This window comes from Humulus lupulus, chromosome 1 (assembly GCF_963169125.1).
Source record: "Humulus lupulus chromosome 1, drHumLupu1.1, whole genome shotgun sequence".
Lineage (NCBI taxonomy): Eukaryota > Viridiplantae > Streptophyta > Magnoliopsida > Rosales > Cannabaceae > Humulus > Humulus lupulus.
In genome coordinates, this window is record NC_084793.1 from 154,014,397 (window position 1) to 154,086,485 (window position 72,089).

Below are 72,089 nucleotides of genomic sequence, written 5' to 3' on the forward strand. Positions count from 1 at the left end.
ATTCTAGAAACTTAATTTCTATTTCTATGTTGCATGAACAAAATTTTAGAATCTCTTTTAATAATAATTCGATTGTTATTTCAAGATATGGTTTAAAGATATGTTCTGCAAAATCTATCAATGGGCTTTATAAACTGCAAGCAAAAGAGAAATCTGTTAATAATTCTGAATTATTTAAAATAGCTAATCCTAGATCTATTAAACGAAAAAAGACTGATTCCGATAGTGATACATATCTGTGGCACTTGAGATTGGGCCATATTGGTCTAGAAAGAATAAATAGGCTTGTAAAGGATGGTCCTTTAAGAGAACTATCTATTGGATCTCTCCCTGTATGTGAATCCTGTCTAGAATGCAAAATGACCAAGAGACCTTTCTCTGCTAAAGGTTCAAGAGCCACAGAACCACTTCAGCTAGTACATACGGATGTTTGCGGTCCACTTAATGTACAAGCAAGAGGAGGTTATGAATAATTCGTCACTTTTATTGACAATTATTCAAGATATGGTTACCGATACTTAATGCAAAGAAAATCTTAAACTTTTGGAAAGTTCAAAGATTTTCAAGCAGAAGCTGAAAAGCAATTAGGTAAGTCACTAAAAGCTCTTCGATCTGATCGAGGAGGAGAGTACTTGGATTTTGAATTCAAGGACCATCTGTGTGAGCATGGCATTAAATCCCAACTCACAGCACCTGGAATGCCATAGCAAAATGGTGTTTCGGAAAGACAGAACAGAACGTTATTAGATATGGTTAGATCAATGATGAGTTTCTCATCATTACCACTGTCATTCTGGGGCTATGCGATTCAATGTGCTCTATACATATTAAATGTTGTTCCATCTAAGTCTATCCAAAAGATACCCATAGAATTATGGAATGGTTGTAAACCCAGTTTACACCATTTTCGAATTTGGGGGTGTCCTGCACATGTGCTTAAAGGAAAGACTGGGAAGTTGGAATCACGCTCTGAAGTGTGCATGTTTGTGGGATATTCCAAAGAGACCAGAGGTGGAATATTCTATAGTCCAAAAGAAAATAAAACATTTGTATCAACAAATGCAACTTTTATTGAACATGACTATGTGAATAACCACAAAGGAGATGGTCTCGAATGAAGTTGCAAAGTCACCAGCAACAACCAATGAAAAACGGTACGAGGAAACTGCTAGTTCTAGTCAGAATAGTAGTGAACCTCGTCGTAGTGGGAGGGTTAGTAAGCAACCCACATGCTATGAACAAGAAGTTCAAATGCTTGTGTCTGACACAAACAAAGACGATCCATTGACATTTAAAGATGCAATGAAAGATTCTGACAAGGAAAAATGGCAAGAAGCCATGAACCAAGAAATGGAATCGATGTATTCCAATTCTGTCTGGGTTCTTGAAGATCCACCTGAGAATATCAAACCCATTGGTTGCAAGTGGATATTCAAGAAGAAAAGAGGAGCGAATGGGAAAGTAGAGACTTTCAAAGCAAGGCTTGTAGCCAAAGGTTATACACAGAAAGAAGGGGTTGACTATGAAGAAACTTTTTCTCCTGTAGCCATGCTAAAATCCATTCGTATACTCTTGTCCATAACTGTGTGCATGGATTATGAGATTTGGCAAATGGATGTCAAAACAGCTTTTCTGAATGGCTACCTTGACGAAACCATTTACATGTCTCAACCAGAAGGGTTCGAGTTAAAAGGTCAAGAGCAAAAGGTTTACAAGCTTCTTAGGTCCATTTATGGACTCAAACAAGCTTCTGGATATTGGAATCTTAGATTTGATGACACAATTAAAACGTTTGGTTTTGAACAAAACGTTGACGAACCTTGTGTCTATAAACAAATCGAAGATGGTGTAGTAGTATTCCTCGTTCTTTATGTTGATGATATATTACTAATTGGAAATGACGTAACATCATTATCAAAAGTAAAGAACTGGTTAGCTGAACAATTCCAAATGAAAGATTTGGGAGAAGCCAAGTATGTTCTGGGCATTAAGATTCTTAGAGATAGACAGAACAAAACTTTGGCATTGTCTCAAGCAACTTATATTGATAAGGTGCTAGAACGCTTTAATATGCAAAACTCCAAAAAGGGTGATATGCCAACTCGTTCTGGAGTATTCCTTTCCAAGGATCAGTGTCCTAAAACACCTCAAGAAGAGGAAGACATGAGACAATATCCCTATGCCTCAGTAATAGGCAGTCTAATGTCTGCCATGTTGTGTACAAGACCTGACATTTGTTATGCAGTAGGGATATTTAGCCGTTATCAATCCAATCCTAGATTGAGTCATTGGACTGCAGTAAAGAATATTCTCAAGTATCTTAGAAATACTAGAGATTATATGCTTGTATATTCAGGTGGAGACCTGAACCTCACTGGTTACACTGATTCTAATTTTCAATCAGACAGAGATAGTCGGAAATCGACTTCTGGATCAGTGTTTACTCTTGGAGGAGGAACGGTAGTCTGGCGAAGTATTAAACAAACCAGCATTGGAGACTCCACCATGGAAGCCGAGTATATAGCGGCTTGTGAAGCAGCTAAGGAGGCTGTGTGGCTCAAAAGTTCTATTCCGATCTGGAATTTGTGCCAGATGTGGATAAGCCACTAGTCCTATACTGTGACAACAGTGGGGCAGTAGCTAACTCAAAGGAACCACGGAGTCACAAGAGGGGAAAGCACATTGAGAGGAAGTATCACTTGCTAAGAGAGATAGTTCATCGAGGAGATGTTACAGTTATGAAGATATCTTCAGAGCATAATCTTGCAGATCCTTTCACAAAGACTTTATCCATACAATCTTTTAAGGAGCATGTAAGAAACATGGGAATGAGAGAGATGCATCATTTTCTTTAGGGCAAGTGGGAGATTGTTGGAAATGTGCCCTGAAAGCATATGTAGTAGACATTGTTTTAATGAAATAAATAAATAAATTTGTTATGCATATATTTTATGGACTATATTATTATGTGATAATATTATGTAAATATCTGGAAAATTCCTAAGTTCATATATGTGATCTCAAACATGTATTGGTATGGGAGGATTGTGTTTGAGATAAGTGAACTTGAATAGTTCGCAGTAAAATAAAGTTATGGAATCTTTAGATTAATTACTGCAAGTACGGTCCACTAGTATTATGAATACATGTGATCTAGATCCGGATCACTGGTGTGGTAGGACACTTTAGTGGAGGTGCTTTATATATTAGAGAGTATATAGAACTGGACCAGATATGTTTATTAATACTTAGTTAAATACCGTTTCGAAGTATTAATTAAATATATCAACTGATGATCATATACAAATAGATCTTAATCCTGAAGTTACTATGAACTCATGTTTATGTTATATGAGTTCTTTGATTCACTTGTTAGGGTCTGTCAGAATTATCAGGCTAGAAACTTTTGTTTTGGGAACTCATTAATGTAGATGGCTGGGGACATAGTATACAGATATGGAATCTGTGTCTTCTTGCAAGAGATTAAATGATGGTCTCTTAAGGGTTGACTTTTGGGACTGAAATGTTATTGAGCTCAAATTCATAATTTAGTTGTGAATTAACATTCACTAGTAAAGTCAATGGTACTTAAGGAAACAAGAGATAATTAAAAGGGTAAAACGGCAATTTTATTCCCGATTAATTATGAACCATTATTAGAAGATCAAGTTGTATGCAATGATTATATCAATGGACGCTTTATGATTATAAAGTGCTTAGTAAATGAAATGTCTATAATTACAAGAGTGCAGTCTCATATTTATAGTGGAATAATCATGAGATTAATAAATTAAGATTATTTAATTAAAGAGTTTAATTAATAATCTCAAATTTATTGGAGCTTGGAATTATAGGTCCATAGGTCCCCATAGCGGCTCTATCAACACTATTCAAGGTACGAGTTGATATAAAGGGAAAAATAGTTTAAAGACATATTTAAGAAGAAATTTGTTCTTTAGGCCAAATATGCAATTATATGATAATAGTGATTAACTAATTAATTATAAATTAGTTGTATTAATAAAATTAATTAATATTTCATTATTGTATAATTTTTGAAATTATATTAAATAATTAAATTAATTTCGAAATTTAATTAAATAATTAATTAATTATAATTTTCAAAATTATAATAAATTAAATATTTATTTTCGAAAATATTGGATTTAATTAATTGGTAGAATTAATTAAATATCTTTATTTGAGTGGGAGATAAATAATCTGATAAGTTCAAATTGGATTTGAATTAAAAAGATAATTAATTTAAATTTGAATTAGTTATCACGTTGTTAGATCTTATCTGACAAAGAAGTTTGAATAAATAATTAAATAAAAAATTGAAAAACCAACATCCCTAAAAATAGGGAGGCTACATGAGCACACACAGTCCACGTGTAAGGCAATTTTCAGGGATAAGATTTTCATTTTTATTTATTTAATTAATTAATTAATAGATAATTCAAAAATTGGTTTTGGATTTTTTCATTAATAGAATAATTAATTAATTAAAAAGTAAATTGTAAAATGGTTACATATTTATTTTTAAAAATTTAAATATTTTCTTTTAAGTATGACTAATCAGAAAAATATTTAGATAAGTGAGATAACTCAGTCTATTCGCTCTGTGAAAAATAAAACGATAGTTTTTTCTCCCTGAAAAATAAAGAACCAATTCTCAGGCCTATTCTCTTGATCTCATGTGTTGAGTACATCAAGTATAATCACAAATAAACTATCTTTCATTCTCTAAGTGCCCACACATTTCTTGAGGTGTAGAGAACGCTTTGGAAGATCTTGGTATGAGTACGTGGGAGCGGCTTGGATAGGAAGACCGTTCTAAATACGAAAAGGTAGCAAGGACACTTGATAGGCTTCAAGAGGTATGAATTCTATCCTTACCTTGCTTATGATTAATGTATGTATATTAATGGGTCCGCATATTTAAAGGTAGTTTAAATATGTAACAAAAATTTGCTATACACTGGGCCAACCCCACCACCATTCCGCTGCGTATTAGGAAACTCGTTCCTAACATTTGGGGGAGTGAAAATTGGGGTATCAATTTTTTTATTATCATTGTTATTCATATACATGCTTATGCTCAAATTTAATTTAGTTAAGATTATGTCATTGTTATTTTATTTTCGTTACTTATTAAAAAAAATCAAAAAAATAAAAAAAATCAGGAAAACATGAAAATGTGTATTGTAAATAAATAAGTTGTTTTTATATAGTTTGTATTTGTAATAATTGAGCATATGTTTTGTATTCAAAGAAGTGGGAAAATTGGAATTATTGGGTGAGTTTGAGGGTTCATTTTATTGAAGAAAAAAAAGCAATATGTTTGTGAGGTCCAAGGCAAACTAGGTTGAGGTTTTAGCTTACAAATGTCCATTTCATCCATACCTTTAGCCTAGCTTACATTACAACCAAAATAAAGACCTATTGATCTAGATTGCTAAGCTAACTACATTAGTGGAGAGGGGTTACCGAGTTCAACATATGAAAGCATAAATTGAACCTTAGGATTATTGCTTAACTTGATCTAGGGATTTAGGATTGATTGGAAAGAACTATTCACACACTCACCGGAATAACATTCAAATCTTGGTTTTGTTAGCATTTTAATACTTGAGAAATTTGGTTTGTGAGCACGTTTGAGTTATCATTTTCATAATTGATTTGAGAGCATTATCCCCACTTTTGCATATCCTTTGTAGATTGATTCCAAATTGTATGTTTTGATTTTGTGTATTTGTTGTGTTGAATTGTTTTATTTAGTTTGTGTCTTTTGTGTTTTGTTTGTGTCATCACTGGGACAAGCAATGAGATAAGTTTGGGGGTGTGATAACTCTAGGAATTAGAGTTATTTTTATGATTTTAAACTTATATTTTTTTACCAAGGAAGAGTGATTTGTGATGTTTTGTAGTAGTTTTATGGTGTTTCCATTAAATATTAATTAAAGTATGATAATATTAAATAGTATAGTAATGCTGGGAAAATTTCTAAAAAAATGTTGGTTCATTATCTTGATAGGTGGTCTTTGAGTTTGGAGCAATTTGAGAAATAATTGAAGTGTGAAGTGGAATCAGAATTTGAGGAATGTTGTGGCATTGCTGCAGCATCGCATTCTGGCAGATGCTCTATTTTGAGGGTCCACGTGTGAAGTTTCAAATTTATGGTCTTTAACTCATTTGTTGTAATTATCTTAATTGGGTTGAAATTAATTGATAAAAGAATATGTGGGCTTTAGTTATATTTTTGGTCCATTTGTGGTAAAGAAGACAAGAGGAATTAAAAGATAAAAAAAAAAAAAGGCCCACGTGACCCAAAAGGAGGAGATGACCTAAATGTATTGGGAGTCTTCTTTCTTGCTGGAGTGATATACGACTGAGAGAAGAAAAAAAATATATATCAGTTGGCTGGTGCATTAAGAGACCCATATTTTTTGGCAACCATTAATGTGAAGAAAAAAGGAGAGAGGATTCTAAGGAGGAAGACTAAAAGAGAAGGGCTATTTGGGGGGACACTCCACAATATTCTTGGCTTGCTCTCTTCTCCTTCTCTTAGATCTTAGTTCTCTCTTGCATTTTATTTTGAGTTATGGATGATTATAAGTTGGATTATTTTGTGTTTGAAGCTATGAACTAACTATCTTAAATTTAGGATAATTAAGAAACTTCATTATGCAATTGTGGAACTTTGCTATTGATGCTTAATGCTAATTGAGGTTTATTCATTCAAGTAATTTTCATGCTTAATATTTACTATTGCTTGATCACCTTTAGTAAATGATTGAAATAGTTGAGATTGCTGAAAATGGATTATAATTATTGGACAAAAGACTTGAATGGTGCAAGATTAATTTCTTTGATTTTAATTTTGTAAGGGTATAGACATATATATTTGCCTTGCATAATCTAATAGAATTGGTGCTTGATATGAAATCCTTGAAACTAAATTGGCTTAGACATAAGTAATTTAATTAGATAATTAAACCCATTTGATTTCGATGGAAACTTATGGTTTGATTAAAATTCTTGATTAGTAAACTGTTAGTGTGCCACAACATTTTCATAGCATTGTTTCCAGTAATTGCATAATAGGGGGAATTAATTATCCTAGCTTACCATTTCATTATCAACTAATTTTCATATTGCATTCCATTAATTTAGATTTTAAATTAAGCTTTTAGTTATTTTTAATTGCATAAAAAAAAACTTCCAATTTAATTTGAGTTTGGCTATTTTATTTTTAATCATTTTTCTAGACTTTAATTTCACAATTCTAAGCTTAAAAACAATCATTGTGGATACGATATTGGGTTCTTATCACCTTATTACTTGTTGACAGTGTACACTTGCACTTAGTATCTATTTTTGACCAACAACACTTGTATTGTGGGGATGGATTTTAGTGAGGGTGAAACATTTTTTGGGGTATGAAATAGGGTTATGGGTGAAATTTATACGATTTCTATTTTCTCCAAAATGAAGTTCAATAGTGAATTGCAAAAAGTTGAAAAAGAAAAAAAATATATATTGAGAAAGAAAAATAAAGAATTTTTTTTTGCAAAGATACAAGTGTGGGGGAAATAGAAAGATAAAAGAAAAAAAAAAAAAAGGGAAGAAGAATTGTGTTTGGAAATTTTGGGAATATATATGTAAAGGTCCAAAGTAGTAAAAAAAAATGTATGCTATGGTGTGATTTGAGCCTAAATGTATCTTTCTCATCTACCTCTAACCTTAGCCTTACATCATAAGCTTATAAAGATCTTTTGATCCTTAATTATGTGTGCTTATATTAGTGGAGAGTGATTGATTAGTGTCTATGGAGTGGATGCTTTTCATTTAAACATTTATACAAGGGACGTTGTTGATTCAAGCATGGCATATATATAAATTGATTTGGGAGCATGTGAGTTGGTAAATTTGATTGTGCATAAATATAAAAATATCGTGTTTACTGGGTGATTGTACATGGACTTGAAATTCTAAAGAATGTGGAATTTGAATTTTTCCTAAGAATTATTTGTTTGTGCAATTTCTGAGACAATCATCGCTTTCAACAAAACAATTGCTTATGTGTTTAGTTTTTCTTATTTGTTTTTTATAAGGAACTAGCAAAGTATAAGTGTGGAGGAATTTTATAAGGCCATTTTAGACTATATATTTTTAGTTATTTCTCACTTAGATGTTGTTGATTCTTATTATTTTATGTGTTTTTAACTTTGTTTTATGAGTCTTTGATTTTTAGGCCACAATACATTTTATGAGAGTTAATTTACAAATTTTGTAGAATTTGTGGCTAGTTATTGATGGGAGATAAGAAGACTCAAGAAAATGAAGTTTAGAAGAGGTTTGAAGTATTTTAGAAGTCCCTAAACCCGAGACTCGAGGCTGGAGCAGAAGAAATTGAGGCAACGACCTCGAAATTGAAGAAGAATGGAAAAAATGAGAAAAGAAATGTTCTGAGGCCATGACCTAGGGATTTTCCAGGCACTACAGTTGTGGTGATGTATATTGTAGGCCCTGCGGCCTGCGCCTACGAATTTGGATTTTGGAGGTTATACCCGCAGCGATGAAAAGTTATGGCCGCGACCTGCAATGCTTTTTCATATTTTAATTTTAATTTTTAAATGTAATTAAAGGGGATATAAAAAGGGGTTTGAATAGAGTTTCTATAATAACTTTTATCACATTTTCAGAGACTTAAACTAAGAGAGAACTTCAGAGAGGAGGATAAGAGATAAACACCTATGTTCAAAATTGTAGTTTTTCTTCTTCTTCTTCTTAAACTCTATTATATTGAATTATGATTGTTATTATGTTTAAGACTATGGAGTAATTTCTTTCTAGGATAGGGGTTCATAACCTTAGACATGATTTCTTAATTTCAATGAAGATTATTATTTCTCTTATTTCTTGATATTGAATTGTTTATATTCTTCCTTGCTTAATTTTATGATTAATGTGAAATCTAGCTTAGACGGGCGCTAATTAGGATTTTGCATTATTCTACTACCATCTTAGGGTTTCTATTCACCTAATCGTTTAGAACTCTAGGTTTTTGGTGATAATTTGCAATTAAGGGTAATGTCAAATGTATCTTTAATTGTGATGAAGAATATATAACCTAGGTTAAGTGAATTGCACGCTTGTTGGATTTATTGCTTAGATTAACTCATCTCTATAGAAACTAATGTTTTTGCTAGATTAAATCTAAGATGCTTTTCCATTAGGTTGTTTAGTAAAAAAAAAATTATTAAGAGCGTTTCGCTTTGATAAAGTATAATAGGGAGATTTGGGGTAATGATTACTTATGTATTACCTGCGGAGTTAATAGTTCAATTAGAATAGAGAATAATAGTAATCGTCATTAATCTTGAATGATTGTTGAATGTGGAGAATTAACTCTTAATTGTTTCTTACAATTGTTCAGTTCAATTGCTTACTTCATTATTTTACGTAGTGTTTAATTTTTAAAACTTTAAAATTCTTCATTTTCATAATTGTTTATATTATTGAATAATAACTCTCGTGGTTTTGACATTTGTTTGCTACTATACTGAAATAGTTAGAAAAATAAGAAGTACAATATAATTAAATTTTCTACGGCTAACGACACGATTATGTGGCAAGCAATAAAAGCTCCATGTTAGTTCCTTTCGTCTCTACTAAAAAAAGTGAACCATAATTGTAAATGGGAAAAACCCTACCCCTATAAATAGGGTATGAACCTTTCCAAAAGAAGGGCTCGAATTTTGGCCCAAGCTATAAAACACCATTGTTTCTTTATAGCCATCTCTTGGCATTTTTCTTCTTTATATTCATACTATATCTAATTCAAGTCAACACTAAGAGTGCTAAAATACAACTTTAGTTTGGTTAGCGAAAATTTTGTATGAACATCATATATGTTTGGACAAATAATAAGTTCCCACATGTGCCTGTAGGCCATAGATAATGGTCAAGTTCCTTTGGATACAACTAAATATTGGTCAACAGTACTTTTGTTACTAAACTTAGAAGTAAGATATTTAGTTGCAACTCTTGCAAAAACATAGGTGTTTTGTTGCCAAAATCTCATTCCACAACACAGAAGTTCATGAGGAAGAGAAATATAAAATAATGTCATCTTATAATAATTTTAACTTTTTTCATACTAAAGATATTTTTTATCTCTAATTATTATTATTACATTTTGTTTTTGTTTTTTCATCTTTAAAATAAGGACTAGTGTGGTGAGGATCACTACATAATTCTAGCAAATTTACCATCTCATAATATCAAATAGACATTTTATGTTTCTATATTACTACATCATTTGTATATATAAATATGTATTTAAATAAATATGTCAGAGGGTGAATATAAATAAATAATTGATTTGTAAAATTTTGAGTAGTGGAAACAAAAGAAGGTGTAATTTTTAATTTTTTATTTTAATAAAGGAGAAGCCGTGTAATTTGGACAAAAACAAACTTTTATTTCTCATAATCACCTCCATTTAATATTTAACGCATCTCATCATAATAATTAAAATATTTACCTTTTTGTTACACATTCATTATGGGATTAAAAGTTTAAGTATGTGAAACCAGCACGAAGATCTTCTAGTGATGATATATTCTTTTATTATATAACGCATCCCATATGTCGCGAGGGAAATTTGACATCCTATTTATTATACAAGCCAATATATATTTAGGAGTATTTTATAGCAGGGCTTCAAAAAGAACCTCATTCATGTGATTTTTTTGTATTTTTGACCCATTAATAATTTTTGGCGTATTTTTTATTATCATATATATTGTAATTATTTAGAGCATTCTGCAAATTTTTAAAAAATTTTGAATAATTTACAGTACTGAAAACTAGGTACAAAAATGTTATTTTCTACGCACATAAAAAAATTAGTCACGCATACAACAACTTGTTTTTAAACTAGTTTTCGGCACTGTAAATTATTCAGAATTTTCTAAAAATTTGTAAGTTGCTCTAAATAACTATGATATACATGATCATAAAAAAAAATCGTATCGAAAACTATTTACGGGTTTAGAATACAATAAAACCCCTTCCATAAAAATTTCCTATGTATGAGAAATTTCACCAATTTCTCTATATTAATATGTATTATAAAAATATGTTTTCCTAGATGTTGAATATTTGTCATGGACACCACTTTTTAATTTTCTTAGTAAGACTGATCATTTTTTAAAAAGAGAAATATCAAAATGTTGTCTACTTTGAATTTTCAATATTATTTTTTGTTTTTGAGGGAAAAGAAACAAAACCAAATAGTTTCCAAGTGAATTTTAGCACAGATTTTCAACTTTAATACAATTTTATCAATTCAACGATGCCGGCTTAACCCAGATTGAGAGAGAGGACAACACACCATAGTTGCCTGAGATTTAAATTATAAAAATCTTTCAATAATTTTGAAAATTTTGAACAGAAAAAAAAAAAAAAGCTTTATTGTTAGAGTTTCATTACAACAATGATTATAAGAAATTAAAAAAAAAAAAAAAAAAGCCAGCAAATTTATTATTTTTAATATGGCATAAATTAGACAGCAATAGGCTACAAAAGATGGAAGAAACTCAGAAGTAAAGGTAAATAAAAACAAATAATAGTAGTAAGTATAAGTATATAATTTTTATAACATGTTTGTCCTCTTATTAGAGCTAATTGTAATTGGTCCTAATCCCTTCCAAGCGCTTATTTTCTCCAAATCTTTCTAAGCTGCACTCTTCTAATTCTTTTTAGTTTACTCTTATACTTCTTTCTAGTTCATGGTGTCACCTGCAAGTAGAAAAAAAAAATATACAATTAGTGAAGTACTAAGATTTGTTAAGACCAAATCATTTTGTTACAATTATGTTTTAACTTGAACCATTTCAACATTTTTTGATTTTACTTGACATGCCAAAAATAATATATAATAAATAAAGTTTTCACAAATAAAATGAATGTTAAAGAGGATAGAGAGTACTACATGGTTCAAAGTTGGCAGTGCACTTTTCAGGGAGCTGCAAGGCCATGTTCCGATCAACCCCAGAGATCGGGGGACCGTTGACTAGGACACACAAGCACGGCTGTCCTAGAGCCTTAAGGGAGTTGCAGCAGGCTTCACTTGGTGGGATAGGGCTGAAAGGAGCAACTGCAGCCCTGCATGGTATTAGCTGAATGAGTGCTGAGAAGAAAGTGCTTGCACAAGTTGGGATTGGCATTTGTTGCTCCTCCAAACTTCTCACTCTCGCCACCAATATGAGTACCAAAACTAGCATTGTCATGCTTCTAAAATGCTTCATTTTTTCCTCTACTTTTATTCAACTTTGATTGTATACAAGTGTACTGCAATTGGTTCCTTAGTATTTTAGATTATATAGGAGTTTTAGGCGGTTGATATTACATTGTCATGCCATTGTTCATTGCCATCCTAACCCAAATATCACACTTCTTATGCCGTTTGTTGAAATCACTATTTTTTTTTATCTGAACTTGAAACCAAAAGACGATCAGCGTGTAAGGGAGACAGTTGTAAGAGTTAAACTTCATGACCCTTGTAGCAGTTTTGAGTATCCATTTGATGAACTATAAGCAGTGGTTTACTACTTGGCCAACCAAAAACGAAAGCAAAATTTAATCTTTAATCAAAATGTAGCCAATAATAATTGTGGTAATGAAAATAGGAAAATTAAGGGTCTGATTGGTATAGTATCAAAATCCAAATTTATCTTTTTAAAAATTTAAAAATAGTGGGACCTATAAGAATAAGTGATTGGTAAGATGGTTTTGAAAATAAAATTCAAATCAGCATTCTAATTTTGTGTTCTAAAATAAAAAACAAGAAAATCACATTTCTAAATCATTGCATCCTAAAATCCTACAAATTTATCATTTTTTTATATTTCAAATTCCCTATAATCACATATTCATTTTTTTAAAACCCAAAAACAATTTTCAGATACTGTATCAATCATATTTTCAAAAATATGTTTTTAGACTATAAATTTATATTTTTATTTTAGAAACATATAATATCTAAACATATACTTTTATTTTAGCCTATAAATTTATTTTAGATATTTTTTAAAAATACAATTTTCTAATTACGAACCAATCAGCCCTGAGTAATTATAATATCTTTACGGATGTTCCCATTTCATGTCATCTCACTTTCAACCATTTTACAGATTAAAATGTATGACAGAATTCTACCTACTCTTTCTCTGCTACATACTTGTATATGTTTATGTCCATTCATATTCGTACCTTTCTTTAAAACACTTCAATCAATTGTACAAATGATTTTGTTGATAAATATTAATTCCTGCTGTTCAAAATACCTTAATCTCCATTTTTATTTTTTTTCCCCTTCTGCTATCATTTATTAAATACCTAATTAAATGATTATCCAAATTTCCAAGGTTTCTTTAAAACACCTATTCCAATAAAACGATGCAAAACCTATTAATTAATACTTGTCTGCATTTCTTAAGTAACATAAAAACGAAAAATTTGTCAGAGATCTATTATATATCTATATATATATATAGATAGATAGATAGATATATAGATATACAACACTGTCTCAAGAAATTCTCTTTTCTTTGTAGAAGAAAATTGAACACAGTATGGAAAGGAAAAATGCCAAACAAGAGTGTGGTAATATAATCACAAAAGATGTTTTGAAACATCTCAACCGGAATAGACCACCACATTTATCAGCTTTGATAAAACATCTACCATGAAAGCACAAATGTCAGATACTACATTTAGGAGTAAGAAGGAAAATGTTGTGTAATCAGATATAAAGAATCCTCCAGCAACCATGTTTCTGCAGCCGCAGAAGACAAACACGTCTCAGGCATCCTTGTTGCAAGAATTTTATTAAAACCACATAAATTCTGTTCAGTTTGATGATGGCAAAAACAAACAAATGCACTTGCCACAAGTTACTAGTGTTCTTTATTTTGTCCTTTAAGATTGATTACAGCAAGCTCTTTCTCAACAAACTCTCCAGCACACAGCGGAGGATATTTGCAAGCAAGTGGAGATTCTGCAAAGTGGCCTAAGGGTTTCAAGATAGCATCGGATGTTATATGAGCAAACAACTGCCAAAACAAAAAAAAATTATCAGCTCCAGATGCTTGAGGGAAGTCATTCATCTTTTCTATTTGTATATTTGCTAAAATTTAAGCTCTACATATTCAAAATCTTTACAAATGCCATGCAGAAATATGGAGGCAAAAAAAATCTTTAAATGCCAATTAGATGGAAAGAAACTTCATATATTGCAATGATAATAAAGCTGGTAGCTTCACTCACTGTAGATGATACTCTCCAAAGGCTGCGATTTTGCTCAGATGCTAGTTTGATTGCATCTGTTGTCCTGCTTGTGACAACAACTTCGTGCATTCCAGCTATACAATCTCCTGCAGTCAACCATTCTATCTGCGAAAACAATAAATGTCATAAGGAATTAGCACGAAGACTATAATACCATACCAGCCATCTTAACCAGTGATCAGAGCTATTGTGGAACAAAAAAAAATCTAAAACTTCAATCTAACAATAATTCAACATCCACATGGACCAATTTTGTTGTCATAAAATTGGAATAACTGGATCCGTCTTGATAGATTGTGTACACTGTATACAGTTAAGGGAAGGCTCTTATGAGCTTTTAATACATAATTAAAAAATGATTGAAAAATAAAAACTAACAGCAACTATCACACTCGATAAATATACAGATAAATTCAAAACCAAATATGATCAGTTATCTGTTCTACAAAATCTCATCACTAGAACAGTTGTGATGATTAATCTTCATTGTTGTCAAAATTTAACATAATAGAATATATGTTCCTTGTACAGAATCAAAAGCTCTCACAGCTTCTGGATGAAATAACCAAATTCAGAAGGAAAAAGTGTTCTTATGATTTCTGCACATGACTCTCAAGTACTCTAACCTGTTTTCCTGTTTGAATGAGAAGGCATCCTAAGGGAACCTTCACCTCAACTTTTCGCCCATTTCTCAGCCAGATATTTAAACCAGGAAATCTACTTCTGCCATGAATTGTTAAGAAGTTAAGGTCATAGTGATATCCTGCAAACACAGTTCCCACTTCGCCATAAGTTTGAAGGTCACTTCCTGTAGGAGCTAAAAGATGCGGTCCCTGAGGTTTGCACACAAAAGTAAAGCTATAAATTTCATAAAGCTAAGAAGGAAGGGACGGATGAAAATGTAAATTTCATGCCATACAAAATACTGGTAACATGTAGACAAGTACACTCTCATCTCTTAAGACAGGAGAGCAATGAAGCGATTATACTACTAATAGTTGGAGAATGAATCAGAAATGCTGCATATGTGTAAGGACATAATGAGACTGTATGTACTTTTGTACAGTTTTTTTTAATTATCATACTACTAATAGTGATTAACCGTCACAGTTGTGTTAAGAAATAGGCTACAGTAAAAGTTGAAGTCTAGTCACAAAGACCTATCACCTGCTTCATTAGAGAAGTGAATGCATCCTTAGGCAAACCAAATCCAATGGCTGCCATTTCAGCAACAACCTGGGGAGAAGGTCAACAAATTGAGTTAACAAAAAAAAAAAAAAAAGAAGCGTAACGAACCATAAATTGCATACAAAGAGACCACATTGCTGGCTTACCTCTATGGCTGATGTCATTTTGTAACCCCAAGAGTCCATAGTATCCTTCCACTCGGGAAAACCTTCAGGTATGACAGGCTCTGCATTGAGTTCCTGAAACAACAAAAGGAAACCATAAAGGAGAAAGCAATCAAATTACATTGGCGTGAAATGAAGAGAACAATGAGAGACCTTAAATCGGGTTTGTAAGGGCCGAGGACCCACTCTCCACATGTACCGCCACTTGCAATCTGGACCCTTTGGAAGGGATGGCCGATATTCTTCCGGCATGGCTCTTAATTTTTCTTGCATATCCTCATCAACCAAACTTCTAGGGACTTCCACCCCTTCTGGGGTCACCCCAACCTGTAATCCCAATTGCAAAACATAATCAACTGTGGTTACACCATAATTGCTAATCATTGATAACGCATCACTTCAAAAAATTCCCTCAATTTTTGTAATCCCATCGATCGTAGTACTGGATTTTTCTATTTTTCACAAATCCCATTTCAGACTTTAACCAACAAATCCAACTTCAACATTTTATATATACATAATACAATTTACACATGCTATCAACTCAATTCCATGGAAGAATGACTGAACTAATTCAAGTAAGAAACAATTTCTTTTCTTCCTTTCCTTCATAAAGTTCTAATAATAAAACCCAATTGAAAATTGCCATCTGTTTTTTTCCATGAATACCTGGTAATGAAAATGGGGTCTCTCCTGCAGAACCTTGAAGTGGCGGGGGGACTTGAAGTACCTCTCCATCATATCGATGAAGCGATCGTTGTCTTGAGCAGAACACCTTGGATCCTTGACAAGCAGAGCGCCCGTCTCCCTCAGGGAGCGGCTCACTTCACCGCATAACTCACTGAGCTGGGCGTCAGATGTGGCCGCTGCCGCCAAGTAGTCGGAAAGATCGATCACCGGAAGATCCATTTAGTAAAAGTGCAAGGGAATGGGGAAAGAGAATTTGGGTAATGGCGGGAGAGTTTGTGCGTGGGCTATGGGAATCTCTTTGATTTTGCCTATTAATTTAGTTCAGCATTTTTGGGATGCCTTACGTGTGTATTATGCACTCCGATAAAAATAACGGTTTTATTTATTGGGTGCTTCTCGGTTACATTTTTTGGCTGTACTGGTACAACTTATTATTGTTATAATTGTTAGAAGTTTGCGTTGAATTGAAAAACAAATGGGATTTTTGTCCCACATTGTTTATAAGAGTATTTTGTATATAAATATATTTAGTCTTAGTAGGGTAGAGTTCCATTATATTTGGTTCAGTGAAATAATTGAGTTATTTGTCTTTAAGGAAATTGTGTACTAGACAGGTCTCGATTTTTATTTTGTTCGTTTATTCAAGTATTAAATCTAATTACAAATTTTTTACAAATTTACAAGATAGTTTATATATTTACAATATACACTATTATAAAAGAAAATATACACGATCATAAAAGAAAATTACATCGAAAAAGATAAAAGACTGCGTGCTTCTTCGATGCACCCCCACTTTTAGGTGTACCGGCACACCCTCTCCTATTTTCAATACCAAGATGATTTTTGTCGCTATGTTTTTTTTATAACCGTGTACATTATAGTTATATAGAACATTTTGCAAATGTTGTTCATGATTTCATTATTGGACACGTGACATTCATTAGAGAAGTAGTTAGGCTCCTTGGGAGCTAATGAAGTCCTGTGGAACTCACCTAGAGCTCTTCGGAGCGTAAGCTCCTCCCAACATGTTATGATCCGTTTCCAGTCGTGGATGTCTTCAAGTTAGGCCACGTCCTGAGGACCTCCATTGCGGTCCTCCCGTCTCTTGGTCAGTTAGTCCTCCAAGTCTAAGAGTTTTTCCTCGGGACCTGGGGGGAATGCAATCTCTTAATCACAACGACTTTGGACCACAAATGGTCGTCTTATAGCTTTTGGTGCCTCGAGTAGTGGTGTTGAGCTCGTACACACGACAATTGGCATGTCCCAATGCGATGCCTAACATGGGAAAGCATGCAGCTGCGTTCTGACAGTGTCAGGGGCGTGTCTTCTGTAAAATGGTGGGTTGCACCCTACGAATTGGGCCTTGTGCGAAACGTCTTGGCCCACCACCATAATTAGTGCACCAGGAGGTATTAATTAGCATTAAACTCCCAAAAGATTAAGAGCGTTTGTAATAAATACCCATTAAGAGAATTAATTTTCCTCGACAACTATAAATAGGGCTAGGGCTTCCATTGTAAAGGGAATTGGAATTTTGGATCCCACTCTTTGTACCTCAGAGCTAGTCGACCACCTCCGTCAGGATACCCGAAGGTGGCCTAGGAGGATTACGATGAAAACGCCGAGTACGACGGCAAATAAGACGAATTTTATGAGGATGATTATCCTTAGCCCATGGATGTGGATGAACCACCAGAAGTGGTGGCTCTCATAGGCCAAGTCACCACCCAGCAGCAGAAAATCGATGCCCAAGTGGGGAATATCGCTGCCCTACATGAGATGGTTAATGCCATGATGGCTACTCTGGCAGCCTAAGGGTTGCGAGTGGACCCTCACAATGAGATACCGCTTAGGCAGCCAGCTGGCGTGCCACTTGCGCACCAAGATGGAGTGCCACCTGTTAATCCAGTGGGTGTGCTTCCCGAGTACCCCACTGACATGACACAAGATCCGCCAGCTGGTTGGCCACTTGCGTACCCAGCTGGAGGTGGAGCCCCTCCTGCACCACAAGATCATGGTAAATGCAAAGTTGATGAAGATCCCGTGTAGGGGCAGAAGAGAACTCGTCGAGCTTCCGAGCCCATTCAAGCCCCTAGATGGGCCAATGATGACTAAGGGCATGGAGCTCGAGGACACCGCCAGGCCGCTGCATCTGCAGAGCCCAGGGTGTTCCCCCCAGGCGCACTGTGACAGATCGTCTGTCACTAGCCGATGTGTTGCCTGTGAGGTGATGTATCACCTAGTGCCAGGTGACACATCGCATACCATGTCCGTACAAGTCATTGGTTAGACTTAGTGACGATGCCTACACTATAAATAAGGGTTATTAAAGTTGTAAAGTCTTTATCAGATTTTTCAACTTTCTATCTAACCCCTCTCTTTCTGGCTCTCAAAGATCATAAATTTATTCCAAGAAAAGAAACTCCCCAAGAATTGCTTGACTTGTGTGAGTTTCAAATGCTTGTTTAATCTCACTTCTCATTCCATTTTGGTGAAGCTTCAAGAAACTTTGGGAAGTTTGGAATAGAGATTTTGGACAACAATATATATATATATATTGTGGCAAGCCTAGATTTCCAAAATAAAGGTTGTATCTCTCTAAAACCCTAATTTTTCAATTGTATTATTCTATTGTGATTTACTTACTTAATTATGATATTGTTGTTATTTCATCCTTTAATTGTGTTTATTACTATTAGTATTGATGATTAAATATTTCTAAATTCATTTTATAAATCATTTAATCTTTGATCATCAAGATTTTCATTCATTTTTTGAATACGGTTCTTATTGAAAGTAAGAACTCGTCAACATATTAAGGTTGGAAAGCTCGAAGACTTAACAAGAAACTTATGAGCTTAGAAGAACTAGTAGAAACTTAGAGAAAAATCGCAGAAAGAATAATGGCAGAAAACTTATATATCTTCCTTAGAATATTGTGGTGTTACAAGAATTTTCCAACCCCTCTTAAAGATCAGAGGAGGCCCTATTTATAGGGGATCTCTAGAGGCTCTTAGTACGAGAACGGTCTCAAGGAGACCAAGAAATAGTAGTACTACGAGGCACTTTAGAGGATCATGGCGCAGGCGGTAGTGGTGTTGGACTTCAGGCCTGTCGGGCCTCATTGTGTTCGGAGGCATGGGAGGATGTAGTCTTACTCCTAGTACTTTGCATGACCACTACTCCTAATACTTTGTACGACCACTACTCCTCTGACTTAGTATGGCCACCACTCCTCAGACGAGCGTGTTTGGTTTGTACTCCATACTACTCAGACCTTTTTCATACATCTACTTTGTCTATATCTTGATGAGCCCTTAACAGCTCGAGTGTAAGGTGCTCATAGCTTGAATCTGAGAAGAGGCTATGCCTTTTGACTGTATGGACCTATTGGGCTTATCTACTCTCAAAATCAATGTTGGTCCTAAGCCCATACTCCAAGGTTGTTAAGATCCTTTGAATAATCCTCCTAGCCTCTAGGAAGCTTCACATGCGTTTTGTGGTCTTGAGTAGGGTCAAATTGATGCTTGGGCTTTAGAGGGGCCTTGATCTCGCCTCCTTAACCTAAGGTCACCCCCTGAGCTCGCCCCTAGGGGTCCTGGTGGGCGTGGACTTGGTCCTGAGACTTCTCTTGTCTTCTTGAAGCACCTCTTGGACGCCCGTCTCTTGCATGGTTTCTCTTGCCATTTTCTAAGGCTCACACTTGCCCCCTAATCTATAAGAAGGTGGTAAATTTGATGCTTGAGCTTCAGAGAGGCCTTGAGCTCGCCCACTCAACCTGAGGTTGCCCCCTGAGGTCACCCCTGGTTGTCCTGGTGGGTGTGGACTTGGTCCTGAGACTTCTCTTGTCTTCTTGAAGCATCTCTTGGACACCCGTCTCTTGTATGATTTTTCAAGGCTCACACTTGCCCCCTAATCTATAAGGAGGTGTCTCTCATCTTCTTGTAGATTTTGTTGGTGATGCTTTATCCTGGAAAAATGGTATCCGGTGGAGGTGGTGTCTTGTACTCCTCAGTGTAGGACTTGAGTTGGAGCTAAGTTGAAGATAGGTAGTGTCTTTGTCTTCCCTTTTCTTTTTCTTTAGTTTGAAATCCCACACTTGGTATAATATTAGCCAATGAGAACTCTTTGTTGGGAGGCGTGGATCCCTATTCACCTTTTCAAGAAGGATACTAATGTTCTCTCTCTTTTTGCACCCTTGGATTGTATTTTGATCCAACGTTGTGAATGATTGGCTTTCCCTATATATTCCTCTTTTTTCACATTTTACCCACACCTCCTTTCCACTTTTACTTGGCTTAGTGGTTGGTAGTCATTCCCTTTTTCCAAGAGGTTGGAGGTTCAACACTTGGTGGGAACATTTTTAAGGTAAATTTCCTGTCTTTTCTTTTGTAATTTCATCAAGTTTTTTTAAAGGGTGGCCGATTATTTCATCTAGGCTAGATTTTGGAGTTTGTTTCGAAATTGAGATTGCCCCTTGCTCGAAGTCGCCCCTGGAGTCACCCCCGAGGTCGCCCCCTACTTGAGGTCGCCTCCTGCCTCAAGAAGGTCCCAAGTAGCCTTGGTTTTTATTATCTTGGGAAATCCTTCAAGGAGAAGGACTTTGTAGTTAGGTCCATCTCCAACCCAGGGGGTTGGAAGCAAAGTTTCTTCTTCACTGAGAGCCTCTCTGCTGCCCACAGAGATTTCTGTATCTTAGGTACTTCTACATTGCTTTTTGTGTGATCATTTTGGGTTATGAATTTCTCATCTCACTTGAGTAACTTATTATATACACTTCTTCACCTCGTTGCCCCTCTTCTATTTCAAGTGTCGGAAATGTTAGGAACAGTTCCTAGTACGCAACGAAAATTGCGGTAATGGTGGCATTGTATATAACAAAAGAATTTTCATATAAACAAATTTATATGTGGATCCTTTAATATGAAATATGTTAATAAAAAAAATATGTATATGCAAAAATAATACGAAATGATTTACCTCTTGTAGCCTATCAAGAATCCTTGAATCTTTTCGTATATATATTTTGATCTTCCTATCCTCGCCAGAGTACTCACACCAAGATCTTCCAAGACGTTCTCTACACCTCAAGATGTGGGTGGGAACATAAAGAACAAGAATCAAATTTGTGAATCAAAAGTATTCTCAACACTTGAGACTATTGATTATAGGCTAGAGAGAAATGTTTATCTTTTGTGAGAAAAAGATGATCAGTTTTTTCTGATTTCTCTTGTAAAACTGTTATATATTCCCATTTTCTATCATGTTTACCCAAAAATGGCTATTGATGATGTGGCAAAGATTTCTCGCACGTGGATTGACACTTGGTGGAATTGAAGGGTAAAGGTGCTGTTCGGCTATCGACCAGAAGCACACCTCATCGTTAGTGTTAATTTTTGATACGACTAGGCTGATCGTGAAGCCCGAGTTATTTCCTTCTTAAGTTGTAATCCAATATTAACTGCATTTGAATATTTCTTCATAATTATCCTTGATACGCAGTGATTAAGGAAAGATAGGACACATTAGCATGTGTAACCCTCCTTGAAATAGCTCAAGGAATGGACTTTTGGATTCAGGAGCTTTTTGTTTAATATTGAGAAAGAAAGAGCTATAGTGATCATTCTATTGTAATCCTTCCAAGGTTTGTGAAACTCAAAGAACCCTAGTTCTTTGATAATGACTTTAAGATTCAATAATATCAATATCACTAAGTGGACGTAGGTCATTACCATCCTTTGGGGCCGAACCACTATAATTCATTGGTGCTTTTTCCTTTCCATTAGATTATCTTTTCAAGTGTCATTCATATTTTTGTCGTATATTTGACTCTACGTCGTTTGCCAATTTGAGGGTCAACATATCATATAGAATATATAGGCATTATTATCATAATAATAATAAAATAAAATTGATCATCTTAATAATAAGAAATAAATGATAATTAAAGACAAAGTCTTACATTCCATTTCAAAAACCCTTTTCAAAATGTTTAACTAATTAATAAAATAAAATAAAAAACCAATCACTGATCACTATAAGTAGTGGTACACGCATATGGCAGTAACACTTCCATAAAATAAGTAGATTTGCTTTTTTTATGCATTTTTATTTTAATTAATTAATAATTAGAAATTCAAATCAGGTATCATATTTTTAAGGAAAAGATAACAACTTAAATTTCAAAATTCAAAATTCAAAATTTGAATTTCCATCATCATCTTATTATTAATTAGATGAATATAATAATCAAAACCAATTTTGACTATCTGTATTTATCCTTTCACACTTAAATAAAACAATTGATTAAAATCAACTTCTTTTATTTCTGCACAATTTCAAAAATTGCATTAATGCAATAATAAATTGTGCAACTTCAATTATCACATAATTGCATATTTATTCCAAAGAATAAATATTCTCTCTAAATAGCCTATTCACAGTTTGACCATTGTATTAACTCTTACCTTGAATAGTGTTGATAGAGTCGCCCTTGGGACCTATGGACCAATAGTTCCATGTTCCAATAAATAAAAGATTATTAACCAAAACTCTTTGATTTAATAATCATATTCATTAATCTCATGATTACTCCACTATTAATATGAGACTACACTCTTGAGAAGTAAAGATATATATATTTACTGAGTACTTTATTGTAACGATTAAGTGTCTATTAATATAATCATTACATACAGATTAATCCTGTATTGATGATTCATAATTAAGTGGGAATAAAATTACCGTTTTACCCTTTTAATTATTTTTTGATTCCTAGTGTACCATTAACTTTACTAGTGAAGGTTAATTCATAACCTAATTATGAATTTGACCTCAATAACCTTTACAGTTCCAAAAGCACACCCAATAGGGAACTATCATTCAATCTATAAGAAGGTAGATTCTATATCTCTTAAGCTATGTCCCCAACAATATACATCATTGACTCCCAAAAAAAAATTCTTAGCGTGATCATTTTGACAAATCGTAACGCATGAATCAAAGGATCAAATGACATACATAGGAGTCATAGTAACTTCAGGATTAAGATCAGTTTGTATATGATCATCAGTTGATGTGTTTTATAATACAATGAAGCGGTATTCAAACATGTATTATTAAATCACATCAGTCCAGTTTTACATACTCCCAGTATGAAAAGTACCTCCACTAAAGTGTCCTACTACATTAGCAACCCGGATCTAGGTCACATGTATTCATAATAATAGTGTACCGTACTAGCAGTAATTAATCTAAAGATTCCATAAATTTATTTTACTTCAAACTATTTAAGTCCATATCTCAATCTCGATCCTCTTATACCAATATGAGATTGAGATCACATAGATGAACTTGGAAATTTTATGATATTTACTTAATATTATTAACAATAATATAGTACATAAGCTACATATATACAATAATTCAATTCATTCATTTATTTCATTAAAACCATTGTCAACTACAATTGCTTTAAGGGCACAATTCCCAACAATCTCCCACTTTCCCTAAAGCAAATGAGGCATTTCCCTTAACCCCATGCTTCTTACATGAACCTGAAAAGATTTAATAGATAAAGTCTTTGTGAACGGATCTGCAAGATTATCTTCAAAGGCAATCTTCAAGACAGTAACATCTCCTCGGTTGACTATCTCTCGGATCAAGTGATATTTCCTCTTGATGTGCTTTCCATTCTTGTGACTTATGGGTTCCTTTGAATTAGTTACTGCCCAACTGTTATCACAGTATAGTTAAAGTGGCTGATCCATGCCTGGAACAACTTCCAGATCAATATAGAACTTCCTGAGCCACACAGCCTCTTTAGCTGCTCTTTATTCGACTTCAATGGAGGAGTCTCCAATACTGGATTGTTTAATACATCTCCAAACTACAACACCTCCTCCAAGTGTGAAAACTGATCTAGATGTCAACTTTTGACTATCTTTTTCTGATTGAGAATCAATATATCGAGTGGGGTTTAGATCTCCACCTGTATACACAAGCATGTAATCTCTAGTATGTCTAAGATACTTGAGAATATTCTTTGCTGCTATCCAATGACTCAATCCAGGGTTGGATTGATAATGGCTAACTATCCCCACTGTATAATAGATGTCAGGTCTAGTGCAAAACATTACATATATTAGACTGCCTCATGTCCTCCTGTTCCTGAGGTGTTTGTGGACATTGTTCTTTAGATAATTTAACTCCTCACTAGGTAGGCATAGTGCCTTTCTTGGAGTTTTGCATGCCAAAGCGTTCTAGCACTTTATCAATATAAGTTGCTTGAGACAGTGCCAAAACTTTGTTCTTTTGATCTCTATAGATCTGAATTCCCAGAACATATTTAGCTTCTCACAAATCCTTCATTTGAAATTGCTCAGCTAATCATTTCTTTACTTTTGATAATGTTTCTATGTCATTCCCAATGAGTAGAATATCATCAACGTAAAGAACGAGGAATACCACAATCTTCTCTTTGATTTGTTTGTAAACACAAAGTTCATCAACATTTTGTTCAAAACCAAACGTTTGTATTGTTTCATCAAATCTAAGATTCCAAGATTTCAAAGCTTGTTTAAGTCCATAAATAGACATAAGAAGCTTGCAAACTTTTTGCTCCTAACCTTTAACTTCGAATGCTTCTGGTTGAGACATGTAAATTGTTTTGTGAAGATAGCCATTCAGAAAAGCCGTTTTAACGTCTATTTTCCAAATCTCATAATCCATGAAAACAGCTATGGATAAGAGTATGCGGATAGATTAAAGCATGGCCGCAGGTGAAATAGTTTCTTGATAATCAACTCCTTCTTTTTGTGTGTAGCCTTTTGCCACTAGCCTTGCTTTGAAAATCTCTACTTTTCCATCTTCTCCTCTCTTCTTCTTGAATATTCATTTGCAACCAATAGGTTTAACATTTTTAGGTGGATCTTCAAGAATCAAGATAGAATTGGAATACATCGATTCAATTTCAAGGTCCATGGCGTTTAGCCATTTTTCTTTGTCAAAATCATCCATTTCATCTTCGTATGTCAATGGATCATCTTTGTTTGTGTCAGACACAAGCATATGAACTTCATGTTCATAGCAAACTAGTTGTTTACCAACCCTCCCACTACGACGAAGCTCTCCATTATTTTTACTAGAATTAGCAATATCCTCTGGTCGTTTTTCATTTGCCACTGCTTGTGATTGGTCTTGTTTATTTGATACAATTTCCTCAAGTACGACTTTACTTTGAGGTTTATGGTTATTTATATAGTCATGCTCCAGAAAAGTAGTATTTATAGATACAAACGAATTTTAATCTTTAGGACTATAAAATATACCACCTTTTGTTTATTTGGAATATCCTACAAACATGCACACTTCAGTGTGTGATTCCAACTTCCCAGTCTTTCCTTTAAGCACATGTGCAGGAAAACCCCACATATGGAAATGGTGTAAACTAGGTTTAGTACCATTCCATAATTCCAATGGTGTTTTCTGAATAGACTTAGATTGAATAATATTGAGTATTTATATAGCACATTTTATTGCATAACCCCAGAATGTCAAAGTGATAAAGTCATTTTTATATTAATATTTGATAAGTTTTTCCATGATTAGATGGTGTTATGATAGCATTTTTAGTAGTTTTAACTTAATTTCATGTCTCTTCTACATTGCATTTTATGATGATAAATCTGACATTTTGATGGCAAGTGTAGTTTATGAATCATAGGTTGAAAAAGGCTCGCTGAGAAAAGGTCAAAATGAAGTTTTTGAAGCATTCTAGGCTTTCGGGATTGAAATATTGAAGTGGCGGCAGCGTACAAGATTTCTAAGGTTGGAAAATAAATAAATTGAAGAAAGACCGTGACACTTTAATTGGGATTGACGTTTCAGTTATTCTATTCCAGACAGGCCGCTGCCTGCGTGACCAATGTTTGCACATATTCTGTTTTAGGCTGCGGCGTGAATTTTCCAGGCCGCGGCTTGTGACGTCGTTTTCAGATTTTTAATTAGAATTTAATTGAGACTATAAAAGATTATTAGGGTTAATTTTGGATGAAGTTATTATTACGGTTTTAGGAGAGAAAAAGACTCAGAAAGGGCCGGAGAGAAGACTACAACACTATTGTTCATCAATCTAATTTCTTTTCTTCCCTTAATCTCTTTAATTTTAATTATAATTATGTTTGTGATTATGATTACTATTATGGAGTAGGTTCTTTTTAGGTTAAGGGTTAATTCAAAACCCAAGACATGAATTCTTGATTGTTGATAATGAATATTACTCTTTAATTTCTCTTAATATTAAATTGTTTCTATTTTTCTAATTGAATGTTATGAATTTTGTGATTTCTTGTTAGGTGGCCAACTAATTAAGGTTCTACATTATTCAATTGTCATCTTAGAATTACTACTCACCTAATAGTTTAGGATTCTAAGTGTATGTGATAAATTGCAATTGATAGTGATGTCAAAAGAATTGTTGATTGTGATGAAAAATAGAACCTAGGTTAAATGAATTATATGCTTCATTAATTTATTGCCTAGATTAACTTGTCTCCATAGGATTTAATGTTTGATCTAAGTTAAATAGATTGTATGCTTCATAGATTTATTGCTTAGCTAAAAGAGTTAATTATTGAGCGCTTCGTCTTGATTACTTATAATAGGGAGACTGGGATAATTGTCTGCTTCATCGTTATCTGTGAGGTTAATAGTTTAATTGAGAAATTGGAATAATATTTATTATTAGTGATTAGGAATGATTGTTGAGGGTGGAGATTAACCTATAACAGTTTCTTAATATCGTAATATCAATTTTTATTTGCTTTTTAATTTATGTTATTTAATTTTGAGTACAAAATCTAATTCCCCCTTTTAAGTTTTAGTGCTAATTATTGAATAATAAAGTGAACGATAGTCCTCGTGGATTCGACCTGTGCTTGCTATTATACTAAAATAATTGGAAGTATTGAAAGAAAAATCATTGTTAAATTTGTTGTGGTATACGACAGCCATCAAATTTTTGGCGCCGTTGGCGGGGACTATTGTTATTCTCTTTATTATTCAAATTTATTTATTTGTGACTAATTAATTTTTACTGTGGAAATTTCAGGTGTATATGTCTGGTGAAGACGATACCCAAGAAAGGTTTTTTAGGCTTAAATAATATCTTGAGTCATCGTCAGCTTCTCGTTCTTCAAGGACTATCACTGATAATCCACTCTTTTAACGTCTTGCTCCGCAAGTTAATCCGGTTAAAGTGCCATTACCGTCTGACAACGAATCTGATTCTGATGATTCAGTTCGATCCTATAGAACAATGGCCTAGCAAAGGACATTGAAAGAGTTGGCAGCGCCAGATCTTGACCAACAACCGCTTTGCATCGAGTATCCACCGTTGGAAATAAACTTTGAGTTGAAGTCGGGCCTCATCCACTTATTGCCTTCTTTCCATGGGCTGCCCAGTGAGGACCCGAATAAACATTTGAAGGAGTTTCATATTGTCTGTTGTAGTATGAAACTTGCTGCAGTGACTGAAGAACAAATTAAGCTGCTAGCTTTTCCTTTCTCCCTGAAGCATTTAGCTAAAGAGTGGTTGTACTATCTTCCACCTGGTACTATTGAAACATGGAGTGGTATGAAGACTATGTTCCTGGAATGATATTTTCCAGCATCTAAAGTTGGAAGCATCAGGAAAGAGATCTGTGGTATAAGGCAATATACAAGAGAGTCTTTGTATGAATATTGGGAGAGATTTAAGGGGTTGTGTGCTAGTTGCCCTCATCATTAGATAAGTGAACAACTCCTCATCCAATACTTTTATGAAGGATTACAATCATTGGATAGGAGTATGATTGATGCAGCTAGTGGGGGTGCCCTAGTTGAAAAGACTCCTGCTGTAGCCAGGAGCTTGATTTCTAATATGGCTGCTAATTCACAACAATTTGCATTCACCAAGATCCTACTTCGCCATCCAAATTAGCTAATGAAGTGAGCACCTTTAAAGCTAATCAACTTGGTCAACAATTGGCTCAATTAACTGCAGTGGTACAACAACTTGCTTTAGGCCAACAGGTGAGGCCATGTGGAATCTGTCAGGTCGTGGGGCATGCTACTGATACTTGTCCTACTTTATTTGAGGGAGAAACTGAGGGTGTTAATGCTGTAGGAAATTTCCCTGGTCAATTACGTCAGATGTACTATGAACCATTTTCACAAACTTATAATCCTGGCTGGCGTGATCATCCAAATCTTCGTTATGGGAATCAACAGCAAGTTGCTCCACAGTTTACATCTGCGAGACCACCTGGTTTCACTTTTCAACAGTGGTCTCAACATAATTTTGTACCCAGACCATCACAAGCACCGCAAGCTGCTCCACCACCGAGTGCCAAACCTTCCACTGAAGATTTAATCAATGCAACTACTACAAATATGCTTCAGTTTCAGCAAACTACCCAAGCCTCCATCAAAAGTTTGGAGAATTAAGTGGGACAACTAGCAACATCATATAACAGGTTGGAAGCTCATCTTTCTAATAAATTTCCTTCACAACCTAAGAGGAATCCCAAGGAGAATGTAAGTGCGATAACACTACAAAGTGGTATACAATATGAGCCACCCACACAACCTTCATCGCCAGCTCTAGTGCAAAAGCAAGTAGTAGACAACTCCATCCATGATGAACCATCAATGCAGAAAATGTCACATAAACCAACTATGCCAACCTATGTCCCTCGTCCGCCTTTTCCAAGCAAATTGAAAAAGTGTAAGAAAGAGGAAGCTAACAAGGAAATTATTGAGACTTTTCGCAAAGTTAAGGTAAAAATTCCATTACTTGATGCAATTAAACAAGTGACGCGTTGTGCTAAATTTTTGAAGGAGTCGTGCACGAATAAGAAGAAATTGGAGGATGATGAAAAGATAAGTGTGGGGGAGAACGTCTCTGCTGTTCTCCAAAAGAAGCTGCCACCAAAATCCAAGGATCTTGGAACCTTTACAAGTCCTTGTATGAACGGGAATAAAAGGATTGAGCGGTGTATGATAGATTTAGGAGCATTGGTTAATGTCATGTCATATTCATCATATGCTTCTTTAAATCTTGGGCCACTAAAGGAGACAGGAGTTATTGTTCAGCTGGCCGATCACACTAATGTTTATCCTTTAGGGATAGTTGAAGATGTGTTGGTAAAGGTTGATGGACTTGTCTTTCCAGCAGATTTCTATATACTTGAAATGGGGGATGCATCAATACCCAATCCAACACCAGTTTTATTTGGGAGGCCATTCTTGATGACAACAAATACAAAGTTGGATGTTAGAGCAGGAACACTGACAATGGAATTTGATGGTGAAGTTATCAAATTCAATGTGTTTGATTCTCTTGGTAAGATCAAAGGGAAGGAGATTTCATTGAAATACCCAACATAAAGATCTTGACATCGGCATTCAGTCGAGCTAACGACGTTAAACAAAGCGTACTTGAGGGAGTTTTCTTTTCCTTATCTTTCGTTTTATTTTCATTGAGGACAATGTACTGTTTAAGCATGGGGGAAGGGAACAATTTCATTTTGTCTGTTGTTGGTTTTATTATTTTTTTTATTATTTGTTTGTGTGTTTTCTTTTGTTGGTCTTGTTGAAAGCATTGGTCGATGATGAAACTTTGAATTGTGCTTAAAGTGATGTTAGACAATGCTGAATTTTGTATGATTTGTGTGTTTGACTCCTATGTGAATTGCTATTTTGATTTATGTTGTTTTTCACTCTATGCACGATTGAATTCACCACTTGAATGTATTGGAAAAAAAGATTTATGCTTGTGGAAAAAAAAAATTTGAAGTCCCAACCACTCTAGAAATCATTGCTCAATTGTTTGAGGAAAAATCATAAGTACACATGATTAGAAAGATGATTAAGGTAGTTCTTTGGATCGTTTGAGCTGTTCAAGCCAACCTATTATATGATAATCCCTAGTTTCCCATGTTTGAGCCATGACAACTGTTTCTTTTATTCTATGAACTGAAATTTTTGATCCTATACCTCCTTGAAAAATATTTCTTTTTGTAACCAATTGCACCATGGTTATATATATATATATATGTTTTTGGATCTTGTGGGATGGTTTGTTAAAAAAAAAGGGAAATCCTTATGGGTTATTTTTTTGGTTGTAATTTGTGTATGATTTCTATTTCTCTCCTTGGAATATTATGAAAAAAAAAGAAAAAAAACAAAAGAAAAAAAATGATTTGCAATAAAAAAAAATTCTTATATGCAAATTTTGCAAAAGTATAAGTGTGGGGGAAATAGTAAGATAGTGAAATCATTATGGAAAGAAGAGTAAGAAAAAAAATAGGTATTTCTTGAATTGTATGGGAAAATTTGGGGCAAGTTCTGTAACGACCCAAAATCGCTAATAAGGCTTAAGGGCCTTGATTAGTGTGTCAGGAGAGCATTAATGGAATAATTGTGATTTAAATGAGTAATTATATCTTTAGTAATGTTTATATGATAATTGATGATATTATGTGGTAATGTGATATGGAATAAATATATGATATATGTGAGAACCACATTATTATGTGGACAGGTTCGCAGGGCACGACTCAAGACGATTCTAGGGTCAGATAGCGGGAAAAGTCACAACGGGACTTAAGATATGACTTTGGATAAGTCGGGGGTATTTTTAGATAGCGGGTAGCGATTTGGACTATCGGGTCATGAAAATAAATATATGGAGATATATTTGAGGTTAGGATGTCTAGGCAGGAATATTGGGGGATTTTACCATTTTGGCCTCGGGGACGGTTTCGGCACCCCGAGCCTCGGGATTGACTTAATGAGTGAGATAGACACAAGGAAGCCTTTAGAAAATCAAACCGACTAAAACTCTTACCTCAGCTCTCTCTCACTCTCAAGGAAAACAAAGGGAAGGAAAAACACAATGAACTTAAGGGGAACAAGCTGGAATTTTTGAGATTTGTGGTGAGGATTTGGAGGTTTAGCTCAGGGGTAAATCAAGAACAAAAACAAGGATTAAGGTAAGCATCTAATCTTCTTTTCTGTGGTTGAATTCTGAGTTCTAGCTGGGTTTTGGTCAAGTTTTGAAACAAACATGGTTTTGATGTCTTAAGGCAGAATTAAGGAGGAAACTTGGAGATTTAGCTTGGCTTTGGCTTGGTGAGGTGATTCAACAGAAGAGGTAAGTTTTAACTCATGGTTTAGAGGTTTTAGATTGGGTTTGAATGGCTGGTTTGAATGTTCATAGCTCTTGAGTTTCAGGAATTGAAAAGAGAAGATTAGTGTGTGTTGGGTTGAGTTTTCTATGAAATTAAGTTGTTTAAGTCATGTTAAAGGTATTGGATTTGTTGGGTGTTGAAATAAAGAGCTTAAGGGTGGTTGTGGCTGAGGTTTTGAACCTTGAAATGGTGTAAATTCTGGGTTCGAAGGGGAGAGCCATGGCTCTGTTCTAGAGCGCTGCGGCCCTAGCATGCAAAGGAGCCAAGGAGGCTCGACCAAAGGCAAGCGCCGCGGCGTCCAAAGCAAGGGCCGCGGCGCGTGTCCTCCTTCAGGGGTGGTGTTGGTTCTGTTTTGGGGAAGGGCCGCGGCTAGGCTTCAGGGGCCGTAGCCCTTGGTTGTACACATGAGTTTTTGAGGGTTTTAGGCACGAGAAAGTGGTCTAGTGTGCTCGGGTTTGGTTTCACCACCGTGCTTGGTGGAATTTGGAATCCCAGGAGTTAGTTTTGTAACTGGAAACCTGTACTGGAGTATTAATGGAACCCTATACCTTGGTTGTGACTAGGTGATAAAGACTTAGGCTCGGGAACGGACCGTGCTTGAGAAGCGTTGCTCGTAATCCAATAACTGCACAGACTAAAGGTAAGAAAACTGCACCCGATTGAATATATGTGACGGGACTAAGGGCTCCCTATTGTAAACGCTTGAAAAGTTGGTATTGTGCCATGCAAGCCATTTAGTGAACCAACGACCTAAGGGTGCCTAGGGTTACACTAGCGCTCAGGGCGCAGCTCGGCCACTGGTAGCCGAGGACAGCTTAATATGCACTGAGCTCGGTTTAAGCGGGCCGGAGTTAGTGGGTTAAATAGAGGGTGCGGCCTAAGTCATCGGCCCTGAATATTATGTGATATGAGTGTTATATGGGATAGAATGTATCTTGAAACAGATTATATACATTAAATATCTGTTGGGGATTATCTAGTGGGAATACATGCATAATGAGTTAATTGTTTATTATTATTGTTTGAGTTGTTTATGGTGTTTTCTTGCTGGGCCTTGGCTCACGGGTGCTACGTGGTGCAGGTAAAGGCAAGGGCAAGTTAGATCAGCCCTGACTGGAGAGCTCAGCAAGCGGAAGGTACATAGCCAGGTGCTCGGCCGCCACGGTTGAGGTCTTGGCAAGGACGTGAAACCTGAAGACTGTCTTTTTTTTGCCTTAGTATGGCTAGTGAATACTCATGTACTTTTGGGAGTCTGTAAACTTATTCTAACTTTGTTTTCGTATGAGATCCCATGTTTATTACAGCTTAAATATATGAAATGAGTCTTTTGAGACCAAAACCTTTTTAACCCTAGCTCTTACATGTTTAGTGATACGCTTTTAAAATGCTGACTTGATTAGCGAGTCTTTCACCTTTATAAGTACACAATGTAACAGTCTTGGCTATCCAGGGCGTTACAAGTTCAAAGAATGGAATTGATGTATGCTATGGTGTGATTTGAGCTTAAATGTATCTTTCTCAACTACCCTTAACCTTAGCCTTACATTACAAGCCTTTAAAGACCTTTTGATTTTTGATCATTGTGTGTTTATATTAGTGGAGAATGATTGGTTAATGTCTATGGAGTGGATGCTTTGTATTGAAAAACATTTTGGTATATAGGGATTGATTTAAAAGAAAATGATTTGGCAAGTATGGATTAAATTTGATGCATTTGAGTTGGTGTTGTGATTAAGTTCTTAGTAAATTATTTTTTAAAATCAAATGGTGAATTACATATGGAGATGAAATTCTAAAGAGTATGAAAATCTGGATTGTTTTGGCATTACTTATTTGTGTGATTCTCAGAGACATTCAAGCTTTTGACAAGACCTTTGTTTAGTGAGTTTAGATTAATTTGTTTTATTTTCATTTTTAGTTTTGTTATTTTAGTGTTTTGCTAAGGGACTAGCAATATTCAAGTGTGGGGGAGTTTAATAAGATCATTTTTATATTAATATTTGATAAGTTTTTCCATGCTTAGATGGTGTTATGATAGCATTTTTAGTAGTTTTAACTTAATTTCATGTCTCTACAACATATTTTCTACAATGCATTTTATGATGATACATTTGACATTTTGATGGCAACTGTAGTTTATGAATCATAGGTTGAAAAAGACTCGCTGAGATAAGGTTAAAATGAAGTTTTTGAAGCATTATAGGCTTTCGGGATTGAAATATTAAAGTGGCGGCAACGTACAAGCTTTCTAAGGTTGGGAAATGAATAAATTGAAGATAGGTCGCGACTCATAAAATTCAGGCCGCGACACTTTAATTGGAATTGATGTTTCAGTTTTTCTGTTCCAGACAGACCGCTGCTCAGTTTTTTCAGGCCGCTGCCTAGGATGTTAGGCCGCTGCCCAGTGTTTTCAAGCCGCTTCCTGCATGACCAATTTCTGCACATATTCTGTTTTAGGTCGCGAAGCGAATTTTCCTGGTCGCGGCTTGCGACGTCGTTTTCAGATTTTTAATTACTTTTTAATTAGAATTTAATTGAAACTATAAAAGATTATTAGGATTAATTTTAGATGAAGTTATTATTACAGTTTTAGGAGAGAAAAAGACTCAGAAAGGGCTGGAGAGAAGACTACAACACTATTGTTCATCAATCTAATTTCTTTTCTTCCCTTAATCTCTTTAATTTTAATTATAATTATGTTTGTGATTATGATTACTATTATGGAGTAGGTTCTTTTTAGGTTAAGGGTTAATTCAAAACCCAAGACATGAATTCTTGATTGTTGGTAATGAATATTATTCTTTAATTTCTCTAAATATTAAATTGTTTCTATTTTTCTAATTGAATGTTATGAATTTTGTGATTTCTTGTTAGGTGGCCAACTAATTAAGGTTTTCCATTATTCAATTGTCATCATAGAATTACCACTCACCTAATAGTTTAGGATTCTAAGTGTATGTGATAAATTGCATTGATAGTGATGTCAAAAGAATTTTTGATTGTGATGAAAAATAGAACCTAGGTTAAATGAATTATATGCTTCATTAATTTATTACCTAGATTAACTTGTCTCCATAGGATTTAATGCTTTATCTAAGTTAAATAGATTGTATGCTTCATAGATTTATTGCTTAGCTAAAAGAGTTAATTATTGAGCGCTTTGCCTTGATTACTTATAATAGGGAGACTGGAATAATTGTTTGCTTCAGCGTTATCTGTGATGTTAATAGTTTAATTGAGAAATTGGAATAATATTTATTATTAGTGATTAGGAATGATTGTTGAGGGTGGAGATTAACCTTTAAGTGTTTCTTAATATCGTAATATCAATTTTTATTTTCTTTTTAGTTTATGTTATTTAATTTTGAGTTCAAAATCTAAATCCCCCTTTTAAGTTTTAGTGTTAATTATTGAATAATAAAGTGAACGATAGTCCTCATGGGTTCAACTTGTTCTTGCGATTATACTAAAATAATTGGAAGTATTGAAAGAAAAATCATTGTTAAATTTGTTGTGGTATACTATAGCCATCACAAAGGCAATGATGAGAATCTAATCATCGATCCAACCATATCCAATAAGGTTCTGTTCTGCCTTTCTGAAACACCATTTTGTTGTGGCGTTCTAGGTGCAGTGATTTGGGATTGAATTCCATACTCTCCACCTCGATCTAATCGAAGTACTTTTAGTGATTTACCTAATTGTATTTAAGCTTCTGCTTGGAATTCTTTAAATTTAACAAAAGTTTCAGATTTCCTTTGCATTAAGTATATGTAACCATATCTTGAATAATCGTCAATGAAAGTGATGAAATATTCATAACCTCCTCTACCTTGGATATTTAATATACCACAAATGTCTGTATGTACAAGTTGAAGTGGTTCTGTGACTCTTGAACCTTTAGTAGAGAAAGATCTCTTAGTCATTTTGCCTTCTAGGCAGGATTCACAGTCTGGGAGAGAATCAATAGATAGTTCTCTTAAAGGACCATCATTTGTTAGTCTGTTAATTCTGTCTAGACTAATATGTCCGAATCTCAAATGCCACAGATATGTTTCACTATCGTAATCTGTCTTTTGTCTTTTAATAGATATGGGATTTGCAGTTTAAAATAATTCAGAATTTTAAACATGCTCAACATTGGACTCTAACTTGTAAAGTCCAACTTCAAACTTTGTATAACAAATGTCAAAACCATATTTCGAAATAACAATCGAATTATTACTAAATGAAATATTAAAACCTTGTTCATGCAATGTAATGCCCTGACTAATTCTAGACCTCAAACAAATATAAACTACTAAACATAACTACTATTTTGGAATACATTCAAGAAATAATAGAACTTTATTAAAAATCCAAAATATGGGATTCCATTGTTATTTAAATAAAAACATTGAAGAAAACATAACCTTTAATTAATTGTTAAAAAAAAAATAATTGCGGAAAAATAAATACATAAATTGAAAAGACTCAAAATAACTTCATCCTCGATCTTCCAGCAGTCCATTATTTCAGTCCATCCCTAATACACATGCCAAACTGCCACGAATCCGACCCGCCTTCCATGCTCATTTTTTTGCACCATCTAAAATAAAAGGAATGTGCCAAATGCCCAGCAAAGAAAATCTACTAAAAACATATATCATAAATCATAAGACTATATCATAAAACATATACTATAAAACATATGACGTAAAAACGTATATCATATAGGACTACAATATTAATGGCCATTAACTCATTATCGTAGCATGTAATAAAACCATCTAGGTCCTCAGTCTACTAATCGAGGTAGGGTAAATCATAACTCTACTCCACGATAATGATAAAAATCTTGGGATTTTCTATCTAAGCAACTATATGTCCCAAGTGGCTACCAAGCATATTTATACATATATACATAGCACATAACATAACATATAAACATATCATAACACATATAATCTAAAATATTTTCCTTACCAAAAACCGAGATATTGGAGACAAGAATGGGATTGGAAAACTTCTAAAATCAACAATAAGAATCATGAGTTTCTAAAGAAATGGAGATGAAAAAGAGATCTAAACCATCAAGATAGAAACTTACCGAAAAACCTTAAGTTTCAAGAAACTTAAACACCTAACCAAAAGCCATAATAATGAGTTAGGATCTGAAAGAAAATAAAAGAACTATGATGGATTAAACCTGAGGATAAGAATACCTTGAATGGACTAGAACTTTGATCTACACCTCGACACCGAAATAACACTCTATCTTATTTCCCGAGTGTTTAGAAAAGCTTAGATTGAAAAAAACTTTTTAACCCAAAACCCTAGTGTTTTCTCTCTTAGAATAACTTAGCAGCTTGGAGGCTTTGAAGAATGCTTGAATGATGAATGAAATGGCTGAGTATTAGGTCCTATTTATGAAGTTCAAGGAACGAAACTAACCCCCTTTAAAATAAATAAATAAATGAATAATAATTGAATAAATTTGAATTTTCGGTTCAACAGATGCCTAGAACTTGGTAAAAAACGTTTAGCAGCAAGTCCAAGTGGTTGAGCGCTATTTCTAGCTCGCTTCTACCAAGTTTTCAAAAATCAACCCAAGGGCTGATATATTGCCATACTCTAGGCGATATATCACCTATACCTATGTCCCAAGCCTCCATGGTTTCGTTCGTACGAAGTTGACGTGTTTTCCGTATCATCCATAGGCGACATATCGGCCCTATAGCCACGATATATCGGCATATGCTGATATTTTAAACATGTTTTTGCACACTTTCAGCATATTTTGAATTTAGTAAAACAACTTTGACTGAGTAAAAAGTGATCATAACAACTGCTGGAAGGTACTAGTGCTTCTAGATCTATCCTTTATTAATTTATTCATCTAAAATGCTTAAATTCCTCAATAAACATACATGTGACAAATGTCGCATTCTTAATTATTCTATCTAAACCTTATGTTATAATAAACAATATTTCTAGGACCAGCTATATTAATCAAACCTTATGTTAAAAATAATATTTCTAAACTATAGGTTAAACTTATAAAATCCATAACTATTTCTATGAGTTTCCAACTAAATCTCAGCTTGAACCAATAATCACGACAACTAAAATACTACAAACTACTACTGAGACGCTACAATTCTCCCCTACTTAAAAAAATTTTGTCCACAAAATTTACTTACCAAAAAATTCTAGATACCGTGCTAAGATGTCTTCCTCCAACTCCCACGTTGCCCCCCGTTCTGAACTACTACTACATAGGACCTTGACTATTAGAATACTCTTAGATCATAATTTTTTTATCCCCTTTTATTGGATACTAATTGGTTGTTCCTCGTAACTTAGGTCTTTCTAGAGTGCTATCGTATCGTACTTGAGTACGTGAGATGGGTTTGACACATGTCTATGCAGCATCGAGATGTGAAACTCATTTTGGCTATTTCCTAGAGCTAGCAGTAGGGCTAATCTATATGCAACTTTTCCCACCTTGTCCAATATCCTAAAAGGACCTATAAAATGGGGACTAAGTTTGCCTTTCTTCCCAAACCGCTTCACTCCTTTCATAGGAGATATCTTTAAGAAGACTTGATCTCTGACTTTGAATTCCACATCTCGCCACTTGGCATCTGCATAACTCTTCTGTCGGCCCTGAGCAGTGAGCATATGCTTTCTAATCAGCGCCACTGCATCCTGAGCCTCTCTAACAGCTTTGGGTCCAAGAAGTTGTCTTTCTCCTACCTTGTCCCAATGTAACGGCGATCGACACTTCTTTCCATAAAGTAACTCATAGGGTGCCATACCGATCGTTTCTTGGTAGCTATTATTGTAGGAGAATTCTATAAGTTGCAAATACTTACTCCATGATCCTCTGAAGTCTAATACACAAGCGCGCAACATATCTTATAAAATCTATATGGTACGCTCCGACTGACAGTCGGTTTGAGGATGAAATGCCGTACTAAGACTTAGCTTGGTACCCATGGCTTGCTGCAAGCTTCCCCAAAATCTCGATGTAAACATTGATCCTCTATCAGATACTATGGTCTTAGGGATTCCATGCAGTCGTACTATCTCTCGAACATAAATGTCTACGTATTGGTCTACAGTGTACGTAGTCTTGACAGGAAGGAAGTGAGCTGACTTGGTGAGTCTATTTACCACAATCCAAGCCAAGTCGTGTTGCTTATTTGTTTGTGGCAATCCTGTCACGAAGTCCATGGCTATGCCTTCCCACTTCCATTCTGGAATACTAAGTGGTTTCAATAAGCCTGCAGGTCGCTGATGTTCTGCCTTTACTTGCTGGCATATAAGGCCTTTGGACACATATTCTGCTACTTCTTTCTTTATTCCCGGCCACCAATATAGTGCCTTAAGGTTGTGAGTCATCTTGGTCGACCTCGAGTGAACTGAGTATGGGGTAGTGTGTGCCTCTTCTAAAATCTTCATCTTAATTCCATAATCATTCGGCACGCACACCCGACCGTTATATCTTAAGAATCCTTGTCCTGATATGGAGAAATCTGTAGTCTTGCCTTCTTTGACTGCAGCCATATGTGATACTAACGTGTCATCATGCCTTTGCCTGATCCGTATATCTTTTAATAGACTCGAATGGATAGACAAGTTAGCCAGTTGACCCCTGACTAGTTTTATTCTAGCATTAATCAGCTCTTGCTGAAGCAGTTTTTGTATTCTGGATAATGCTGCTAGATTTTCATAACTCTTCTGGCTTAGCGCATCTGCAACTATGTTCGCTTTCCCTGTATGGTATAGGATTTCATAGTCATAATCCTTTACTAGTTATAACCACATGCATTGCCTCATGTTGAGCTCCTTCTGAGTGAAGAAATACTTTAAGCTCTTGTGGTCCGTATAAATCTCACATCATTCTCCATAAAGATAGTGGCGCCAGATTTACAATGCAAAGACCACCACTGCCAACTCCATATCGTGTGTTGGGTAGCGTAGCTCATATTCCTTCAGCTGCCTTGAGGCGTAGGCTATTACTTTGTCATTTTGCATCAGCACACAACCCAAACCTTGCTTCAACACATCACAATATACTACAAACTTGTCATTGGGTGTTGGTACACAAAGTATTGGTGCTAAGCATAACTTATCCTTCAGCAACTAGAAGCTCTATTTACATCTATCCATCCAGTTGAAGTTTTGTTATTTTCGGGTCAGGTTAATAAGCAGAGTGGCTATCTTATAAAAGCCTTCTACAAATCTCCGACAATAGCTTGCTAGCCCAAGCAAACTTCTAACCTCTGATACATTCTTAGGTCTTTTCCAATCCTTCATAGCCTCTACCTTCGTTGGGTCTACAGCAACTCCGTCTTTGGAATTATATGGCCGAGGAACGCTACTTGCGATAGCCAAAATTCGCATTTCTTGAACTTGGCATAAAGTTGACGCTCCTTCAGTTGTAGCATAGTCAATCTTAAATGTTCCTCGTGTTCTACTTTGTCCTTGGAGTACAACAAAATATCGTCAATGAACACTACGATGAATTTGTAAAAGTAATCCTTGAAGACCCGATTCATTAAATCCATAAATGCGGCTGGAGCATTGGTAAGACCAAAAGACATAACTAGAAACTCGTAATGCCCATATCGAGTTCTAAAAGTTGTCTTTGGTATATCCTCTTCTTGTACCTTGAGCTGGTGATAACCGGACCATAGATCAATCTTTGAAAATACAGTCGCTCCTCAGAGTTGATCAAATAAGTCGTCGATCTAGGGTAGCGGGTACTTATTCTTAATTATCACCTTGTTTAGCTCGCGGTAATCTATACACATTCTCATGCTTCCATCCTTCTTCTTCACAAATAGAACCGGTGCTCCCTATGGCGAATGGCTTGGTATGATGAAACCCATGTCTAAGAGTTCTTGTAACTGTGTTTTCAACTCCTTGAGTTCTGTAGGTGCCATCCGGTATGGTGCCTTTGAGATAGGCTCGGTTCCCAGTACTAGTTCGATTGTGAAGTCAATTTCCCGAGTAGGTGGTAACCCTGGTAAGTCATCAGGAAATATCTCTGGAAATTCCCTTATAATGCAGACATCTCCAACCTTTAGTGGTGTTTATTGTGCCACATCCGTGATGCTTGCTAAGAATGCATGACATCCTTTCTCTATCATCCTCATAGCTTTGAGAGATGAGATAAGCGATGTCCATAGTCCTGAAACTTTTCCCATAAAACATAGTTTCTGAACGTCAGGAGTTTCAAATGTCACTTTCTTGCATCTACAATCGGATGGTCGCGCCATGCCCAGTATTACGTCGAAGTCCTTGATCTCTAACTCTATCAGGTCTCCTTCTAGTTTCGTGCCCTTGACTTTGATCGGTACACCTCGTACTATTCGTGATGATAGAACTACTTCACCCGAAGGCAACTCCGTAACAAACCTAGTTCTAAATCTTTAACAAGGTTTGTCTAATTTTTCTATCATTCCTAACGAGATATATGAATGTGTTTCTCCCGAATCAAAAAATATGGAACATATACTATTGGGGATAGGAAGCTGACCTGTGACCACTTTGTTACTAGCTTCAGCTTCTCCCTGGGTCAAGGCAAAGACTCTGGTTGGAACCATCTTGTTGTCCCTCTTTTCTTCTTGTTTGAGCTATGGACATTCCTTCTTCCGATGACCTTCTTGGCCACAGTTGTAACAACCTTTGGTGTTTGCACGACACTCCCCATGATGTCTTTTCTGGAACTTGGAACACTGAGGGTATTCTACATAACCCAACCTATTATTTCCATTGTTATTTTGTGCTCTTTTCTCTCCGTTGGCTTGCTTACTATCATGATGTTTTCTTTTCTGCCCATTATTATTGTGCTGGTTGTTGTTGTTGTTTCTACCATTTTGAGTCTGATTCTACTGCTTGGGTTCAGACTTGCTTGCCTCCTCCTTACTAACATTTGTTTGGAGCCTTTCCACCTCTATAGTCGTTTCTAGAGCATCGACATAAGAAGTGGTTCCAGGATTTGGAAGCTTGACTCCTAGCTCAAGCTTGGATCTGAGCCCCCTGGTGTACTTGGTAACCCTTAAGAAATCAGTTGGGATCAACTCTAGTGCAAACTTGGCTAGACAATCGAATTGTTGAGCGTACTCGACTACTGTCAAATTGCCCTGCTTTAGACTGGCAAACTCTTCCACCCTTGTAGCGATAACAGCGGAGTTGTAATTCTTTTTATGAAACAGCTCCACAAATCTAGTCCAAGTCACGGTGGTGAAATCATGAGTTTGCTGCACTAAATTTCACCAGATTCTAGCATCCTTCTTCATAAGAGAAGAAACGCAGGATATGTGATCTGCATTGCCGAGGTTCATGTGTAGTAGAATAGGCTTTACATTCCTGAGCCATTCTTTCACCTCAAAGGGGTCGGTTGTCCCTTTGAAGTTTGGAGCGTGCTTCTTACAAAAAACACTCATAGATTGAATCTATGCACTGAGCTAGAAAAGGCGCGTAGTTTGCCACTGGCCATCCCCCATACTGATATCCTACTTGTTGGGGTGCCTAAACCGCTGGCTAAGGCTGCTGCTGACACTTGGGCTGAGACTGCAGATGTTGTCATTGTTGCAGTAGTTTTTCCACTTATTAACATAGTCGGATAATCTCAACGGTGTTGTCAACTGGTGGCAGTGCATTTCTATTGGTAGCAGCATTGGTAGCACACTTTCCCCTTCTTCGGACTGGAGGGGCTTCATTTGTCTCATTGGCGGTGCTGGAGGAATTATCGTTCGTGCGTGTAGACCTTCGTAGTGACATCTTCAGCAAAGTTCTAACAGTTGAGAAAACACGTTAGAACTTACCCTAATTGGTTCTATGGAAAAAACTTAGTCTAAGCAAGCATAACTCGGACCTATCAACTATGATTTCTTATGAATTTTTTTTGTAAGCCTTCTTTATAATTAAGGTGTGTTTCTATACTTAGAAAAATAAGCCATCTTTATTATTTTCTAAGTCTGTTTCTAACCATCCTATACGACTTAATTCTCAGGCTCGAAACTCGTCGCTGTTCCAAAGTTAACCATATTGAGGGAGGGCTAGGATCAGTAAAATCGTTCCCACTACTATGGCCCCTAAACTCTCAATATAGAACCTAGTCCATTGATTTGTATCCACTCACACTGAACTTAGTCAGTATTTATTTATTCTAAATTTCTTATGATTGTAAAAAAAATCAAATTCATTCATGTCATTCAAAAATAACAACTTTACTCATTTGGAAAAAGATTTTCACTAAGTACAATCATAAATTCAAATCTAACCCTTCATCCAACATATCATCATCTATTTCTTCATAATCATCATTACTATGAGCCTCGAACCTACCTCTGGAAATTTTCATTAAGATATTATGCTTTTGTTCATTAGTGAATTGAAATTCAAACTTAGAGGTGAACCTTAGTATAAGGAAATAATATCTCGTGGCTACCGGTAAATCATCTTCATCATCTATAGTCTCCCATAATTCTTCTAATGTTGAAATTATAGAAGGAAAATCTTTTAAAAAATCTAATTACTAGGACATATTGTTCCATAGCTCTCATCATAATTTGCTTAGTGGTTTGAAGGTGAACTATTTCCCTATGAAATAGAATCAATCTTTGAGTGATTTTTTCTAGCACTCCAATTGTATTCCTTGGCTCTCTAATCCTTTTCAATGCCTTAATGGCTTGGCTATCATGATAGGTCAAGGCTCCATTCATTCTTAATTGAATACATAATGACTATACGTTAGCTATTAACATAAACATAATAATCATAACATAAACACTTACATTGGTGGTTAGATCCAGAGAACTTCATGCATATGAACTGTGGGTTCTGATACCAACTATAATACCCCGACTAATTCTAGACCTCGAACCCTTAAAAACTACTAAACATAACTACTATTTTGGAATACATTCAAGAAATAATAGAACTTTATTAAAAATCCAGAACACGGGATCCCATTGTTATTAACATAAAAACATTAAATAAAACATAGCCTTTAATTAATTTTTCAAAAATCTAATTGTGGAAAAATACATACATCAATTGGAAAGACTCAAAATAACTTCATCCTCGATCTTCCAGCAGTCCATTCAATCAGTCCATCCCTAATAAACATGCCAAGCTGCCACGAATCCGACCTGCCTTCCATGCTCATTTTCCCGCACCATCTAAAATAAAAGGAATGATCCTAATGCACAGCAAGGAAAATCTACTAAAAACAAATATCATAAATCATAAGACTATATCATAAAACATATACTATAAAACATATGACGTAAAAATGTATATCATATAGGACTACAATATTAATGACCATTAACTCATTACCATAGCATGTGATAAAACCATCTAGGTCCTCAGTCTACTAATCGAGGTAGGTTAGATCACAAGGTAGTATATGATAACCCATCTAGGTCGTCAGTCTACTAATCAAGGTAGGGTAAATCATAACTCTACTCCATGATAATGATAAAAATATTGGAATTTTCTATCTAAGCAACTATAAGTCCCACGTGACTACAAAACATATTTATACATATATACATAGCACATAACATATCATAGCATATAAACATATCATAGCACATATAATCTAATCTATTTTCCTTACCAAAAACCGGGATATTGGAGACAAGTACGGGATTGGAAAACTCCTAAAATCAACAATAAGAATCATGAGTTTCTAAAGAAATGGAGATGAAAAAGAGATCTAGACCATCAAGATAGAAACTTACCGAAAAAACTTAAGTTTCAAGAAACTTAAACACCTAACCAAAAGCCATAATAGCGAGTTAGGATCTGAAAGAAAATGAAAGAAAATAAAAGAACTATGATGGATTAAACTTGAGGGTAAGAATACCTTGAATGGACTATAACTTTGATCTACACCTCGATACCGAAATAACACTTTATCATACTTCCCAAGTGTTTAGAAAAGCTTAGATTGAAAAATCTTTTTAACCCAAAATCCTAGTGTTTTCTCTCTTAGAATAACTTAGCAGCTTGGAGGCTCTGAAGAATGCTTGAATGGTGAATGAAATGGCTGAGTACTAGGTTCTATTTATAGAGTTCAAGGAGTGAAACTAACCCATTTTAATATGAATAATAATTGAATATATTTAAAATTTCGGTTCAACAGATGCCCAAAACTCGGTCAAAAATGTTCAGTAGCAAGTCCAAGTGGTTGAGGGTTGTTTCTAGCTCGGTTCTACCAAGTTTTCAAAAAATTAACCCAAGGGCCAATATATCGCCCTACCCTAGGCGATATATCGCCTATACCTATGCCTCGAGCCTTCGTGGTTTTGTTCGTGCGAAGTCGACGTGTTTTCCGTATCATCCATAGGTGACATATCAGCTCTATAGTTGTGATATATCGGCATACGCTGATATGTTAAACATGTTTTTGTACACTTTCAACATATTTTGAATTGGGTAAAACAAATTTTATTGAGTAAAACATGATCCTAACAACTGCTGGAAAGTTCTAGAGCTTCTAGATGTATCCTTTATTTATTTATTCATCTAAATTGCTTAAATTCCTTAATAAACATACATGTGACAAGTGTCACATTCTTAATTATTCTATCTAAACCTTAGGTTATAATAAACAATATTTCTAGGACCAGCTATATTAATCAAACCTTATGTTAAAATTAATATTTATAAACTATTGGTTGAACTTATAAAATCCATAACTATTTCTTTGAGTTTCCAACTAAATCCCGACTTGAACCAATAATCTCGAATACTAAAATACTAAAAATTTTAGGTACATGCAATTTTGATAAGGAAATCAAATTTCTAGAAAATCCAAGAATAAAATAAACATTGTCCAACACAATAAGTTTATTATTATAAAAAACTAGGCGAGCTTTTCCAACTTTAGCTGCTGAGACCTCCTGTCCAGTTCCAACTCTCATGGTCACCTCTCCACGAACCAGCTTCCTCGAAGTACTAAGACTCTGCGAAGAAAAACAAACATGCTTAGTGGCTTTAGAATCATCTCTTCAAGATGAAAAATCACCTTCCACTAAACAAGATTGTGAAACAAGAAAATCAAATTTACCCTTCTTTTTGTCTTTTAGTTCAACCAGGTACATAGGAAAATTCCTTTACAAATGACCATCAACTCCACAATGAAAGCATGATCCTTTCGCTGCCTTCTTTTTGTTGTTCTTTGCAGAATTATTCTTCTTGGAAGACTTGTTGGTCTTCTCTGGTTGTTTGTCATTTCCTTGGTCACCCTTCCTTTTCTTCGAATTACCATTTGAAGTTGAAGGCTTGGTTTCAGCAACATGTGCCTCCGCAAATTTAGTGGAACTTTTGTTTAGAGACTTAAAAGCTTGCAACTCATTCAACAATTGGGTCATGTTGTACTCCAACTTGTTCATAACATAGTTGGTAGCGAATGCCACAAAAGCTGGTGTGAGAGATTCAAGTATCACATTTACTTGAGTTCTCTCATCAATGGTCGCACCATGGATTTCTACATCATGCAATATGTTGATCATGTCTAGGACATGTTCTCTGACAGCAACATTTTTTTTTCATTTTCATATTCATGAAGCATCTAGTAGCGTCATGTCTTCACTTATCAGATTGTTAGCCCAACATGCCTTGTAGAGATTCCCAAATCTCAAAAGTTGTTTCAACAGTTTCAAATAGGGGTGTTCGTGGTGCGGTTTTTCTCTAATTTTTTTGACCGCACCACATATGCGGTTTGAACAATTTTCTAAACCGCAACTCGCACCGCATAGACCTCAAACCGCATAAACCACACCGCAAAAATGTGGTGTGGTGCGGTGCAGCGTGGGTGGTTTATACCTATTGCCAAATAATTAAGAAAGATTCATAATAAATCTCATAACCATAGAGTGTTTAACAAAATAATTAAATATAAAACCAGCTAATAAACTTTAAGCAAAACAATAAAAATATAAAAAACTAATAATAAAGAAAAAATGTAATATAAAAGTAAATATTATTTTAATTAAAGAGGAATATCTTTTGATTGAAGTAGAATATGTGTTAGCATCCTATGAAACATTATATTTTTTTTTCTAGATATTGTGTATATTATATTATACTATATAAATATTTATGCATTAACTTTAAATGTAGTAAAATTGAACAAAATAATATAAAAAGTTAATATATATAATGATGAGGTGCGGTGTGGTTTGAACTGCATTTATAAAATTTAGAACCACAAACTGCACCGCACCGCACCGCGCTATTTGGCAAAAATACAAATCGCAACCGCACCGTGAAGGGTTCTAAACTGCAAATTGTGGTGCAGTGTGGTGCGATGTATGCGGTTTGTGAGGTGTGGGCGGTTTTATGAACACCCCTAGTTTCAAACTTCTTTCTAAGCACATTGCTCATACTGGCAAGCATATAATATTTGGCCTTATTGTTAGATAAGATTCAATTGTCTTACTTTTCTCTAGTAGTTTTGGCAGCAGTGAGAGCAGGAACCTTAGAACATTCCTCATTTAGGACAAACGTATGGTTTTCATATATCAAAACAATGTTCATGTTCGATTTCCATTTCATGTAGTTATCACCAGTCAATTTCTCATGAGCAAGTAAAGCAGTTACAGGGTTTGGATTAGACATATTGCTGAAAATTAAATAAATAAAATATAATGAATTAATGCATATAATAAATATCAATTTAAATTTGGAATAGTAAACATGATGCATGAATGCAACTCATAAAATAACACACAAAAAATAGTTACTAGTCCATTATAGATTAATTTGAAAATTAATGAACCAACCTTGGGGTAGGTCAGACTAATCACAAATTAATCTTGAGACAATTTAAACTCCATAAGTGAAAACTTAAAAGCTCCTTTTTCTCTTATGACTTGTGAATTATCGTTAGTTTGGTCAAGATGTACTAGTCGTGCTCAAAAGCCTAGATACATCTTTGGAGTGTAACCCTTTATTATTTGATTAATGACTTAACTCAAGAGTGTGCCTTAGGGTAAGTCAAACTTGAAATACATCACCGATCTTATTCTTTTATGAGAAGTCAACCTTGAGATAAAATAAACATATTCGGAAGCCTTTCCCTAGGGAGGCTGCAAATGGAGGCAACACAAGGCCCTTCCTATGCCTCTCAGTGTCCATCCAGTAACGGAGACCATGGGATTTATTGTCATAATTCCCTCTCCCACTCAATGTTTTTAAAAAATGTGTTTTTCTCAAAATCAATTTTTTTTTTTGAATTTAGTTGCAAAACTAATTAAATTAATTTTACCAAATGATATACTAATAAATACTAATCCAATTATGAAAAATAAATAATCGTGCCCTAGATTAATTTTATTTTTCCTTTTTAAATAGAATACTATTTAATTTAATAAAAAAATTTTCTTAAATAAGAAAATAAACAACTTTAAATTCTTTTTACCATCTTAACTAATTAGGACTAAATTAATTATATGAGTTATCAAATAAAAACATATAGTCAATCCTAAGCATGTTTCTAAAAAAGAATGCTTAATATATATTGTGTGGGTAATATGTATGGCATGTTATAATGCATGATAAAGTATTAAACAATTTAATCATGTTCAAGAAAATAAATAAATAAATGCGGGTTGGGTGCATTGGGTATTTCTAGAAAATTACAACACTTGCAAAAAATACACATAAATAATTAAACTAACTAAAGCCTAATGAAGAGCAACTCCTCTGATCTTGGACCTTCTCTTTTGGTCTTTAGGTCATTACCATTTTAATTATCCATTATGAATTAAATAACCTTTTAATCATTTTAAACAACTTTAAAACAATCAAACTTTGGGTTTTAATACCCAACAAGTTATTGAGGCCCAATTGGAATTTGGACTCACCATAATTAATTCAAAAATTATAATTAAAACATTTTTAATAATATTGGGCTGAAAATAGCCCAAATGGATAATTACACATCCATTAGGGTTTGCATGACAAAAATCCTAATGGGTGTGTCATGGTGGGCGGTGATTGGCAGGGCCGTGGGTGGCTGGCAGGGATGCAGAACGGCATGAGGCGCGTTGGCACAACGTGGGCGCCAACGACGTGGGCGTAGGGCAGGCACCATGAAAATCAACCCTTAAGAACATAAACAATTCATACATAAAAATCCATCCATTCATATATTACACATAATATAAAAAATGCATATGATACCCACACAATAATTAACACACACAGGGATTAAAGATGTCTCTGATACTAATTGTTTGGAACAATTCCTAGTGCGTAGCGAAAATTGCGGTAATGGTTGTGTTATCCCCAAAAATTTTGTTCAATGACATGGCAATCATATAGACAAGTGGCAATGCATTCATTCATTTATTTCATTAAAACCATTGTCAACTACAATTTCTTTAAGGGTAGAATTCCCAATAGAGAATTCCCCTAAGATTGAAGGACATTCTATTAAACGTATTAGGGACATTGCTAAACTTCCTGACTCAGACAAACGGGCTAAGATTCTCTTTATTGAGGCTAATCATCGCGAGTATGACCTGTTTCCCACTAGCCAATTTACTTTTCTCCTACCACTTCCAGATGGGAAGACCTGCGAGATCGACATGGGTAGCCCCGAGGCTATCCCAAAGGACAACGGTGGTCCTTCGTCATCCCGTATTATTCGTATTACAGCATCAGACTTTGCTAGAAATGCATCTCCTGCTGTACTTCCGATGTCGTCGCCTCCTACTAAATTAAAGAGGCGCTTCTCTATGCTTTCCCCCTCACGTGCTGTCCCTTTCTCAGTTTTGTCGTAGGATCTAGCATTTCCTGTCCCTTCTCTACCTGATGAAGTCAGTCTGCTACCCCTTGTCAGATTTTGCTCCTGAGTTAACCTTTCTTCTGAGGGGAGGTATTTCAGATCTACTCCCTCCCCCTCACACTCAGCTAGTGGTCCTGAGCCTTTCTCCAGGTCAGCGGACGGAGGGAAGAATTCCCACTCATGGATACATTCATTGGCTATTCAACACGGGGAGGCATTGACTCACAAGGCAGAGGGATTTTTTGAGGCTGAATGGAGGGGCATGTTGGACTCGACAGAGGATGACCTGAGTGAGTTTCTCTTGAGGTTTGCTACTCAGGTGAGACTTTTAATACTTGCTTTTTTGTATTCTTGTTACTCATTTACTTTATATGATTTTTTTTGCACTGACCCTTTTTGTTTGTGTGGAGCTTCATCTCTGCTCACCGCTTAGGTTCTTCTGAGACCGAAGTGTCTCACTTGAGGTCGGAGCTCAAGGCTTTGAGGGGTGATCTCATTCAGGCCAAATCAGACATCGATAGGCTTGATCTTTAGGTTCGAGATCATGGGTGTGAACTTGTTGGGGTAGTTCATGAGAAAATCTCTACCGAGGCCAAGTTTTCTACTATCGTTGAGGAGAAAGAGCTTCTTATTACTAAACTGGCTTCACTAGACGTTAATTCTCGAACTCAGAAAGAGGAGGCTGGTTCCTTGAAGGCTATAATTGCTTCATTGGAAGCAAAGATTGGCTCGCTGAAGTCCACTCAGATGAAGATTAAGGATGAGGCCACATATAATCTTCTTTTCACGGTGTGGAATATTGATCCCAACATTGATTTCTCTCACTTTAGAGAAGGAGCAGTCCAACTTGCTGCTAAATGGGCTGCTAACAGGAAGCCGTCTCTTCCTAGTCGTGGCAGTACAAGAATGGGTTGATTATTTCTGCAAGTTTTTATTCCTCATGCTCTTATTTCTTCAATTTGGTTGTAATGCTACCTTTTTTTTAATTCATTTGTGTGGAACTTTGAAAAGTCTTCCCTTGTTTCATGCTTATCCTGTGACTGAACATTGTTATGTCCTTTTATCTATGTGGGCTTCTTTTAAGCACCTTTTTGTTTTATAGAGGCTCCATTTGGGACCCCTTGTTGCATGTGGTTTGTGCCTATCGGTGCACCTTGACTGTTTATATAAGGACATGTTAACCTCTTTGGGTTTTTTATTTATCATCCTTTTATATAAATTTTTGTGCGCACTTATTATTTTGTGTGAGAAGCGTCCTTCTCGTCATCATGTATAATACTATTTTTGCAAGGGTTTCTTTTAGGACTCTTTTTGGCTAGACGTGGCTGTTCTAAACTTATTGAGGGATACCTTCCTTGAAGCCTCACCCCATGTGGGGGCTTTAGCCTTTGGTAGGAGGTTATTTTTGTGAAGAATCTTAATTCTCTTGATATTCATAAGGGTAGCTAATCCTTATGAATCCAAGAGACAACTTGTCGAGTTTTCTTCTTTCTCTCTCTTCTTTTTTATATATATACGCCTCCTATCCTGTCCGCCGTGTGCTTGGTGAGATTCATTCCATTGAGCACTTTGATAATTTCACTCCCAACAGAGACTTCATCTATTATATAAATGCTTGCATAGAGAAGGAATATGATATGCGAGATAAAAAACACTTTCATTTGTAGCAGGAAAATTAAAAATGTATGTATAGCAACATTGCATCTGCTGTGAGGTTATCTGGGCAACCTCTTTGATTTTTATCTACTAAAATTAACGTAATGCAAACAAACTAAGGACGAATATTTTTGCATTGGATGCGAAAGTCTTACTGGTAGTATTTCTTGAGATGTTCCGCGTTCCATGCTCGGGGTACCACGGTATCATCTAGGTGTGCTAGTTTGAAAGTGTTTGGCGGTATCAGCTGGGCGACTTGTTTGGGTCCTTCCCAATTCACCGTTAGCACACCTGCCCCTGGGTCTTGGATGTTGGGGAGTACTTTTATCAACACTAAGTCTCCTACTCTAAACACTCTCTCTCGAACCCTAGAGTTGTAGTACCTCACCCCTCGTTGTTGGTATGTTGCCAATCTCAGTTTTGGCCTCTCTCTTCTTTCTTCCAACAAGTTTAAATTTTTAGCCATTGTCGTATGGTTGAATTTGTCCTTGTATGTCTGTACACTGAAAGAATTAATCTTTCTTTCCATCAAAAGGACAGCCTCACATCCGTATGCTAAGGTGAAAGGGGTATCCCCAGTAGTCGAGCGCGATGTGGTAGTATAGGCCCAAAGCACATTGGGTAGCTCATCGACCCAGACTCTCTTTAGTTTTTCTATCATTTTTAGGTTCTTCTTGAGAACCTTGTTAATGGCCTCTAATTGCCCATTGGCTTACAGATGTACCACAGCTGAGAAACTTCTCCTTGTTCCTTTCTCCATATAGTACTCCTCGAACGTTCCCCCTCAAACTGAGTGCCGTTGTCATAAATGATTTTATATGGAACTCCATATCTGTAGATGATGGAATTGTTGATGAAGGTGGTGATCTGTTTGGCCGTTATTTTGACCAGTGGTTCTACTTCAACCCACTTGGTGAAGTAATCCACCGCTACAACTGCGTACTTTTCCCTTCCTCTACCCATAGGGAGGGTGTTAATCAGGTCTATTCCCCAAATAGCAAAATGCCAAGGGATAGTCAGGCTAACTAGGTCATATGGGGGATTTCGGGGGTAGTTTGCGTGTCTCTAGCATTTTTCACACCTTCTTGCAAAGTCTCTAGCATCCATCTCCATGGAGGGCCAATAGTACCCTTTTCTCATGGATTTCTTCGCCGTGGACTGTCCACTCACCTTCGTGTATCTCATACAGAACTCATTGCTTCCTCCTCACCGATACATCACAGAAGCGGGATAGAAAAACGCCTCTTGTACAAGACTCCATCCACTAGGGTGTACCTGATGACTTTGTATGCCAGCCTCCGAGCTTCTTTCTTGTCTGTTGGTAGAGTTCCATCCTTCAAGTATTTCATAATTGGGTCGACCCATGACTCTCTATGGGTGTTGACCATACGAACCTCCGCTTTAGCGATGCTCGGCTTTGATAAGTATTCCACAAGTACAGACTCGAGCGTATCTTTATCCTTGGTGGAGGTGAGCTTTGCGAGGGCATCGGCATTGGTATTCTTCTCTCTTGGGATTTTGTCAATGGTATAGACCTCCAAATGATCTAAATAGCCTTTTACCCTTGCTAGGTATGCAGCCATCTTGGGGCCCCTCGCCTGATACTCACCTCTCACTTGAAACACTACTAATTTTGAGTCGCTAAAAATGTGCAAACGTGTTACTTTTAGTTCCTTGGCCAACCGCAAACCAGCTAGAAGTGCTTCGTACTCTGCCTCATTGTTCGAAGCCGCAAATCCAAACCTTATTGCAAAATACATCTTGTGCCCCTAGGGCCCAGTCGTCACAATGCCTACCCCAGCTCCCCCTTCGCTGGACGCTCCATCTACATGGAGACTCCACTCCTCGAGCTTTCTTTCGTCTTCCTTGCAAACTAATTCACTTTCTTCTATCTCTCCCTCTTCATTAGACCGATAGGTGAACTCAACTATGAATTCTGCAAGCACCTGCACATTGATGGAGGCCCTTGGGGTATAGGTGATGTCGAATTGACTAAACTCAATAGACCATTTCAGCAATCTCCCCGAGGTTTCAGGTTTCAGCAAGACTTTCCTCAAGGGGTTGTTAGTGAGTACCTCAATCGCATGGGCATGGAAGTAGGGCCTTAACTTTCTCGAGGCCATAACCAAGGCATACGCCAACTTCTCTATTTCTGGGTATCAGGTCTTCGCATCTACTAAGCATTTACTGATGTAGTATATGGGTTGTTGCTACTTCTTCTATCCTTTAACCAAGGCAACACTTATGGCATGCTCGGACACCGCTAAGTACAGGTATAGCCTTTCACCCTTTTCGAGTTTAACCAACAAGGGTGGCTTCCCAAGGTGCTCTTTAACTTAGCAAAGGCCTCCTCGCAGTCTCCATCCCAAGCTAACTTTTTTGCTTCCTTTTAGGATGTTGAACTAGGGGAGGATCTTGTCCGTGGACCTCGAAATGAACCTGTTGAGCGATGCTACCCTTCCCGTTAGACATTGCACCTTCTTCTTGTTCTTGGGTGGATTCATCTCTACTAGGGCTTTAATTTTGTTAGGGTTGGCTTCAATGCCTCTGGAGTTAACCATGAAACCCAAAATTTTTCCCGACAAGACTCCGAAAGTGCACTTAAGTGGATTTAACTTCATCTTGTATTTTCGGAGTGTGTCGAACATCTCACTAAGGTCCCAGTTGAGTTCTTCGGGCTTCTTGATCTTTACCAACATATCATCTACGTATACCTCCATATTTCTTCCTATCTGATTAGCGAACATCCTGTTCACAAGCCTTTCGTAGGTGGTGCCTGCATTCTTCAGCCCAAAGGGCATCACTCTATAGTAATAGAGTCCTTTATCTATTATGAATGAAGTATGCTCCTCGTTGGGTGGGTTCATGGGTATCTGGTTGTATCTAGAATAAGCATCCATGAAGCTAATTTTCTCATGCCTGACTGTTGCGTCCACCAATTGATCTATCCTTGGAAGTGGGAAGCTATCCTTGGGGCAGGCCTTATTGAGGTTAGTAAAGTCAACACAACTCCTCCATTTTCCATTTGGCTTTGAGACTGGCACGAGGTTCGATACCCATACTGGGTAGAATGCTTCACGGGTGAATCCATTTGTTTTCAATTTGTCGACTTCCTCCTTCAACGCTGCATATCTTTCTGGGTCGAGTGCTCACCTCTTCTGCCTCACAGGTCTTGCCTTAGGATCGATATTTAGGTGATGACACATGATGGAAGAGTCTATCCCTACCATGTCTTCGTGACTCCAAGCGAATACATCAAGGGTATCCTTCAGAAACTTTACTAATTTCTCTTTTATGTCACCTTGAAAGTTTTTTCCCACCTTCAACTGTCTTAATGGTTCCTCCATCACAACAATCTCTTCCAACTCCTCCACATATTCGACACTAGGCTCCTTTGTGACTTGGGGTCTAGCTCCTGTGGGTTTATGCCTCCATTTATCACCATCTCCATGGGTTCTTGTGGCATGTAGCTATGCGGAGGGAGGTGTTATAACACTCCATTGCTTCTTTCTATTCCCCTTTAAAGCTTGCTATTCCTTCAGGAGTTGGGAATTTAACAACTAAGTGATATATTGAGGTTATCGCTTTCAATTATCTTAGGGATGGTCTCCCTAATACTGCAATGAAAGGTAAAGCATAATCTACTACGAAAAGTATTTCATAACAGTGGTTTGCCTGGGTTGTTCTCCCATGGTGAGGTCCAATTCGATCATTCCGAAGGGTTGTATTAAGTCCCCAGTGAACCCATATAAGGAGTTATGGTGCGGTTTATAGTTCTTGATGCCTAAGCCCATCTTCTCCAAGGCGAGGCGATAAAAGATGTCTACGGAGCTTCCATTGTCCACGAGGACTCAATGTACCCTCATATTGGCCAGCTAAACGGTCAACACCAGGGGGTCATTGTGGTGGAAAATGCACCCCTCAGGCATCCTCCTCTGTGAAGGTGATCAAATAATTCTCCCCCTTAAAACTTTTCGGGGGTCGCTGCTCCAAGCTCATGATGCAGGGGGGCGGACTTTGTCTAGCTTCCCTGCATACCTATCTCGCCCCTTTCTTGACTTTCCTCCAAATATTGGACTTCTGAAGATCTTTCTTACTTCTCCTTGTTCTTCCGGGGCTCTTTCTCAGGCTTGTGGTGAGACCGGCCTATCCTATGGTCTTTGGTTTTCCCTTCTGACATATCTGCCCAGGTCTCCCCTGCATATGAGTTCCTCAATTTCAACTTTTAAATGGGTACACTCCGATGTGGTATGGCTAATATCCTTGTGGTATTGACAATACTACTGGGGTCCTTTTTGGATCGGTCTTTTCTCATCGACGAGGCTCTTTTGAAGGGGACCTGATTTTCATTAGCAAGGAAGATATGTTCCCTAGTAACCATCAGGTCTGTATAGAAGGTGTATGGTGTTTGCCTAGGTTCATCTCCGTGTTTGTGCTTTCTCTAGTGGTCATCCATTGGCCCTTCATACACTCCCTTCTTTTTTGCACCATTTGAGTCTTCATGGGCCGAGGGCTTGGAGAAGGGTTCACTTTTTCCTACCTTAAGGTTCTCGTGGCCATCCTTGACACGAATGTATTTTTGTGCTCTAACGTAGAAGTCGTCTAAGTCAATGACCTCTCTTTGGAGCATATTGTCCCACAACTTGTTTCCTGAACGTACTCCGATGGTGATAGCCCGTTTTAGTTCCCCTCGTGTCAGGCTTCCCACCTTAGCCACTTCCATGTTGAATCTATGAATATAACTTTTTAAGCTTTCGCCTTGACCCTACTTTACATTAGTAAGACTGGTGCTCGACATGGTGTAATTGCATACTGCATGATGTTGTTGGAGAAATTCATCAGAAAAATGCTGCTATGACTTGATGGTTCCTGGCCTTAGCCTCTTAAACCATTTGTATGCAGCCCCCTTCAGCGTGACAATGAAGCAATGGCACATTGCTCTGCTATAGATCCCCCTCAACTTCATCAAGACATTGAAGGAACAAGGATGGAACTTGGGGTCCGTAATGCCCTCATAGGGGGTCTTGTGATGTTCTTTAAGTTGGCAGAAAGTCATTCAACTTGATTCTCCCTGGTGAAAGGTGACTTGTAGTCAAACTCATCATCGAAAATATGCCCCCCGGACGCGGTGACTATTTTGCTTCGAAGGTTCCTCATCTTAGTATCTAGCTCTTGTCTCCTTTTATTTAAGGAGGCCCTTAAATCAGACAGTTTGGCCTTTCTTTTCCCTTTGTCATTCGGAGGGGCCATAGGGGGCCCCTTACATTTGATCTTCTATTGAGCTTTTCTCTTAGGTCAGGGGGTGTCTCCTTAGAGGTGACCTTGACTTTGTTTCGATGACCAGTGTTGTCCCTCCACCTCTGCTCTAGGGGGCACTTCACTAGCCTTGACCTTCATGGTGCTTTTTTCGAGAAGTATTACTAGTGGAAAGTCAGGTCCTCCCATCGTCTATGGGGACGGTGGTTTCTCTTTACCCACGCTCCTTCTCCCTGTGCTTGGGAAGGGGCATGCTCGACTTTCCTTGGAGCAGGCCGTTCAGAACTTCTTGCATGTACTCTAGTGTGGTTTCCAACCTTTGGTTCTTTTTGTGCAACTCACGTATCTCGTCCTCATAGTAGCGAGTTCTTGAGCTAGAAGTCACAGAGTGTAACCAGGAACTCTTGTCTGGCCTGTGTGTAGAGGGACCTGGATCTCGGTGGTTGGAGCGCGGTGCAATCGGAGGCCGAGGAGGAGGATACGTACCTATGCCACCTACGGGGGGACTAATGGTTCTGGATGGCCTCTATTAGGTTGGACAACCAAGGATAATGCCTCATTCTCTTCTCTAGGGGATGGATGTTCCTTTCGTATACCTCCATTCTCCAGCAGTGGAGGGTCTTTCCTGGAGGGTCTTTCCTGGAGGTTCTTAGTTGGTCTTCGCCCAAGTGGATTGCAATATCTTGTAATTCACATAGGCATCTTGAATGCCTTGGCATTTTTCCTTGTTGGAATTGATGGAAGAACAAGGGCTTGATACTTGTTCTTCCCACAGACAGAACCAAACTATTGATGATAAGAACTCATCAATGGATTAAGGTTGGAAACCTCGAAGACTTAACAAGAAACTGTAGTGTCCCAGAATATTTACTTAGCTAGCTAGATAGTAGTAGCAGTTGTAGTAGTTAGTATTAGTTTGTAGTATGTTAGATTCCGTGGATTTTGGTTCAAGCCGAGAATTAGTTGGAAACTCATAACAACAGTTATGGATTTTATAAGTTTAACCTGTAGTTTAAGAATATTAATTATAACATAAGGTTTGATTAATATTGCTGGTCTTAGATATATATTTATTATAACCTAAGGTTTAGATAGAACAATTAAGCGCATGACACTTGTCATAATCATGATTATTAAGGAATTAAGTATTTTTTATAGATATTTTTAATAAAAGAAAGATCTAGAAGCTCTAGAAACTTCCATAAACTGTTAGGATCATATTATGACTCAGTCAAAGTTGTTTATCCAATTCAAAATATGCTGAAAAAGTACAAATACGTGTTTGATATATCAACGTATATCGATACATCACAGATATAGGGGCTGATATATCGCCTACGAAAGATACGGAAAACACATCGACTTTGCACGAACGTACGAATGGAGCTCAGGATTAGGGTGGAGCTGATATATCACCCAGGGTAGGTGATATATTGCCCCTGGTGATGTATTTTTGAATGGTGATGATTTTTAAATTTAAAAATACCCTTAACCACTTGGACCTACCTTTGAACGATTTTGACCGAGTTCTGGGCATCTGTTGAACGAAAATTCAAATCTTTTTCATTTTATATTCATTTATTTATTAAAATTAAAAGGGGTTAGTTCACTCCTTGAACTCTATAAATAGGACCTAGTACTTAGCCATTTTCTTCATTCTTCAAGCAGTCTTCAAAGCCTCCAAGTTGCTAGTGTTACTATAGAGAGATACACTTGGGTTGTGGGTTAAAATCTTTCTCATTCTAATATTTTCTAAACACTTGGGAAGTGAGATATATTGTGATTTCAGTATTGAGGTTTAGATCAGCCATAAGATCATTCAAGGTATTCTTGTCCCTAAATTTAGTTCTTTATGGCTCTTTAGTTTTCTTTTATTCAAAACCTAACTCTTGTTTATGGTTCTTGATTAGGTATTTAAGTTTCTTGAAACTTAAGGTTCTTCTTGGTAAGTTTCTTCTTGATGGTTTAGTTTTCTTTTCATCTCTTTTCTTTAGAGATACTCACCATTTTTACCATTGGTTTTTAGGAGTGTTCTAATCCCGTTCTTGTTCCCAAATATCCCGGTTTTTGGTAAGGAAAATAGGATGGATTATATGTGCTTTTATATTTATGATTATATGTTTTACGTTATGATATGTATATTTATGTATGAATATGTCCTGTAGTCTTTAGGGCTTATAGTTGCTTAGCTAGCAAACCCCAATGTTTTTATGTTGCTTGGGGCTTATAGTTCCTTAGCTAACAAATCCCAATGTTTTTTATGTCGCTTGGGGCTTATAGTTCCATAGAGAGCAAACCCCAAGATTATTTATCATTTCATGGGTTAGAGTTATGATTTACCCTACCTCGACTAGTAGAGGACCTAGATGGGTTATCATATACTACCATGTGATCTAACCTACCTCGATTAGTAGACAGAGGACCTAGATGATTTATCACATGCCATGTTAATGAGTTAATGGACATTAATTTTGTAGTCCTATATGATATATGTTTTTATAGTCATATGTTTTATAATATATGTTTATGATATAGTCTTATGCTTATGATTTATGTGTTAGTAGATTTTCCTTGCTGGGCATTAGGCTCATTCCTTTATTTTTAGCTTGATGCAGGGAAATGATCTATGGAAGGTGGAAAGATTCATGGCAACTTTGGCTTGTGTGTTGAGGATGAATGGATTGAATGAACTGCGTGTCGATCGAGGATGACATTATATTTAGTCTTTTAAATTATGGTTTGATGTAATTCTGCAATTAGTATTTCAAACAAGTAAAGTTTATGTTTCTTAACAATGGGTACCCATACAATATTTTATATTTTACTTTGTATTTTTGCACAATATTTATTTTGTGGTTTTAAATAAAGTTATGTTGTTTCTTATGTATGTTTCCCAAAATAGTAGCTATGTCTAGTAGTTTTAATGGTCCAAGGTCTTATAAATAGTTGGGTCATTACAGTTGGTATCAGAGAAAACGGTTCATATGCATGAAGTTCTCCTTGATACACATGCTCATGCTCCAAATCTAACCGCCAATGTAATTGTTTATGTTATAGTTATTATGTTTATGTTATTAGCTAATGTTTTAGCCTTTATGTTTTCAGTTAAGAATGGATGGAGCCTTGACCTATGAGGATATCCGAGCCATTAAGGCATTAAAAACGATTAGAGAGCCAAGGAATACAGTAGGAGTGTTAGAAAGAATCACTCGAAGATTACTCTTATTCCACAAAGAGATAGTTCACCTCCAAACTACTAAGCAAATCATGATGAGAGCTACGGAGTAATATGTTTTAGTGATTAGGCTTTTTAAAGATTATCCTTCTGTAATTTCAGCTTCAGAAGAAATATGGGAGACTATAGATGATGAAGATGAATTACCTGTAGCTATGAGATATTATTTTCTCATACTTAGGTTCACCTCTAAGATGGAATTCCAATTCACTAATGAGCAAAAACATGGAATCTTTACGAATCTTCCTCGAGGAAATTTTGAGGCTCAAGATAATGATGCTTATGAGGAGATAGATGATGATATGTTAGATGAAGTGTCAGATGTAGAAGATCCTGATTTTTAGATTAGTTTATTTATTTATTTATTCTCTCTGCATTTATGATTGTACTTAGAGAAAATATTTTTCTAAATGAATATTATTATTATTTTTAACATGTATGAGTTTGATTTTTTTTTTTTACAATCATAATAAATAATGACTAAGATCGGTGAGGGTGGATACAAATCAATGGATCAGGTTCTATATTGAGAGTTAGGGGGCCATGTAGTGGGAATGATTTTATTGATCCCAACCCTCCCTCAATATGGTTAACTTTGAAACAACGACTAGTTTCGAGCCTGAGAATTAAGTCATATAGGATGATTAAAAATAGATCTAAAAAATAATAAAGATGGCTTATTTTTCATAAAAAATCATAACTAATAGGTCCGAGTTATGTTTGCTTAGATTAAGTTTTGCCTTAGAGCCTATTAGGGTAAATTCTAACATGTTTTCTCGACTGTTATAATTCTGCTGAAGATGTCGCTCAGAAGGTCTGCACGCACGAACGCCAATGCCTCCAGCGCCGCCCATGAGACTAAGGAAGCCCCTTCAGTTCACAGAAGGGGAGTGCGTGCTACCAATGATGCTGCTAACAGAAGTGCACCACCGCCTCCAGTTGACAACATTACAAAAATTTTTAGGCTACGACAACAAGTGAGGAATTGCTGTGGCAACAGAGACAGCAGGCCCAGCCGTAGCTACAGACTCAGACTCAGCCTCAACTGCAGCCTCAACAAATGGCTCAAGCACCCCAATAAGTAGGTCCTTATAGGGGATGGCCAATGGCGAACTATGCGCCTTACCCAGCTCAGTACATGGAGCCAATCTACGAGCAGTTTCGTAAGCAACACGCTCCAAACTTTGAAGCGACAACGAACCCCTTTGAGGCGGAAGAATGGCTCAGAAATGTAGAGCCGATCCTAGCGCATGAACCTCGGCAATGCGGATCGCATATCCTGCATTTCATCTCTTTTAAAGAAAGATGCTAGAATATGGTGGGACCTAGTTCAGTAGACTCATGACATCGCCACCATGAGATGGATAAGATTTGTGGAGCTGTTCCACAAGAAGTACTACAACTCGGCAGTCATCGCTAGAAGGGTTGAGGAGTTCAGCATGCTTAAACAGGGTAACTTATCGGTAGCAGAGTATGCTCGATAGTTTGATCGAATAGCCAAGTTTGCTCCAGAGCTAGTCCCAACCGATTTTTTGAGGTTACCAAGTTTGTAAGAGGAATTAGACCAAAGATTGAGCTAGGGGTTAAGCTAGCAAACCCTGGAACTACTACTTATGCCGATGCTCTAGAACGGCTATAGAAGTAGAAAGGCTTCAGGCGAATGTTAATAAGGAAGATGCAGTAAGCCTGAGCCTAAACAACAGAGTCAACCTCAGAATGGTCGGAACAACCCCCATAACAACAACCATCAGCCCAGCAACAATAATGGTCAGAAGAGAAGACAATAAGCAGACCGACAATGATGAAAGAGCATGAACAAACAATGGAGGTAGTAGGTCGGGATATGTAGAATACCCGCAGTGCTTTAAGTTCCGAAAGAAACATCCTGGTGAGTGTCGTGGAAACACCAAGGGGTGCTACAATTGTGGTCAGGAAGGTCACCAGAAGAAAGAATGTCTACAGCTCAAGCAAGAAGAGAAAAGGGACAACAAGATGGTTCCTGCCACCCAGGGAGAAGCTGAAGCTAGTAATAAAGTGGTCACAGATCAGATTCCTATCCTCGATAATATATGTTCAGTATTATTTGATTCGGGAGCCACACACTCGTATATCTCGTTAGCAATGATAGAGAAATTAGACGAACCTTGTGAAAGATTTAGAACTAGGTTTGTGACAGAATTGCCTTCCAGTGAAGTAGTCTTATCATCACGGATAGTACGAGGCGTACCGATCAAAATTGAGGACGTAGAACTAGAAGGAGACCTGATAGAACTAGAAATCAAAGAATTCAACATAATACTGGGAATGGATTGGCTAGCAAGGTATGGCGCAACTATCGACTGCAGACGTAAGCAAATGACATTTGAGACTCCTGACGGCCAGAGACTATGCTTTATGGGAAAGGTTTCAGGACTACGTACGCCACTTATTTCATCTCTCAAAGCTCAGAGAAAGATAGAAAAAGGATGTCATGCATTCTTAGCCAACGTCATGGATGTGGTAAAGGAAACACCACTAAAGATTGGAGACGTCCGCATCATAAAAGAATTCACAGATGTATTTCCTGACGATTTACCAGGGTTGCCGTAGACTCAGGAAATTGACTTCACAATCAAACTAGTACCGGGCACTGAGCCTATCTCAAAGGCACCATACCGGATGGCACCTACCAAACTCAAGAAGATAAAGGTGCAACTACAAGAACTCTTAGACTTGGGTTTCATTAGACCAAGCCATTCGCCATGAGGAGCACCGGTTCTATTTGTGAAGAAGAAGGATGGAAGTATGTGGATGTGTATAGATTATCGTGAGCTGAATAAGGTGACAATTAAGAATAAGTACCCGCTACCCTGGATCGATGACTTGTTTAATCAACTCCAAGGAGCGACCGTGTTTTCAAAGATTGATCTACGGTCCGGGTATCACCGGCTCAAGGTGCAGAAAGAGGATATTCCCAAGACAGCTTTTAAAACTCGTTATGGACATTACAAGTTTCTAGTTATGTCTTTTTGTCTTACCAACGCTCCAGCCGCATTTATGGATTTAGTGAATAGGGTCTTTAAGGATTACTTGGACAAATTCGTCATAGTGTTCATTGATGATATTTTGGTGTACTCAAAGGACGAAGTTGAGCACGAGGAACATTTAAGAATGACCATGTTGCGATTAAAAGAACATCAACTTTACGCCAAGTCAAGAAGTGCAAATTTTGGCTTTCACAAGTAGCGTTCCTCGGCCACAAAGTATCCAAGGACGAAGTTGCTGTAGACCCAACTAAGGTAGAGGCTATGAAGGATTGGCCAAGACCTAAGAACGCGTCAGAGGTAAGAGGTTTTCTTGGGCTAGCAAGTTATTATCGGAGGTTTGTAGAGGGCTTTTCCAAGATAGCCAATCCACTCACCAACCTGACTCGGAAACAGCAAAGGTTCAACTAGACAGATAAGTGTGAAGAGAGCTTCCAATTGCTTAAGGATAAGCTATGCTCAGCACCAATACTTTGTGTACTGACACCCAATGACAAGTTTGTAGTCTACTATGATGCGTCGAAGCAAGGTTTGGGTTTTGTGTTGATGCAAAATGACAAAGTGATAGTCTATGCCTCAAGGAAGCTGAAGGAATACGAGCAACGCTATCCAACACACAATATGGACTTGGCAGTGGTGGTCTTTGCATTGAAAATCTAGCGCCATTATCTTTATGGAGAATGGTGTGAGATTTATACTGATCACAAAAGCTTAAAGTATTTATTCACTCAAAAGGAGCTCAACATAAGGCAGCGCAGGTGGTTAGAATTAGTAAAGGATTATGACTGTGAAATCCTATACCACCTGGGAAAAGCAAGCGTAGTTGCTGATGCCCTAAGCAGAAAGAGTTATGGAAGTCTAGTAGCATTAGCTAGAATAGAAAAGCCGCTACAGCAAGAGCTGATCAATGCTGGAATAGAAGTAGTCATTGGTCAACTGGCTAACTTGTCCATCCAGTCAAGTCCGTTAGAAGATATATGGATCGGGCAAGGGCATGATGACACATTAGTATCTCACATAGCTACAGTTAAAGAGAACAAGGCCACAAATTTCTCGATATCAGGGCAGGGGTTCTAGAGATATAAGGATCGGGTATGTGTGTCGAGTGATCAAGGGATTAAGATGAAGATTTTAGAATAAGTGTACAATACCCCATACTCAATTCACCCAGGATCGACAAAGATGACTCACGATCTTAAAGCATTGTATTGGTCACTAGGAATGAAGAAAGACGTAGCAGAATATGTGTCTAAATGCTTAGTATGCTAGCAAGTAAAAGCATAACATTAGCGGCCTGTACGCTTATTGCAACCGCTTAGTATCCCAGGATGGAAGTGGGACGACATAGCCATGAATTTTGTGAAAGGACTACCACGAAAAAATAAACAGCACGACTCTGCTTGGGTAGTATTAGATAGACTAACCAAGTCAACTCACTTCCTGCCTGTCAAGACTACGTACACAGCAGATCAGTATGCAGACGTTTATGTATGAGAAATAGTACGACTGCATATAATCCCTAAGACCATAGTATCCGATAGAGGATCAGTGTTTACATAGAGATTTTGGGGAAGCTTGTAGCAAGCCATGGGCACCAAGTTAAGTCTAAGTACGACATTTCATCCTCAGACCGATGGTCAGTCCGAGCGTACCATACATATTTTAGAGGATATGTTGCACGCTTGTGTACTTGATTTTCCACTGATAGAATTCTCCTACAACAATAGCTACCAGTCAATAATCGAGATGGCACCCTATGAGTTGTTATATGGAAGAAGGTGTCGATCACCGTTACATTGGGATGAGGTAGGAGAAAGGCAACTTCTTAGACCCGAAGCTGTTAGAGAGGCTCAGGATGCAATAGCACTAATTAGAAAGCGTATGATCGCTGCTCAGAGCCGTCAGAAAAGTTATGCAGATGCCAAGCGGCGTGATGTGGAATTCAAAGTCGGAGATCAAGTATTCTTAAAGATATCTCCTATGAAAGGTGTGAAGCGGTTTGAGAAGAAAGGCAAGCTTAGTCCCCAGTTTATAGGTCCTTTTTAGATATTGGACAAGGTGGGAACCACTGCATATAGATTAGCCCTATTGCTAGCTCTAGCAGATAGCCAAAATGTGTTCCACATCTCGATGTTGCATAGATATGTGTTAGGCCCATCTCACGTCCTCAAGTACGATACGATAACAGTCCAGAAAGTCTTGAGTTACGAGGAACGACTGGTTAGCATCATAGATAGAGGGATAAAGGAATTACGGTCTAAGACTATTCCGATAGTCAAGGTCCTATGGAGCAATAGTTCTGAACGGGAGGCAACGTGGGAGAGGGAGGAGGACATGTTAGCATGATATCCAGAATTTTTTGGTAAGTAAATTTCGGGGACGAAATTCTTTTAAGTGGAGAATAGTAGTGTCCCAGAATATTTACTTAGCTAGCTAGATAGTAGTAGTAGTTGTAGTAGTTAGTATTAGTTTGTAGTATGTTAGATTCTGTGGATTTTGGTTCAATCCGGGAATTAGTTGGAAACTTATAACAACAGTTATGGATTTTATAAGTTTAACCTATAGTTTAAGAATATTAATTATAACATAAGGTTTGATTAATATTGCTGGTCTTGGATATATATTTATTATAACCTAAGGTTTAGATAGAACCATTAAGAGCATGACACTTGTCACAATCATGATTATTAAGGAGTTAAGTATTTTTTATGGATATTTTTAATAAAAGAAAGATCTAGAAGCTCTAGAACCTTCCAAAAACTATTAGGATCGTATTATGACTTAGTCAAAGTTGTTTATCCAATTCAAAATATGCTGAAAAAGTACAAATACGTGTTTGATAATCAACATATGCTGATATATCACAGCTATAGGGGCCGATATATTGCCTACAGGAGATACGGAAAACACGTCGACTTTGCACGAACGTACGAACGGGGCTCGGGATTAGGGTGGAGCAGTTATATCACCCAGGGTAAGAGATATATCGCTCCTCGTGATGTATTTTTGAATGTTGATGATTTTTAAATTTAAAAATACCTTAACCTATAACGCCCTGGACAGCAAAGATCGTTACACCGTCTGTTTACAAATGAGCGAGACTTGCTAATAAAGTCATTTAGTTGGAAACGTGATATAAAAACTAAAGTTGTACTTGGGTAAAAAGATTTCGGTCTTAAAAGTTTAATTTCTTATAATCAAACATCTTTACACATGGGATCCCAAAAGTAGTGAAGTTAAAAGATAGTTTACAAAATTTAGAACAAAAGTACATCTACTAGCCACTCTGAGGGCAAAATAGACATTTAGGTTCTCCCCGTCCTGTATCACTCCTCGGCCGTGGTGACCGATCAGTTGACTATGTACATTTAGCCCCAAAGCTCTCCAACTCAGGACTGGTCCACCTTGCTCTTGCCTTTACCTGCACCACGTAGCACCCGTGAGCCGAGGCCCAACAAGAAAACACAATAACAGAGCATAATCATCAAATAAACAACTAGACAACTCATACAGTAAACTCATATACTCAACATTCCAGATATTCACATTAATCAAGTATTCAACATACTAAGTACATCATCTCTTATCAATAATCAAATCACATATGATAATCAGGGTTAACGCCCTTAGGCCGCACCCTCTGTTTATCCCACTGACTCCAACCTACTTAAACCGATCTCAATGAATATTAAGTTGTCCTCACCTACCAGTGGCCGAGCCGCGCCTTGTGTGCAAATATTGATAATGACACTCTTAGGCTATTTATCACATGTCCCATGGCATAATACAATCTATTCCATTATACAGATATAGGGAGCACTTAGTCCCAACACAATCACATAACCGGGTGTAGTTTTCCTTATGTTCAGATTCCAATAGCTTTGTTCAGTCCAATCCTCAAGCTTGATCCAGTCCGAGCCCTAGCGCACACCTAGTCACGGGCATAAATTAATAACAAGACCAAACTTTAACTCCAAAACCTAACCTCGAGACCAATCCCGAGCCCTTGGGAAGCCCTAATTCCTCCAAACGGGGTGGTGGGATCAAACCCCGAACCCCGAGCAAAAGTCCTAAGAAATTACCCAAAAACCCTCTTCTGAAAACAGGGTAGCGCTACAGCGCCACAAAGTGGGCGCTATAGCGCTACAAGCAGAAGTAAAAGTGCCAGAAAACCCAGCCTAGCACTGTAGCGCCCAAAGGCTAGCGCTACAACGCTAGTCACAGACCATCAACACCCTGTTTTTTCCTTCTTCGATTTTCTCGAACCAAAACCCCTTGGAACCCTTCCAAACCTCATCTATACTTCAAAGAAAGCCTGCCAATCACTATCCCTCATCCCAAATGGCCCAACAACCCAAAACTTAGCCACATGCACCTTTTAACAAAGAAAACAAGATTTGACTCCAAGACTCAAAAACTCAACCAGAAAACTAGAACAACCCAGAAAGTCAAGTGTTCAAGCACAGAATTTCTTACCTCAAATGGGGAATTCGATCTTGAGTTACCCTTAGTATTCCTACAGCCTTTAGCTCATCAATTCTTCAAGCTTAACTCCCTAGAATTCCCATCCAAAGCTCAATTCAAACACAAGTCATCAAAACTAGAAAAACTCAGACTAAATTCTTTAAGCCTTACCTTAACTTGATGGTTAATCCAAGCTGACCCTCTACAAATTCTTCAAGGATCGAGGTTCCTAAGCCCAACTGTGACTCCCTCAGAATTTACAGCTTCAAATACCTCTAGAAATGGTGAAGAGATGACCCAACCGAGAGAGAGAAAGTGATAGCTCCAAGTGTTTTGTTTTTCATTTCTTCCTTCCTTCTTCTATTCGTTTCCCTTAACTTCTGAGTCTTTCTACAACTTCCACTACAGCCATAAAGAAGAATATAACCTGTCCCTTAGTAAGCCAAATGAACACATTGCCCTCCCAATAATAACTAAACCTTTAAATCGCTCTAAGGGCATTTTCGTCATTACTCCCAATTCCCGCTAATTCCTTGAGTGTCTTTAATATTTACCGCTTACTTCCTGATACCTAACTAATCACCAATTATATTTCTCAATATCAAATAATCTCCAATATACTTCTCAAATTCCCAGAAATACCCCCGGACTCACCCCGAGCTGGGTATAAATCCCCGCCATGACTTCTCCGCTAAACCGCTCACTAGGATCGCCTTGAATCACAAGTTGCAGAAATATCCACATAATAATGTGGTCTCAAAAATTTATCACAAATACTTACACTTATGCCCTCAACGGGCCAATATTACAAATATGCCCTTATAACCTAATCAGGGCCTACATGCATACTAATACACATAGTCATGCATCACATATATCCAAATAAGCATGCTTGTCACATAATCATGCATTTTCAACATTAATTCACATAACTTCCAATTGTGCCCTCCCGGCACACTAATCAAGGCCCTTAAGCCTTGTTAGTAATTTTTGGGTTGTTACAACTATCCCCTCCTTATAATAATTTCGTCCTCGAAATTTATTAAGACACATCAGATAGTAAACCTCGTACCTCTGACCACAATTCCCAAGGTCCAACGCATTTACTTTACTCCTCAATTACATTCTTACGAGAGTAACAATCTTGTTCCACAAAATCTTGTCTAATAGCCATACTTTCATTAATCCTCCGCTTGCACCACAATCCTGCTGACACCTCAGGGTCTGCCTAGTTCACAATGATCACTTCATTGTCTTATTCTTTATACCGAAAATTCCTATGAGTAATCACCCTTACCAGGGTGAGATTAATCTATAGGCCATCGGCCTAACCCTTGGTACAACTTCAGAGTTTATATTGAATCAGGAGTCAGAACTCCCTTTTTTTCCTAAACATCATACCTTTCCCTGTCTACACTTACTTGGAGAGATACAAATCTCTCATCCCGGAATTTTGTGTTCCAAAATTTAACAATTTACAAGTTCCTATATCCTTCCAGATAGGTAGATACTCCTGCCTTAAGAATTCTAGCAACCTCTTTGGTTTTCCCTCTAACCAATACTAAACCGTAGTATCCACTATCTTTCACTTCTTTACTTCGCCTGGTACTCCTTGCTTTTTATCTTACCATGTCCTATGACGTGTTACCTTAGCTGTACTCCAGTATTCATCACCGTGACTATCTTACCAAGGATTACATTTTCCTTAATATCTCATGTATTTGCATACTCAATGCTTAATCCCTTAAAATAACCGTTAAGTTTTCTGATTGTTAATCCATCTACAATCAACCGGTAATTCCAAGTTCCCACTCTGTTCTCTTCATTCCCTAGTTCCTTTTCACAACTTGGAAAACTATAGGGTCTCATTTCAGTACCATTAATGTTCTACCCCATTACCAGTTCATCTGAACCAATTACATTAATTCATTCAGCTGAATTAAAACTTTTCTCTGTCCAAACACCTTACTTATAGTCTAATATTGTCCATTCTTATGATTCACTACCATATCCCTTTACCCTCCAACATCCAAGAATACTAGATTCTGTTACCCGTTCAATCCTCCTGGTACAACATACCCTAGGAGGTGGAATGATATTTATTCAGAATTCTCATCTCTACGCAAAACTCCCATCGGATCATTCACCCGATCCTGATGTCTCAACGTGTAATACCTTATCAGGGTTCTTCCCTATTTCCACCAAAGCCAGCACTTTGGATTCCATAGTCCAAAGAATACACACCCGTTTATCACCATATACTAACGCTATACCAATTTCAATCGTTACCTTGTCCACTCCATTACAATCTGTGGCGTTCTTTTTGACTGACACACACCTCCCAATTAAGAGATCTGCCTCCAATTAAAATTTTCTCCTCATACAGTCGAGGATATCTAACACCAACTACCCATCCATTACATTTCACTAAATCTGGGTCTCAATGTTATTTTTTTTCAAATGACCAAACGCTCATTACCTTTCACTATGCATACACTGTCTACCTATTTTTTCAAGTAAATTGACCATGTTCCCATTTTACCTCCCGTGAGGCTCGATCCATCCTCTCATCAATCTGAGCCTGGGCGTTCCCCCAACTTGTGATGCACCCCTCACAGTTTCATATTCTCATCAAAAGTTAGGTCCTTTATGCTGCAATTCTATATCCAACTATAACACGCATATTCCTGCATCACCGAGCGCTAATCAATACTTACTCTGTCTTCCGAACTTCTGATCTAACACTATCCATTCAGTTTAACTTCAAGTTTTGTTGTTCCTTTAATTTCTGGTGTAGCTGTCAGCGAAGACACTTATGTAGTAAACGAGGCATTTACCGGTCTTGTCAGACGTTCTTAAGTAGTTTCTCTGTGGCTTCAAGTCAAATCTCTTCATACCTGTCCCCTCTTCTCCTTGTAGCATTATCCTGAATACCACTGGCGAGACCGAACTGACACTTCATGGAGCTTTACCTGTGACCCTGCTTCCTCAGTACTAACACCATCAGTGTAGTAGCTGTCTGTATTCTACTTTTAATTGGAGAGTAGCCTAGTATACTGCCAATAAACCCTGAAGGAGACTTGTCCATACTGTTCGTATATCTTACGCTTGTAGAGCTTACCTGAGTTACTAACGCTTGAATCAGTTAAGAACCTTTGTTACCAATTCATCACACCCTACCCGGTATAAGTTATGATTCTTGATATGTCTTTCTCCTTGATCCTCAGCTGGTGATAACCAGATCGTAGATCAATTCCTGAAGACATTGCCCTATCTTGTAACTGAGCATTTACACTCTTTATCCTGAATAGACGATGCTAACAATTCCCGCAATACGATGTTCTACCAGATCCACCCCGAAGTCAAGCTTCTTCGACAGCTTCAGTAATTCTTCCTGTCAAACCATTATCATCTTCCATAATGTCCTTGATACCAAACCTATCTGTAGCCGAGTTCTGAAACGTACCCAACCCTTCCTTGTATACCTACCTGAATCCCTACTGGGCAACTTAGTTTCCATTCAGTCAAACTGGAGTACTCCAAATAATATTCCCTACTATCCATGGTTGTTTCTTACCAAATTATCTCTCGCTTTGACTCATGCCAAGGCTTCCATACGATGAACTCTATTGCTCTCACCACGAACCTCTCTATTACTTGTGCCCCGATTCCTCTCCCAAACGTTTCTAATTCCTCTTAATATCTCCAGCCCCTCACAAAATACCTTGAGGCATATTCTCTATGTCTGAATCTTTCTTGACACATTCTCAACACCGAACTCTTCCAGCTTGTTATATAACCAAAAACTTCAACTTTCCAATTAATCGATCAACTCCGAGGAACTAGCCTCAGCTTCAAATGTAACAAGGCATTCCAGTCTTCCATCCCCTAACCATGGGAGATCCATCCTAACATATCGAATCATTCCATGTAGAAGTCGTGCCCTCACCTGACATCCTCCCAGGTGGCATCTCCTGCATTTGGTGCATAATAGATAACTTCACAAGTTCCCATCACTATCCTGACAGCTGTCTTATCAATCAGATTCCCCCTTCCTAACAAAACCAGGAGCCATAGAACTGTTCGGGGTTCTTCCACTTGATTACCGAGAATCTGTCCTTACTAAACTCCACCAATGGAAGAACTGCCATCTACAACTCTGGCACTCATGCTTTATACCTCATTTCACAAATCTTCAAATAACATGGCCCTCTTTGCTACCCAAATACAGATGATGAGTTCTTACATTGGAGCGACCCACATGCTCTGGACTATTCCAGAGTTTAATCCTTAAATGGGTCATCATCATTTCCAACTACATCCACCTGTATCAATTTTTTCCCAAAATAAAATACCCAGCTCACAAAACTCATTGAGATACACTGTCGTTACCTTATCATTTCAAATCAAGCTTAAAAGCCTATCAGTCTCCGCAACTCAAACCATGTCTTTATAACCTCTTTTATCAATTCACCATCTGAGTTCTTTCCATCCCATCATGCCAATGTCTCGATCCGAGTTCCACTTCCAGGCATTCTTCTGCCACAAATACTTAACACAACCCCTTAATCATGACCTCTCATCTCTAGATAACCAAGGATGGAATTAACTTTCGCCATCCGCTGACCAATTCTTAGGCAATCCAAACTTTCCTCAAAACCAAGGGATAACACCTTTTAGGCCTTCCATAAAATACCCTCATCTGTCTATAATCTCACAATAAACCAACACTGATAGCCTCACTATCAAAGCATACAAAACAACTCTTTTCTCAGAGAAGTCTGCTGTTCTTCTACCTAGTCTCAACTATTAAACCCCACAGCTTACTCACATACTAGTGATCATCTGCTGCGACTTTCAGGGATAGATGGAGGTCTCTAACTCCAGCTATTATCTGCAATCCCCCTATAAAACAATGCCAAGTCCACTTAACCATTCTAGGCGCAAACCATTTGAGTTCATCCGCCACCACTGACTAAACTCCTCAGCCCTGAGATTCACACTCTGAACCAA

At 36.9% G+C, this 72,089-nt stretch overlaps 2 protein-coding genes and 1 non-coding gene across 3 annotated transcripts; all 3 read right to left on the reverse strand.

Annotated features, from left to right (window-relative positions):
* Positions 1–11,794: 11,794 nt before the first annotated feature.
* On the reverse strand, positions 11,795–12,363 carry LOC133823571 (protein M7). Its single transcript, XM_062256411.1, has 2 exons — positions 12,005–12,363; positions 11,795–11,811 (listed from the first exon to the last, which is right to left on the reverse strand). The coding sequence occupies exons 1-2, from the start codon at positions 12,318–12,320 to the stop codon at positions 11,795–11,797; spliced, it is 333 nt and encodes a 110-aa protein (XP_062112395.1). The 5' UTR covers positions 12,321–12,363.
* Positions 12,364–13,649: 1,286 nt separating this feature from the next.
* Positions 13,650–16,763, reverse strand: LOC133799445 (uncharacterized). The gene is made up of 7 exons (XM_062237463.1): positions 16,383–16,763; positions 15,867–16,040; positions 15,696–15,788; positions 15,529–15,597; positions 14,988–15,194; positions 14,341–14,466; positions 13,650–14,126 (listed from the first exon to the last, which is right to left on the reverse strand). The coding sequence occupies exons 1-7, from the start codon at positions 16,620–16,622 to the stop codon at positions 13,971–13,973; spliced, it is 1,065 nt and encodes a 354-aa protein (XP_062093447.1). The 5' UTR covers positions 16,623–16,763; the 3' UTR covers positions 13,650–13,970.
* An 11,326-nt stretch (positions 16,764–28,089) lies between these two features.
* On the reverse strand, positions 28,090–28,196 carry LOC133813676 (small nucleolar RNA R71). Its single transcript, XR_009884681.1, has one exon. It is a non-coding gene; the product is annotated as a small nucleolar RNA R71 (small nucleolar RNA).
* Between the last annotated feature and the right edge of the window lie 43,893 nt (positions 28,197–72,089).

What these genes read in the sequence shown, in the direction of transcription:
- LOC133799445 (XM_062237463.1), bottom strand. Translation starts at nt 16,622, where the DNA reads ATGGATCTTCCGGTGATCGATCTTTCCGACTACTTGGCGGCAGCGGCC. An exon ending in GACCCCATTTTCATTACCAG is followed by an intron (nt 16,041 to 16,382) that starts GTATTCATGGAA and finishes TTGGGATTACAG; the next exon opens with GTTGGGGTGACCCCAGAAGG. An exon ending in AAATGACATCAGCCATAGAG is followed by an intron (nt 15,598 to 15,695) that starts GTAAGCCAGCAA and finishes CCTTCTCCCCAG; the next exon opens with GTTGTTGCTGAAATGGCAGC.
- LOC133823571 (XM_062256411.1), bottom strand. Translation starts at nt 12,320, where the DNA reads ATGAAGCATTTTAGAAGCATGACAATGCTAGTTTTGGTACTCATATTG.